This window comes from Triturus cristatus, chromosome 8 (genome assembly GCF_964204655.1).
Source record: "Triturus cristatus chromosome 8, aTriCri1.1, whole genome shotgun sequence".
NCBI classification, from domain to species: Eukaryota; Metazoa; Chordata; class Amphibia; order Caudata; family Salamandridae; genus Triturus; species Triturus cristatus.
In genome coordinates, this window is record NC_140591.1 from 1667585691 (window position 1) to 1667657779 (window position 72089).

General features: G+C 42.9%; 1 protein-coding gene across 1 annotated transcript; it reads right to left on the reverse strand.

Moving 5' to 3' along the window:
- Positions 1–12621: 12621 nt before the first annotated feature.
- On the reverse strand, positions 12622–38071 carry LOC146808534 (extracellular calcium-sensing receptor-like). The gene is made up of 4 exons (XM_085623985.1): positions 37946–38071; positions 22757–23602; positions 15752–15979; positions 12622–12675 (listed from the first exon to the last, which is right to left on the reverse strand). Exons 1-4 carry the CDS (start codon positions 38069–38071, stop codon positions 12622–12624), a joined length of 1254 nt encoding a protein of 417 aa, XP_085480111.1.
- Between the last annotated feature and the right edge of the window lie 34018 nt (positions 38072–72089).

A 72089-nucleotide genomic window follows, 5' to 3' on the forward strand; every position in this document is an offset into this window, starting at 1 on the left:
GAAAGCTTGCCTAAGGAATGACTGACCCTTGTCCAGACCAATGAAAGTGGCAACAAATTTGGTCAGTTCTTTAAGAAAAGGTTGACCAAACAATAAACGCTGAGCCAACGGACCAGATTCAGAAGATGGTAATTCCGCTAATTTTGGGTCCATCTTTAAAAGAATAGAATGTCTACGTTCACAAGACATGGCACAGTTGGCGTTGCCCAAAATACAGACGACTCTCTGAGCCCACTCAATCAGTTCATCAGTGGCGATGGTAGAAGATGATTCCTTAGCCCAAAATCCCAATTCCAAAATTTTTGTAAGGGGGCCCAATAAGTCTAATAACTTGTCCTGGCAAGAACACCACGCTCTATCAATTCCTTTGTTGGGATCCTTAGCATACTTTTTCAGATAGGTCATCATGGATGGATCTACCTCTGGCGTGTCTGCCAATTTATCGGCGAGAGCAGGCCGCGGACATTCAGAACGCAGACGCGTTCGTACATCTTGATCAAAAGGTTGGCGAATATGAGCCTGAATATATTCCACCACCTCCGCAGATGGGAGCCAAGCAGAAGAATTAGGATGCCCAATGTCCTTAGGATCAAAAGTCAGAAGTTGAGGATGCGTGGGTGCATCAACAAAATGCTCTTTACGAGCCTTCTTAGCAGGAGGAGGAAAATTTTCATGATCAGAAGACGTGCCAGAAGACATATCCCCATCATCCGCCTGGTGAGAATGAGAACCCGCCGTAGCTTTGGAAGAATTAACATAATAATGGTTATTGGAGAGAGCCTTGGCCAACTTTGCAAAATCCGATTTATGAGGATTCGCAGCCTTCGAAGAAGAACCCGGCACCCAGCCCTGTTGTAGAGCATAAGAACATAAATGGCGCTTCAAAGGCTGAATAGCGCGGACCAGCGCTTTATTAACAGACTGTTGGACACCTACATCAAGTGCCTCGACTAACTCTTGTTCCACGAACCCAGAGGCCCCTTCCTCATAGTAATATTCCTCCTCATCAAAATAGTCAGCCATAATAAAACTGAAAGTGTAATAATGCCCACAGGAGGAAGGAAAAACTGCAACCAAACGTAAGGCCGAAGGGCAAAAGAAGGGAGAGTGGAAATACCCCAGGCAAACCAAAAAACACAGATATAGAGGAACTGTTAATTAATTTAAATTAAATGTGGAGGGTGTGCTTGCCAAGAAACCACTCTAGGCAAAGTCTATGCAACAATTATACAGCCCAAATCCTTAAATGGTAATTCGGGCGTCAATAGGGACATGAACTAGGCTGTGGGCAAAACGAGCATTAACAGCGCTGCTCCCGCGCTCCAAATTGAAGAAAACCGGCAAAATACGCTGTGTAAACAAGCAAAATGGCCGCCGCGCCTGCGCGGTAACAGCCGCCTAGTCAACAGTGAAAGAGGACAACGCGGTACACAGATGCCAATCCTCAAGCCCCGCTCTCCCGCTCTACAAGCTGAAAAGTAAGCACCGGTGCAAAGCGCCCGAACCAGGGAGGTGCCACACGCTCCCAAACGGAAAGGAAAAATGGCGAATTCACCGCAGGAATACACAATTGCAAAGCGATACCAGCGCCACACGGCGAAGCAAAGAAACAGCAATTAACACAGTAGGCATGAAAGCGACAGCAGTACAATGCATGAAATCATCAACAAAGCAAGTAAATATGGGAAAGCACTTAACTGGCTGCGGAGCAGCAAAGAAAGAGGAAGTAGTATTCTCTAATGGACCTTTTATAGAGGGACTCTCTATGGTTGTCAGGTGATACCCAGTGTATTCATGGGTATTGTAGTTTATTTTTCTCTTACTGCAATCTGATTAGCTGCTGAGTTTTTCCTAGTAAAGAAAAGAGAAGCATAATCGGAACCTCCGGTCCTGACATAGAATGCCACACAGAGGCTTACACCCTCCGCACTAGCAGCAGCATGCAACACACAAGCGGCGCGAAGGACAAAGTTCAGAGTGGTGCGCTCTCCAAAGTAACAGAAATCCTCCTTCCTCATCTAAAAAGTGCAACTAAAATCCAGCGTGTTGTGGCAGCAGTAGTTGCGACTGATGAAAGGGAAAAAAAATAATGAATCCTTTACAAATGAAGTATTTGTGGTAATATTATAAAATACTAAACCACTGTATTTATGTTAAAAATTACGTTATTCTGTTTAAGAATCTCTTTCAATCACCATCACAGCCACAATTTAGGAAAAACCTCAAGGCCTGGCTATTCGACTGAACCACAGACCTAGCAACCCTCCATCCCCAGTGCCTTGAGACCCTCACAGGTGAGTAGTCACACTTTATAAGATTCTGATTGATTGATTCACAAAAGTATCTACAGCCTCAGTACCACATAAACTGGTCAGTCAGTGTCTCTCACACCGAGTCTCAACCTACATCAGCTGTCAATGCAATGTTGATAAATACCAGGTCATATGAAGGGCAGGGGAGCAGGGTGAAAGCTAAAAGGTAAATATGAAGGGAGAAGTGGAAATGTATTAACATATGATGATAGCTAAATAGTAAATTAATTGCGACGTCCAATCCTCAATTAGTTGTCCCTGCACTTGTAAACCTTAGTTCCACCTTAAGTTCATAGAAGCACTTCACACCGCACGTCACCACATTGTAGTGACCCAGAACACCTCGGTAGTTAAGAATCACTGCTTTATTGTTTGGAGTACAAAGTAATAGTGGAGACCATAGACTGACATCTGCTCAGCCATCCACCAAAGCCCTCTCCCCACTAGAGTTCACTGACACCACAGGACATAGAACACTGCACAGGAGTAGCAACAAGCCCACAACACCCATGTACAAAAAACCGAAAGAAAACAAATGTGGAGTGTCACAGTGGGACTGTAGTACCACTAGAATGAAGAATTGTACAATGTGTACAATTCTGCCAGGAGAAATGTTGGTAGTCAATTGCCTTCCCCAAGAGAAGGCGTTGTAAACTGCCATGCTCCAAGAACAACTACACATCACTATTATCATGAATTAAGGAAGCGTCCTATGGACAATGTCTGGGTTGTTCTTTTCTGTCTCAGTTTTCTTTCAAATCCTCTTACTGTCATTGTTTCTGTTAATGCATCAAGAGGTCTCTGAGAAGATATCATTTGACATGCACACGGTTGAGGGTTTTCAGAAAGGTCATGCTTATTGACAAAATCCGCAATCTGTAAATTGCTATTCGTGACTTAATGCAAATGTAACTCACCATTCTCCCCACACATACACGCATGTATTTACAACATACTGTTAGATTATTAAATAACATTGTTTCTTTTCTGTTATGAGTTTTTAGGGTTTTTGTCTTGTGAAACTTAACACTCAGCTGGAGAAACCTCTCTGGTGAATCCTATGTGTGTTTTGTACATAAGTGCTGAGGCCCATTGTATATCTAGACTACATTTTATTCTAGTGTCTGCTTCCTGGTGCTTACCAGCATTTTACTGCATTCTCTGTTGACTCCCTGTCTGTGCGGCATCAACACATACTTTCCACTTTAATCTCAATAATATTAATACAGATATACTTGGGCGGACAATGAGCCCTAAAGCGAATGTCAAGCGATGTCTTACCTGTGTGGTTGCTGATCTCACCCTGCGAGCAGGGGACACAGTCGAAGCAGCAGACAGGCTCCCCTTCTCTGGAAGCCTTCCTGTACCCAGGAGAACAGGGGTCACTGCAGACGGAGCGTGGGACCTAAGGAAGGATTAGCAAGAACCCAGATAATAAACTTTGGCAAAGCCCATCGCACTGGTTTTCTATAATTGGAAGCTCTTATTCACTGATGGCTAAGTTTGTGATTTTGTGTATGTGGGTGTCTGTGTGGCTGTGTGAGTGGGTGAACTGAGAATGAGTCAATGATTAGAGGCATGGAGGATGACAGTGATGGATGTATATGGTTGGTGTTTGAGTGCATGAACTGATGAACGAGTGACTACATGAATGGATGAGGGTTGCGCTATATTTAAAAGGTCTGCATAGCATGTGGACATGACTTGTCATCAACATAGAAAGAAGCCTTTGGGCTCTGTTCTTCAGCCTATAAATGATGGTAACAAACTACATCTACAACTTGCATTCAACTTGCTGCACTATGAGTTCATATGGACATCTGTAGTATGCCAAGGATCACTGACATAATATCGACTACCAAAATATAGACATACAAAAATATCGATGCCAAACTATAGAATGCCAAAATATCGAATCCCTATCTCCAAACAGGTAAGTACAAAAATATAGAATCCAAAATATCGTTGTTAAAAATATAGTTAGTCAAAATATCGAATTTTTTAAATATCTTAAAAGTAATGTAAAATGAATGAAATAATACATATAATTAACTGGCACATACTTAAAAATACTTAAAAAACATTAACATTAATAAATAATTAATGTAAGTAAAAAAACAATATATATACATATATATTAACGTAATATTAATTAAAAATATTCAATATTTTCTGCGTAGGATAGCGGGCGGGTAAAATATACTATTACCACTCCAGTAAGTGCAATAGTAGGGAAAGCGTTGGATAGCGGAAGGGTCAAAATTACTATTCCCGCTCCAGAGAATGCAACAGTAGGGAAAGCGTTGGATAGCGGGAGGGTAAAAATTACTATTCCCACTCCAGAGAGTGCAATAATAGGGAAAGCATTGGATAGCGTAGGGGTAAAAATTACTATTCCCACTCCAGAGAGTGCAACAGTAGGGAAAGCGTTGGATAGCGGGAGGGTAAAATTTACTATTCCCACTCCAGTGAGTGCAACAGTAGGGAAAGCGTTGGATAGCGTAGGGGTAAAAATTACTATTCCCACTCCAGAGAGTGCAACAGTAGGGAAAGCGTTGGATAGCGGGAGGGTAAAATTTACTATTCCCACTCCAGTGAGTGCAACAGTAGGGAAAGCATTGGATAGCGTAGGGGTAAAAACTTACTATTCCCACTCCAGAGAGTGCAACAGTAGGGAAAGCGTTGGATAGCGGGAGGGTAAAATTTACTATTCCCACTCCAGTGAGTGCAACAGTAGGGAAAGCGTTGGATAGCGTAGGGGTAAAAATTACTATTCCCACTCCAAAGAGTGCAACAGTAGGGAAAGCATTGGATAGCGTAGGGGTAAAAACGTACTATTCCCACTCCAGAGAGTGCAACAGTAGGGAAAGCGTTGGATAGCGGGAGGGTAAAATTTACTATTCCCACTCCAGTGAGTGCAACAGTAGGGAAAGCGTTGGATAGCGTAGGGGTAAAAATTACTATTCCCACTCCAAAGAGTGCAACTGTAGGGAAAGCATTGGATAGAGTAGGGCTAAAAATTACTAATCCCACTCCAGAGAGTGCAACAGTAGGGAAAGCGTTGGATAGCGTAGGGGTAAAAATCACTATTCCCACTCCAGAGAGTGCAACGGTAGGGAAAGCGTTGGATAGCGGGAGGGCAAAATTTAATATTCCCACTCCAGTGATTACAACAGTAGAGAAAACGTCAGATGGCGTAGGGGTAAACATTACTATTCCCACTCCAAAGAGTGCAACAGTAGGGAAACCGTTGGATAGCGTAGGGTTAAAAATTACTATTCCCACTCCCAAGAGTGCAACAGTAGGGAAAGCGTTGGATAGCGTAGGGGTAAAAATTATTATTCCCACTCCAGTGAGTGCAATAGTAGGGAATATACGTTGGATAGCGTAGGGGTCAATATTACTATTCCCACTCCAGTGAGTGCAATAGTAGGGAAAATAATAAATTAATATTTTATTAAAAATAAATGAATTATTAATACCAAAAAAGTATTAAAATTAATTACCAATCACACAATATGTATTAATTAATTAATTATAAATACCAATACATTTTTGATTAATTAATTACCTATCAATAATTAATTAACAACCAATTATTTCTCTATAACAAACATTAATAAATGCAAATAATACCAATTAATAATTAATTAATAATATATTAATTATCAATATACACAAAATATTTACATAATTAATTTTTAAGAATTATATTACTTCCCACCATATTCCCCTATAAACCCACTACCCGCTACAAATATTAAATAACTACAATTAACATAATTATCAATTAAACAATTAATACAAATTAATTACCAATTAATACAAATTATTTACCAATTAATAATTAATCAACAACCAATTAATTTTCAATACTAATTAATAATTAACTAATAACAATTAAATTACTTCCCACCCTATTCCCCTATAAACCCACAACCCGCTACAGAAGTAAAACGCAAAATTAAATTAAAAATAATTAATAATTCCTATAAATTATTATTTAATGTACTATAATTAAATTACTTCCCACCCTACTCCCCTATAAACCCACAACCCGCTACGGAATTATATTACACAAAAATGAAATAACATAAAATTCATTACTTTAAAAATATTCTAACATACATTCTAATATTAATACATACTTCTAACACATATACTAACACTTAAAACACTATAAAAAAAATCGATATTTTTAACTACTATATTATGACTGTCGATATTACTTACTTCTATATTATTTAAATTGATATTTCTTACCTGATTTTCGATATTCTTCACCACTATATTTTGGCAATTCGATATTCTGTCCATTCTATATTTAAAACTCGATATTCTGTCCAGTCGATATTTTTTTTTCGATATTATGTCTATTTACCGTATGCCAAGACTTGCAATATGATATTAGGGCCAGCTTTATGTCACAAGTGGATAACCTTCATGCAATGGGTTGTGGAGACCAGCATTACTTTAAATAATGACAAGAATTGGCTCAATTAGCTGAGGCTATCATTAGCTGGAGGTCAATACCATCATCTTTCAGACTTCTACATAATGCATAGAATCCACCCCACAATTCCATGGCCAGCATTATGCTGGAGGTGGGTGCCATTATGGAGTGGGCGCCAAAGTTTGTCAATGTGACCACCAAACAAGGTATTGCTTTCCCATGTAAAGTCCACGTGGACCCTATAGCTGCAGGAAGTGCAACTACAGCAACAATCATTTTATGAGGTGTCTGTCAAGAGGGAATGACAGGCGTGATATTGCGGTTCAGCCCCAGGTGTTGGAGCTGTGCTGCCTGCAGCATCATATTGAGATGTTGGGAGGTGTACCCCTTTTTATTCCCTGGTTTCAGACTCTGTGTAGTGAGCAGGGGCCTGTGGGAGCAGTATTGAGGCATGGGACCTAAGGGTGACACTGTTTGCTCTCTTTGGATGCCCTCACCACCAAGGAAGAATGGTGAACTGGATGGAGGGATGATGCCATCACAAACCCCCAAAGCACCCTACATCATATCCTTTCAAGGAGGAAAGGCTGGGCATGGCATTTCAGAGACCTGCCACTGAGACTAGACCCAAAACTTTCTGGAGACCCAAAAGATTCCTCAACAATTTTCATATCAAGTGAGCCGAATGTTATAACACTCCTTCTAAGTTTAAAAGTTACACAGGAAGAAAAGGAAGTGAAAGTCTAACCTCCGTATGCATTCTTGCACACCAAATGTACCACACAAATAAACGTACATCATTACAATGACATGTACCAGAGTCTTTGACTCACAAGGTACAGTGATTAACATATGAATGACAGGACTCAGGAGGCAGGGGAGGCTGGTATATCTGCGTGCATTGATGGCACAAGCTCGGAGAGACAGATAACGCTATCTCTAGCCAGACCTAAAGAGGGAACCCTCGCAGATCATGCACCTTGAATCAGGTACAGGGCATCACTGCTTCTGAATCGAGTGGAACATGAGCACCCTTGATCTGCTTAACAGGGCTCAAATTTCTCTCTAACATATCTCTGTTCCTACAACACTTTTCCATGTGTACCATGGTGCCCAGGTCTAGCTACGCCCTCCAACTCCAGTGTTGCACCACAGATGCCTCTGACATGCACTGTAGTCAGGCACCAACATTATCTGAAGGTTATATGTATGTGTCCTATAATGGAAACGTATGGAGGTGGTTGCTGTCCATCCCCAGATGTTGTTCAATGTGCCTTCTAGAAGTATATTTTCAATTTCTGCTTCTAAGCTGGCCTTATAATGTCAAGGGTCAGGGGGTTTGATGTCTAATCTCTTGTACAAAACTGCGATTCATCTCACAAATAAACTCAATTCCATGTTTAAAGATTATAGTTATGGTTTCTTTACAGGAAGAAACATCCTTGGAGCAACCCTTACCCCCTTCACGGATTACTGTCCAGCACTAGTGGACAGTTACCATTCCTCTGGCTGAATCTCTTATGTTCATCCCTTTGGGAAGTCTGAGCTTTAAATGACTGACATTTCAAGGTAAGGGGGCGAAGGGATTAGCCTCGCCTGTGCAGCCTTCACTCAATACAAAATACACCCAGTCACCTGACTCAGAGAACATGCCAACTTTCAAAGCGTGCTACTTAAGTTAGTTGCACAATCAGTGCTGTAGGCCCAGTAGTAGCATTTTATTTACAATCCCTGGGCACATGTAGTACCACTTTACTAGTGACCTACAAGTAATTTATATATGCCAATAGGGTGTTGGTCATTTCTACCATGTTTACAGGAGAGAACACAAGTACTTTAGCACTAGTTAGCAATGGTAAAGTGCACAGAGTCCTTAGGCCAGCAAACATAAATTCAACAAAAAGTGGGGGGTAAAGGGAAAATGTTTTTAAGTGACCCTGTAGAGATGGCCAAGTGCAACAATCACTAGCCTATTGATAAGGGAATTACCTCCAGTATTATCATAGGATATCCTCTACATTCTCATCTACTATCTACACGCTACTCATCTCTATATTTTCTTCCTGGGGCTGAGTCAAATCAGCAGTGTTCAGTAGCTAATTGCAAGTACTTGAACCACATGACTAGTAACACCTTTCTGTGAACAGGCTCTACTTTCCTGGATCAAGGCTGGCTCTCCATCGCCACACATGTCAGACCACGACTAACAACATGATGGCTGATCAAGACAACTCTAGCCCAAAGAACAGGATGATTATAACAGAGCCAAACTTCCTCCCAATAAACCACCCACAAAACCTTACAGAGAATTCAATAAGATCTTAAAGCACAGGCTTCTAATGGACCTCCAAGAATCCCTTATCTCTGACTCATACTTTTGTACAGACATAGGAACCCTTAAGATTGATCTTATCTTCTACACACATCACACTGCCCAGTGAAGAAACATGATGAGCACTCTGCTGGAGGTCTAAAACCTTTCATCTCCCCTCCCTCTTTTTTTAATCCAGAGCAACTAATCTCAATCTACAAAAATGGTAGGGTACTTAGTCAGGTATCTCACAAAAATCTGAAGACCTCTGACTGGCTTTTCCACAAACTAAAGACCCACATTACTTCTGGAAGTCAACTGGCCACAAGCCACAGGAGGTCTGATGACCACACCTGGCGAGATCTCCCACCCATTTCAGAACCTAATGATCAAAACTTTTTTCACATCCCAACAAAGATGCAGAAGTCTAGAGGCCAAGCTCTCAATCACAAATATTGGTCTGGCGACATCAGAAATTTATACAAAGAGGGCCTTGCCTCCCTTTGTCAAAAGAACATAATCCCTCTTAGTAGTCTACAAGGAGTGCAACAGCTAACTGATCATTATAACACAACAATGATGGACACTATGAATGTAGTAGCCCCACTTCGACTCAAAAGACACAAACATAAAATAGCTAATCACTGGTACAATCAACACTTAAATGAAAGAAGGTGGGCTCTAAAACTTGTGGAAGGATGATGCAGACATAGACTCGCAGCAACACACTGGCAAGGAGTTGAAACATCTAGGTGTGGGCGGTAAAGTCTGCTCCTCTGGAGGAGTTTGCAGAGTTTTGTCCACTCTGTGCTCTGCTGGAGTTTTGAAAAACTCAGCCACTGCCACGTGGCAGAGTTTTTTCTTGCGTGCAGCTCTAGACCACCTCCCGCCAAGATATCTCAACATAGGCAGTCACAGCAAGTTGCTCCCACACCAGCTGAGAAAGCTGCCGCTCTCTTTGAGAAACCTGCCACTTGAGTAGAAAATCGACTTGAGCAGCAGAAAGAAGCAGTGACTCTGGCATGCCGCATGGTACAGTTTGCACTGATTTTACAGCCGGCCGGTGCTAATCATCGGTGACAGCAGTGCGACATATGAAACTCCACCACTCAGTAAACTCTGCAGAATAGCGCAGAGTTTTTAGGTAACTGGAATTCCTCAGAGTTGAACTCCGCAGGTTCTGCCCCACCCCTATAAACAACTACAAAAAGAACATGTTGAATGCCAAAACCCCCTTTTTCAGATCCCAACTAGACAATACCAAAAGCAGAATGTGAAAACGCTTTGAAATTGTCAAGCAGCAAAGTAGAAACCCCTACATAAACATAGGGGGACAGACAAAATATTGTAATACTTTATCATCCCTTTTTGAAGAGATTACAAAATTAGAAGAGTCAATCACAAACTACATGGACACAAACCAGAAGCTTAATCTTAACAAAAATTTGTCCCAGAGAAATGAATCTACCAATGAGAAGTTCTATGCTACTAATCAACCCCAGATATCCAAATATGGCTTTCTGGAATCAGTTTAAATCCTTCAATGAATATCAATGAAACCAAACATGCACTTCATCGACTCCATTCCCTTGATGATCATCAAAGACCTCAGACAACTGGTTTCTCCCCTCTGGATGCATATTGTCAAGGCCTCACTTACTCAAGGAGAAATCCTGGACTGCTTGAAGGTCGAGCAAGAAACTGTGATCCTTAAAACGAAACAAGTCACCTCTCTAGTGCCTGATAACTATGTTGTTCTGACATCTGATTCTGATTTTACGAAACAGTTGAAGGAGAACCAAGGATACGCTAGATCTTTATTTGAAAACTGGGCGCTTCTTGATGTTATTACATTTAAGCAGATCCTAAATAGTCTTAGATCGGGTTCACCAAATGACTCACTTCCTGTTTCAGTGATGCAAAAACTGGATGCTCCTGTTTTGAACGTGATCATGGAGCTACTGAATGCTTCCATTCGCGAGTCAATTATACCTGCTGAGTGGAAGCATGCCATGGTTCTTCCTCTTTTAAAAAAAGCCAATGCTGATCCAGAGCAGCTCTCCAACTTCCGCTCTATCTCTATCTCAGTGTGTTCCAAAATGTTGGAAAAACACATTAATATTCAGTTAACGAAATTTGTTGCCACTCAAAATTTCTCACACCCCTCACAGTCAGGTTTTCGGGAAGGTTTTTCGACCGAAACAGCACTTTTGGGGGTCACAGAGAAATTGCAGGAACATCTGGATGCTGGGGAGACTGCGGCGCTAATTCTACTTGATTTAAGCGCCGCTTTTGACACAGTGTCTCACCCAGTGTTATTGACGGCGTTACGTTCGTTAGGGATAGCTGGCCCATCACTCAGATGGCTTAGTAAGTTTTTGAGTAATCAAACTTTTCAAGTCTTTTCATCTGAGGCAGGGTCAAAAACTCATTTATCCCCCTATGGTGTTCCTCAGGGCTCTATCCTGGGTCCGCTATTATTTAATATTTATGTTAAGCCACTAGCTGTGATTGCAGAAGAAGCAGGGTTGTCTATTTTTTCCTATGCCGACGATACTCAAATAATTTTCTCTCTGTCGGCAAACATGTCTTCGGACTCATCCTTTCTTCAGACAGGGCTCAGGAAAATTGCAGAGTGGATGGTGACTAATTCATTGAAGCTTAATGGGGAGAAGACCGAGGTTCTCATTCTGGGTAAGAATGTAGATCTCTGGGGCCCCCAGCATTGGCCTCTTGAAATGGGGACTCTCCATACACCTGCCTCCCAAGTTCGCAACCTAGGTGTGACTACTGATAACCAGCTTTCAATGAAGCAGCAAGTTGTAAAAGTTGCTTTGGTTTGCTTCACAATCCTGAAATGGCTCAGGAATATCCTTTGGATGCTGCCTAGTCCCACGCAGAAAACAGTAATCCAAGCACTCATAACATCTAGATTGGACTATGGCAACATCCTATACATGGGAGCCAATAAGGAGGTGAAGCGCAAGCTTCAATTTGTACAGAATGCAGCAGCTAGGTTGCTATGTCAGATTCCACGTATGACTCCTGTCTCCAGCTTTCTTCATGAACTTCACTGGCTCAGGGTCGAGAGCCGCATAAAGTTCAAGACCCTGAACTATATGTTTAAGGTAAAATCAGGCCATTGATCACCCGTATCTTCCTTTGCGGTCCCTCCGTTCCGCTACTCAGGCAAAGTTTGTAGTACCTAGGATCTCACGTTCTCGGCTAGGTGGTCGGTCTTTGGATTACCTAGGTCCTCTCCTGTGGAATTCTCTTCCTTTATTCCTTAGGAAAAAAACTGTTCTTAGTAACTTTCGAAAACACCTAAAGGCTTGGCTGTTCAATCAGTAGGTTCACGACAACTAAAGAATTCAAACTTGTCCTGTATGGCGGCGCAGGGAAACCTTTTGGTAGCTATGCGCCTTATAAGATTAATAATAATAATTATAAAGATGCAGATCCGGCTGACTTACAAAGAATTCATCCAGTTTCAAACATCCCCTTTCTCGCAAAACTGCTGGCAAAAATGCCTACACTATCAACTCTCACCACACATTGAACAGTTCAACCTGCTTGACAAGTTCCAATCCAGTTTCAGACTGGGACACAAAACAGAAAGATCTATCCTACACATCATGGACAATTGGCTAGACAGATCTATGCCCCCCCAGTGCCTGTGAGTAGCACACTTATAATTCCCTGAAAAATTGATTGATTGAAAGACCATAACAACCATATTGCCTACTCATAATTCCTGACCTTTCGCCAGCATTCAACATGGTCAATCATAACACCCTCATAGCACTACCTGAACACAGAATGGGCCTATCTGGTATTGTGCCAAAATGTTTCACTTCTTTTCTCCCTAATTGCGTAGAATGAATCAAAATGGGCAGCTCACTATCTAATGAATCCCCACTAAGATTTGGAGTACTTAGGTTCCCCACTCTTCAGCCTTAACATGGAACCTCTGACAGGAATACTCAAGAATGAAAACATCACCTACCACATGTATGTATATGACACCCAGCTCTACTTGAAAATATTCTCAGTGGAAGATATCATCTGGCTTAACAATACCCTAGATAACAACGCAATAACTGGCTAGCACATAGCCAACTTAAGTTAAAGCCTATGAAAAACGAATTCCTTTTTAACTTATCACCCAACACAACATACCCATATCAGAATGGATCCACCACATTTTAACCCTCAAGTGTAAACCAACCATCATTGAAACAACTAAGTCCCTCTGAATAACCATGAACAAACACCTTAACATGTAGGCTTACATTAGGACATTCACTCGCAGCATGACTCATCAATTCTAACCACTCAAAAAGGTGAAGTCATTCATCCCGCTCACCGATTTCAAGACTGCATTTCAGTCTCTAGTGGCATCAAGACTGTACTTTGTAAGTGTGACCCTGACTGGTTTACCAAATCACTAACAGCTCCACTCAAGACAACCCTTAACCCCTTCAGTGCCCATGACGAGATAGTCTCGTCATGGAGCGCGGTTGCGCTGTGCCCATGACGAGACTATCTCGTCATGAACCCCGCCCGCTAATGAAATGCCCGGCACAGGGCGTGGAAAGGGCGGGGCACTGAAGAGGTTAAAGCCGCAGAAATATTGATAACGGGCACTACATTTCGACCATGTCACTCCTTCTCTCAAGACTTTCGAAGTCAGGATCCTTCTAAAAATAGCGTGCCTCACACACAAAGCCCTACACTATGATACTCCATGATATCTCAAACCAAAGCTAACAATATCAGGAGGAAGCAACTCCCTGAAGAGTACCGAATCCCTACTGCTGAAACCCCAGAGATTCACAAAGTTAATGCCCTACTCTTGTACTTTCTCTGGTTCTGTCCCATGTACATGAAACTCTCTCCCACATGATATTCATACGAAATCCTCCAACATAGCTTTCAAGAAAGAAGCTAAAAGACTGCTGCTTAACAGATTCCTTCTGTAAGGCCCCAGTTCAAGGATGAGCTTCGGTCCTCTTGACTCCCTTCTACTTAGGAATTTCAGTTGTTCTGTAACAGGGTGGGTTGTTCTTGGAAACAGCGCTCTGATACCCTTGGGTCTTGTTCGAGCTATATAAAACTCTTGAAATGAAAAATAAAAAATGGCCACACACTCAACAAAGCTGCTGCTCCTGCCAAATCTGTAAAAGACATGCAAAAAAATGACAGCACTCTGAACATGTCTAACTAACTTTATGTGTCAGCCTGGGTTTTCCTATTTCCTCCTAATAAAAATCTGCTTTCCTTACCATGTGCTATTGTTTTATATTAGGATGTATTGAACCCTTCTTCAGCCAAGCCATCTTTTTCTTGTCTTGACTGTGACTACAAAATAGATATATCTTGGGCTTCCTGATATCCTTTGAAAAAAATGACAGCAAATCTAAAACCTCACTACCTTGTCTGTGATCTGAAATATCTTGTCTCTGCTTTTTAAACACTCTTTCTGAGGTCCTTTTTAGCCTAGCAGCAAGCGTCCATTAGTTCATAAAAGACTGGTTTAAAACCTACTGCACTTCTTGTTCTCTTTGCTCCAAGAAAAAAAGCTGTTTTATGTTCCCTTTCACAAAAATTCTTACATATGTGTTTACTCCTTCTCATTGCTTGCACCAGAGTGATGGAACTCTCAAAACCATACATTTTTGTCAGTGTCTCTCAGGTCCGGCCTTTTACCTGGTTTCTGGTGCCATGATAACTTCAGGCAGACTTACTTTTTAGGAGTATCTATCTCACATGGAGAACATTCACGTCTGCAAGGTCCTTCCTTTGTGAGTTACAGCATGCATAATCAGAGCCTCTGTAGCTCTACCTATCTTTTGTGCACTAATAGTGTCCAAGAAGACTTTGAAAATTCCAGAAACCCTGCAGAAAAAGTTACACTAAGGTCCTGTTTAGAGGTGGGTGGTAACCCAGGCAGCAGTCCATGGTATTCCATGTCTCCTGTCTATCATTGAGGTTGTTTCATTTACAGCGACCATTCCTTTACCTTACAGCAGGCAGGCAGATAGCAGAACACGTTAACAGATTTGACCAAATGCTTCAGACTAAATTATAGTCTTGATGTGAACAGTGTCCGAGTCTAGGCTAGATCAATGTTTCTCCTAACTGGGCAGAATAGTCATCTGAGGACAACAGTCTACAATGCAGGCTCACGGGGCGATGCAACAGGAAACTAACTTGGGTTCAACCTTCAAGTGTGTCACCTTTAGGTGAGAGCTCCACAGGTAACACAGGCAACCACTTGAAGGGGCAATTTTGATGTTATTCCCCTGTCCTGTGACCTTTGACACTTGAGGTTGAGTGAATCAGTGGTGCAACAAATGTGTGGTGGGGTGTGCATTCATTCATACACAGACATCTACAAAACAGATCTCAGTGAAGCATTCTGGGATTTGATAAGAAGTACAATCCAGTTGAACTAGATCTCATTGGACCATACAACTGTGTCTGTCTGAAGTGTATCAGTGACCCATAGCTTTGTGAACAAGGGGCATCCTCCTTGACTCTGAGTAAAGCCGGGCCCCAGTAGAGTCTACTTCTGTGCTGGGGAGGAACATTATGATGTGAATCACCTTATCTAGTGGTCTTATGATGTGAGACACCAGTGGAAAACACAGGTACATAGGACAATGCTCTCACCTGTGAGGATCCATCACCCCAGAGGATGGTGCCAGTGTTGACAGTGATGTGTTTACCTTCTTCTGCGGTGGGATTTAGAGTGCCCACTTTTATCAGCTGGAATTCTTGATCCTGGTATATTTGCACATTCAGGATTTCGTAGGCAGCTGGGGCATCACCATTGGAATCAAAGAATATTTCTTCCCCAGTCTGAGTCTTAAAGCGAATATTTCTCACATAGTAAAGAATCTATAAATAGAAACAATAATAAAAAAGCAGTATTATATATAGGATATCTTAACACTGTGAGCAATGTGATAGAGAATATCTTGTTCAAATACTTGTTTATTTGTTGCACGTGTTATTATTTAAAGGTTCTGTCATAATTCCTTTCAAAGCCTATTGTATTAACTATGTTTGACTCCAGCCTGATCTAAGCACAGGCTATGCCCTAAACTAATTCCCCCTGTCATCAAAGCCCACCAGGCATTTTGTTTGGCGTGGGCCAGCGTAAGAAAGTAAAGTATCAGTTGGGGAGGCGAGAGCAAGTACCCACCTCAAGTAATAGTCACAGTCCTTGTCAGGGTAAACCACAAGATTAACTAAACAACCTGAGTTCATCCCTCTGGCAGCTATGGCACAAAGCAGACAGGCGTAACTTAGAGGTACTGTGTAAAGTATTTAGTGAAGCTAGTCTTGTCGGCAGCACTGCCCTCAAACATTTTACCTTCACCCCTCCTGCTTTTCCAATTTAATTTTTTTGGGCGTTCAGACTCTGTGCACTTTACCACTGCTAAACAGTGCCAAAGCGCTTTCGATCTCCCCCTAAAATATGTTAACATTTACCTACACCTGATTGGCACAATTAATGTACTTGTAAGTCCCCAGCATATGGTACTGCGTGTACCTAGTACCTGTAATTTAATTGCTACCAGTGGATCTCCAGTATTGATTGTGCCACCCACCAAAGTAGCACCTTAGAAACATGCCTTAGGCCTCACACTGCAGCCTGTAGCACATTCTTAAATGTTCATTTTACCCAGAAAGAATAAACCTTTTGCCAGACATAAACGTTACTTTTTAATACCTAAACGTTACCTCTAAGCTAGGTCCTAAAATCTCACAGGGCAGTGGGCATGGTATTTAAAATGCAGGACATTTCCTGGAAACGAAAAACTCCTAAAGTCATTGTTCACTCCTATAAGGCCTATCGGCTCCATTGGCTAACACAGGGTTACCTTGTAACATTTAATAAGTCCAAACTTTGAACTGGGAGCACATAGAAATATGCTGTTTATTATTCACATGAATTGTAATTTAAAATCTTCTTTAATGGTAATGTTGGATTTTAAGTCACATTTTTGAAAATACCACTTTTATAAAGTTGGAATATTCTTGGCCTAACCATTTGGTGCCTTCTGCCAGTGTCCTGGGTTATATTATGTGAATGGGCCTCCTGTTGGGGTTTGTATATTCCTCCTGGAGAGTACCACAAAGGAGTTTAGGAGAGGACAGGATGACTCTGGCAGAGCTGTTCCCTGCCCCACCTACACTTCAAAGAGTTTTGCCTTCAGCACACACACAGAAAGGAACCTGACACTAGCCTTTTGTTACCCAGACAGTTTGGAGCTTTAACAGTTGAAGGGAAGAACTTTTCAGAACATATTTGAGTGTGTGTTTCCTCACACACAAAGGCTGGCACCAGTTATAAATATTTGACCCTCAGAACCACTCTTCAGAACACACCTGCACCTACGGAAGTTACAGAAATTGATAGCCCTGCTGGCTGAGGACTGCCCTGCAGCTTGTAGGACTACCTTGCTCTCTGCGAAGGAAGACTGGACCTGCTTGACTTCATCCCAGGCTACCCAGAATAACTCCTAGGGTCAGCTGGCTGACCTCCTTTGTGAGCTACAGTGATACAACAAGCTTTAGAGGCATTTACAACTGCCCAGCTTACCTGCTTCACTGGACCTGCCTGTACATGTAACTGGACTTGCCGGAGCCCTGCTGCTGGCCTCTGGCTGGAGTGAGTCCTGGTCCTCAGGAGGTGCCCCCCCAGGTCTTGGACCCTTGACTGGCATCAGTTTGCCCCTCGATCAAATCCAACACAGTGTGACACAGCTTGATGCAAAACTTCACATTGCAGTCCCTACCAACTCCTGTTCGGTGCCCTATCAGAGCCAATGCGGAGCAACTCAGTGTAGGACCATGCATTGCAGCCCTCGCAGCTCCTGATAAGATCTTCTGAAGAAAGGAACCCTCGCAATACAATGAAATCTGATACAGAACTTCGTATCACAGCTCCTGATTGGAAATGATGCTGAGGGACGCAAAGCCTAGCATCATGGACATAAGGTACAACTATCAGCAGGGCTAACCTAGTCCTTGTATCCAGCCTGCGCTCTAGCTTGGTCAGCTTTCACTTGACACTTTTTATTTCTTATTAACGTTTGAACAATCAATATTTTTGGTTCTGGTTCTACGGATAGATTTTCGTTCTGGTATAATTATTTTATTAAAATCTGCTCTATTTTACTAAATTGGTTTGGGATTTTTCTTGTGTTGTGTTTTTACTTTACTACTGTTTAAGTGTTTCATAAATACTTTACACATTCCTCTTAGTTAAGCTGCTTATGTGGCAATCAAACACAGGTTTTAGCAAAGAATAATTTAATGACTTTTTATGGTTCACCCTTGTAAGGATTGTGATTGTTGCCTGAGTGGGACTTCAACCCCCTCAACAAATAAACTTGTTTCATAAAGTAATTATCCAGCACCAACACAATAATAAAGACAAACCACAACAAAAAGAAGAATTCTAAATACTCTAAATATTTCTATAAATAAATAACACCAAAAAGACAAAAACTAGAGATAGGATGTTTTAAAGTTTAAAGGTCAAAATAGTGCCAAAAATCATTAAGCACCAACCACGGTCAACTGGTCACAATGGAGTGTGGGTCGACTACGGAAACCAGGTTTCACTCTGTTGGAAGTTTTACATTCCAACTTAGCCTTTGAAATGCAAGTCAAGACTCCCAGGCAAGCAAGTAGGTTGTGGCCTAGGGGAGCTCCTCGATGCCAGATACCCATTGAACAAGATCCTAGTAAAGCTGTTGTCTGTTGGCGTGAAACCTCTAGGCATGAGAAATTTGAATTTCGGGCACAGAGAATATCCCTCGTCGGCTCGATTCTTTTGGCACTTTCACTCGGTGAAGACTTCTACTTTGTGAATTAGTCACTTTTTGGAAATCAAATTCTTCTATCTGTGCAAGGCTTCAGGCTCTAGCTGAACAGGGTTCCACAAAGTCAGGTACCTTCTCCTCGAGGCCCAGCTGAACCAGATCTGCAGCTGCAGAAAGGCTTTGGGTTAGAGCAACCTGAATCTTCTTCCCAGCAGAAATGCACACTTGTGGCATCAGCTTTGGAAATTGAACCCAAATCTCTGGAGGACTTTGGAGTCAAAAAAGCTTCTAATTCTCTGCAGTACAAAGGATCAGCTACCACAGGGAGTGCAGAGATAAAATCTTGCTGGCCTGGTCTTGATGGTTTGAAAGGATCAGCCACCACATAGGAGTTCAGAGGTGGAAAATGCACAACCTACACACCCACTCTACTCCTTCTTACCTTGAGTAGAGCTACCTCAAGACACTATTCCTAAAAGATCAGGTTAGCTGGGTAGAAACCACACTCACTTCCAGCATCCCTTCTTATTTTGTTACTTTGTTTGACGCTGCCCCTCATACAGAGGTTTAGCATCCAGTTGGCATACATGCTTGCTGGATCAAGAAGGGCTTCAGTGTTCTATTGTGAAATATTTGTGCATTGATTGTGTACATCATTTCTTGTGATGATACTGCAGTCAAGCCCCTTTTGTTATCACGGTTCGTCCAACTTGGGGACCATATTTATCATGGATGTGCAATGTCGTCGCGCTGCGCGAGGGCATGCAAGAGTGACACAAGACCTAGAATGACGCTTACCAAGCCATGCAAGGACACCTTGCGTGGCCGTACATGGCTTGGTAAGGGTGGAGCAACACAAGGCTGTGCAAGTCATTGCCTTGCATTACTATGTCCCAGGGGGACGTTACATGGGTGGAGATTGGGTGTTCCCATGCATTCAAAACAATCATGCCTACAACGCAGGCACCCTTCCACTTCCACCATGGTGCAAAGGTGCCTGGGTTTGGTGTTGGGCATCAGTGTGTGCGCCAGTGCAGACAGAGAGCAGAAATAGGCCAAATAATGTTAAATAACATCACATTGGGGTATTTAACGCATCTAATAATTATCAAATGTGTTAAATAAAGCCAAACCCATAATTCCATCCAAAACCAGGGGTTTACATACAGGACGGAGTTAACCACCCAAGTTGTACTCAGGCTAGTTGACTGCCTTTAGAATCATTTACAGATTCTTCATTAGAATATATTAGTCAGCATTTAATTGTAGAGTAAGATCAATTTATGGCAAAGGAGTCAAAGAACTGTTTCGGTCACCAGTCTGACCTTTACCAGGGATACTGATTTGGAGATGGCCAGCCTTGGTAGAGTCATTATGTTAAACACAAAAACATTAAGGCGCGATCTCCTGATGATAAGATTGAAGGCTATAAATCTAATATTTCAAAGCCAATGTGTGGATGACTTGTTCTGAACAGTCTGTGTACTGGATGAATGCTACAAATTCTAGATTAAAGTCACATATGTGATTTACTCAAATAAATCTGTATTCTACATTTATTTTCTGCATATTATGGGCAACATGAAGGAACGATTAAGGCAGTTAGAGAAGCAAAGTGACCATTTATGTGAGGAAAGCGAATGCAGGTGAACGCAGATACTGCCCAGTCTCGCTCAGGTGTTCAGACACAATTGTGTTGCCTCATTGGTTGTGCCCACTTAAAACAGAAGAGCAGTAATTTATATGCCAGTGATGCCCTTCCAATAGTTCATCACAAAGGCCTGTTTCAGGACTGAAATGATACTGACCATAAGGAGAACATGGAATCATCATGTGCAAGAGAAGTAATTAGAGTCTTTGTTCTCCATTCTACTAAGGGATGCACAGTCCCATTCGGTTCTTTATTGTGAATATTGTGTTTTCCAGTGCTAGGGTATGTCAATTTAACATAAAATGTGGGTTTTTAATAAAACAACATGCGCATAACTGTGGTTTTATGAATAGCACATTTCTAGCATGATCTTCTTCTCTCCAAATGTGACCTAAAATAGTGAGAATTAAGCTGATGCAAGTACATTCATGATATTCGAACATCTTTGCTTGAACATTTAGGGGCATATTTATGTAGCTTTCATGCAGCGCATGCAGCAAGACACCTTGCTGCACTGCGTGAAAGGGCAGAAATGCATTGAATTTAACAGATTACAATGCATCCCTGTCCTTTCCTTGCACTGGCAGCCTTTTTAGCTGCCTAGCCGCAATGCAGACGCCCTTGCACCATGCTGCAAGCGTGCCGGCATTGTTATCAGGATTGCTTTTCTGGAGGGAAGGCTACCTTCCTGCACAAATACAATCTCCTCAGCCAACTTTATCACCAACTCCAATTGAAGGTTGCTGTGTGGTTGGCGGCCTTTACGGGAGACTTGCTGTGCCGTAATAGGCTTTTGACTGAGATGGCAGGTTTGCTATCCAGCTAGAATAATAAGGATTTATTTTTCTACTAACAGCTATGCAAGGTGGGCTCACCTGGGCAGTTGATGTTAATTTGCTAGAACAAGCATAGTGCCTAGGAGCAGCATAACAATGTTGTTCGGTGATAAAAAAGCAATAACCATGTTTGGAGTTTTTCTATTAATTTTATCACTTAGAAATTGCTTCGCTACATTACTGTTTGTTTTCTGTGTGGTTACAATTCAAATCATAGGCACTCTGGGGGTCAGAAGACCCTCTACTGCTACCGTGCGGTGGCGGGCCCTCTGCCATCTGATTGCCAATTTCCCCTGCCACATTACGATGGTGCACTCGTTAGGATTTCCTGGCAGAGCGGACAGGACCGGGTAAATAGTGGCGGTGCCTAGCAGGAGCCGTCTGCCAGATTACAATGATGGCGTCAGCCAGCCTTTCCATGGGTGTAAAATCGCCATGGAAAGGCTGGTGGGATTGGGTTTGGGGGCCCGTATTGTGGCCCCCTTGTCTTGGGGGTAGGTGTTGCTGCTCTGGGGGTACCCATGGTATACCCCGCATTTCCCTGCACTGCGTGGCAGGCACCGCATGGTACCTGCCACGTAGTGCAGGGAAATGCACTGCATTACATTTTGACATTGAGTACGGTGTTGCAGCCAGCAACACCGTCCACAATTTTAGATAGTGGGATGCACCCGCCATACTGGTGGGCGCATCGTAATTGCTGTGGTGGGACTGCCGCATGACGGTCGGGTTGTCCCAACCACCGCAACGATGGCGGGAGGACTCATGTCTGCCCGCCATCGTAATGAACCCCTATGTTATGATTTAAAAGTAAACATTTTAAATGTTTTTTCTGTTGCTTTTGAGGGTGTTATTCCTTTATGAAAGAGGGTGTGGGTGTCCACTAGTTGTCCCTGACATATCTTTTGGGACTGATACTTTGCTCAGTGAGTTGTGTATTGTGTGGATTTCTGATATGACTTGGCACTCTGACTGAATCCTTACTACCAGGGGTGCAGAAAAATAAATCCTGCAGCTCTAGTGGGACCTATAGAATATATCATCTTTCTTCAAGAAAGAATCTTACTTTACCCTGAAAATTAAAGCATGAAAGCACAGCATGGTGTATTTATTTTGACCGGATATAATTTGTGAAGCTCTCACTACCTTTCTTCCATCCCCCACTTTCTAACCCCATTCTACAAGATTTCAATAATGCATCAATATGTATTTTTCTTTCTAACATCTTGTTACAGGATATATACATAGTATTAGGTCCAACCATACAGTATGTGTTGTATTACTATTCCAAAATATATGCAGCGGGTGATGTGCTCAATCTTTCACCTTAAATGAATCCCCTTTGTGTTACCTGCCAGGGTCGTATATCATTGCTATCAGCACACGATCCATTTCTGAAAGGTCCTCTGCCTTCCTCACAGGAGATGAGAGTGTCCATAGCATGAGCAAAGACGTAGACTGCCACGTAACTGTGGTAACTGTAGCTCAGGTCATTCAGCTCAAATAAAAACCTGGCCACCTTCTCCAAGGTCTCCTCTCCCGAACAAGTCTTCAATCCTCTTGCGGTGTCTTTGGAGGCAGCACTTTCAGTCTCATTTCCTTCTTCAAATTTGCAAAGGAAGGCATTCTCCCAGAAGTGTTTCATGAATATATCATCTGTATGTTTATAAGGATGAAGGTGAGACAAAAACTCTTCAAAATCCGGCATCCGCTCAGTGTAAGGTGCAAGTCCCAGAGACCCATTCAATATTTCCCATGCCTGGTTGTCCAGCAAGAGTCCAGGTCCCAGTGTAAATGCTGCTGTGAATATCCAGATTTTGTCAATAACATTTTGTTCATAAAGCATTTCCAATAACAGCTTGACATGGACATCGGGGCTGTGAACAATGATCACCTTCACTGAATGTCCACGGATCAGTTGAACAAGATGCAAGATCCTCTCTTTGGTAAATCGAAGATTGACTTGCTCCATGAAGGCCACACATCCGCCATTGTCCTCGATGAATTTATTTATACTGAGGCCTCCTTGCAATCCCACCTCATCAGTGGAAACTATCATTCCCACCCAAGTCCATTGGAAGTGGCCAATCAGTCTGGCAATGGCAATGTTCTGGAATGAGTAATTCGGCACAGTGCGCAGAAAGGATGGGAACTGAAGCTTGTCACTGAGAGAAGAGAGCACAGATCCATGGCTTATCTAAGAAATCCAAAAACATCTGGTAAAACAATTAATTGTAATTCATATTGTGAACGTACTGAGTGTGCCATATTTATCTCAGTTTGGATCTGCTATTTCTTTAATACCTTTTGAAAAACTCATTATGTAAATTTGCACTTTAGGCTGTGATAATATTTATTTAGTGATAATATATTTGTATGTTATTTATTTCATTTGAATAATAACAATATATATGAAATATATTAGTACATAGAAGTAGGATTAAGATATAACAACATAAGCAAGATTCAAATACAGAAAATAAATTGGATGCTGAAGAAAACACTGTACAAATGAACCCTCCACATCATGTTGCACAGCACCTGAGACTCATGCAATTCTCCTTCACATTCACATTCAGCATAATGAAGCATATTGTTGAGAAATATGACTATGTTCCCTAAGCACCAGTCTTTGCTTGATGATTTGAACAAATTTGTAGTTTAGCCCACAGAAGGAAACAAGAAATAGTAACAATCACCACACATTCTCTCTACTTTTTCATAGAGGCAAAAAATAATTTTGGTAATCAGGCCACTACTTACTACAGTATTGACTCGTATTGACCCGAAAAAATTCCTTTTGTTTCCCCACCCTGGAATTTGTATTATCCGGAGTCCCTGTAATTGTGGAGGTGGGAAAAAAGCTCCACATAAATAATTGAAAATAAGCAAAAATAATATTAAAATGAAACATAAAAAACATATGCAAAGAAAGTACCCACAGTCCTTGAAGGCCATAAAACACCCCAAAAATCAAATTTAGAAAATCACTCCATGAAAATCAAAAATGAAAAATGAAAGAAAATTATTGTCCATACACCGCAAGAGCAAATATGGCCCTGAATGTATAGTACTTATCAATTCATAGTAAGTTTACATTTGTATTAAAAAAATCTATGAAAAATGTTCATGTTTAAACTAAAACATTTTTTATAATAAAATATTTTTTTAAACTATGTAAAAATATAACATATGGCAATATAAATTGCATGAATAAAATCATGTTAGCTAAAAACACTAAAATGTACATAACAATGTGAAAATAGAAGTATTAATATGTAAGAAATGAAAATGATGCAAAAAAGGTTATACATTTTGTACTTGCAATGTACTTGCAATAAAAATATGAATTCAAAACAATGTAATTCTCTTTGTTTCAACATTTGCCTAAATAAGTAAAAAATTGAATTTTAGCATTAACAATTACATGCATATATATTATTTTTAAAAACATACAAACATTACACTTTATTATAAAACAAATTGCACATATTAACAAAATGCTATTTTTATTCCTATTAGAATGTATGGTACATTGGGGAAACCATTATACAACTTATAGTATTTACACTTCAATCTAAGCTAAATTGGGGAAAACATTGGATATAGAAGGGGTTACATTCACTATTCCCACTATAATCTAATCTACATTTAGCCACGATCAAAATGTTAGATCATTGTTGGCTGAAACATGTTGACCATGTCTGTTATTGATCATATTTGCTTATAGCGTGTTAGGAGTCTTTCTGAGAACACGTTTCTTGATTTTATTTTTTGACACCTCAAGATACTTAATACAAATTTTTTTCTTTAGGTAGTCAATTTTAATACACTGTTTATCTACACTGCACCTTGTTATACACATAGTTTCACCACACTTTAGGGAGCTTCACCAATTGTTAAGATCAGTATACCTCGGTTGTTACTTTCATAAACATCCGTGAGCGCTTCCTTTTTCGTCATTAGTAAAGGAGTTGTAGCTCCTTAACTACAACAGGTGTGGTTAAGAGGAGGCCCTAGATGATGAAGCATGCCACCTCGGTGGGTGATGGGACTTCGTCCTCTTTATGAGGACTTTTTCCTTTAAACATTTTGTCTTGTTGTCGTCAGCCCTCAGTTCTGTTCCAGTAGACCCACAGACTCCTTGTTGATATTTCACACACACCCTCATTTCTCCGTAGGAGCCTGTCTTACGGCCGGTTTACAGCCGTAACACAAGCTCCAATATAGAACAATGGGAATCCGCGTAATCAGGCGGTTTGCATTGCCTACCGGAGGTCGGTCCGTCCCGAGTCTGAAACAGTGTTGGTCGGAGGCAATTCCGACCGTCATCGTAATGAGCCCCTTAATATTCCCACTCCACTCTAAGGTACATTGGAGATGTTGGATTTTAAAGGTGTTATTTTTACTATTCCCTCTCTAATCTAAGCAACAATACTGAAGGTGTTGGACATTAAAGGGATATATTGACTATCCTATTTATTAACATGTAAAACTTATATATGTATATAAGAAATGAAATCAATGTAATTTATTACGATGTTGGTCAGAAAGAAACCTTTTGACCACATAGGAGGCTTTCCAACCAACTAGGTTGGTTTGCGTTCTGAACAGCTGATTACAATTTCAGCGGTTGGAACATAAACCTCCCGGTCATTCCAACTCAGTTCCGACCGGCTCTTGGAGTATTCCTGTCGGTTGGAACCGAACCATACACCCCTATGGACGGCGTTTCTGCCTTCAGGATTGCCATGTTGGATTCCCACAACCTTTCCATGCCGGCCATTCAAACATGGAAAAGCTGTCAGTTAGTGACTTTGGGGGCCCTCGCCCCCGTGGTCTATGGTTTGTGGTTGAGGGGGTACCTCCGACCAACATCGTAATGAGCCCCTTAATATTCCCACTCCACTATAAGCTAGATTGGAGATGTAGAACTTTAAAGGCGTTATTTTTACTATTCCCTCTCTAATCTAAGCTACATTGGTGAAGGTGTTGGAGTTTAAAGGGTTATATTCACTATCCTATTTATTAAAATGTAAAACTTTAATATTTATATAAGAAATTAAATTAATGTCATTTATTTTAAAATAATGTTTTAACATATAAAAAACTAATAAAGGATTGTCATTAATATGCTAATTCAAATATTACATTTCAAATACATTTGAATGTTTGTCAAAATTGATTTCTATTTAATTAGGCAATATTATAAAAATGTATTAATATAAAAAAATAAAAAGTATTAATCATTTAATACATCCAAACTGACTAATATCTTTATTTGCAAAAAATAAAAATGTATCCCTCTTAAAATAATTTGGGACAATAAATAATTCATAAATATACATCCTAAAAATCAAAATTAACTTAATGTCTTATAAAATAATCTAAATTACAATCAAATTAAAACAAACTATTTTAATAAAAAAGGAAAAATAAATATATTTACTAAGTACACAATATTTATGATGTCACACTATAAATGCAACAATATTATGTTTACTCGATGGTCCCATCTCAAATAATAGTCCTTATTTCCTGTAGGATGTTGAAGTTTGATCTATTTTGTAAAGATTCAGTGCCCTCTTTCTTCAAATCGACCCATAGTACCAGTGAGAAATGATTGTTTCCTAGTGTCAACTAAGGAAAACACAAAAAAGCTAAAGAAGAGTTTAGGATTAAAGAAAAATCCTGAGCTGTTGTTCTTCCATCAAGCAATGGGTGTTTGGAAGGGTGTGCCACTTTCCCTCCTCCCCTTAAATATACCTCTAGGAGATGGGCACAGGGGCACTAACTAGGCTGGGGAGGGAGGCCCTACTGATGATATATATATATATTATATAATGGTGACTGCCATTTTGTTTTGTTTTTTTGCCACAATCCATGGGACTCCGGAGGGATTCCAACAAAATTTGCAGAATTTGGTTTTTTTTAGGCCGGGGGGATGCCTCTGGGTTTCCCCAATCAAGACTAAGGGGCAGGGTATCCCTAACCTGCCTCCTTATATCATTTTTCTTATACTTCAGGACAGAGGACTAAGTCCCTGAGGATTGTAATGGCTGCCTGCAACTTTTTTCTCATGCTGCTTGCTGCCAAACAGAGTGATCGTTCCTGTGGGAGTGCCATGGCCCAAGGGAAAAAAAACTCCCAAGGCCAATCAGAAGGGACTATTTTTTAAAGTTCGGTTTGAAGGACTCTTGCAAGAGTCCCTCGAACTCAACCATCCAGATATATAAATACATTTTAACCTTAATTTCTCAGAGACTACTAAATGGAGTTACACCAAGCCACAATAAGCACAAGCTGTGGACCAAGATCTAGCTTCCTGCCAAAGTTGGTGGAATTCCAGATACCAGAATTCCAGATACCAGATATGGTGGGGCAGTCCCACAGGGTCCTCGTTACACTTTAAAATCATTTTTTTTAAATGTTGACGTAGACTGGATCTGTGACCTGCGGCCAACCCCCCACACTCACACAACCCCACACTGACCTCGATCTTTAGCTGGGCACAGCGGGAGTATGGTGTGTGAGTGGGAGAGCTTTTTGTTTCCATTGGCCTTCAGATCTGCGGGTACCCACAGATCTGCGTCCCTAGATATCTATAAATGTCTGTTTTAATAATTCAAAAAATAACTGAACAGATTTACACCAAATTACAAAAAAAGACTCTGGACTAAGATCTAGCTTTCTGCCAAATTTGGTGTAATTCGGTGCAGCAGTTCTCACTGTAACCGTGTATAAAAACTGCAAAATGCCAATTGACATTCCATGAGGACAAAGTGTTTCGGCACAACCCATTTTCTCAGACCCCATTCGGCGGATCACTTCAAAACTTTCCATGGAGGACTAGGCAAAGTAGGGAACTTGTTAAGGAAATGATGTGAAGTTTTGTCAAAAGGTGCCAACGTTATTAGCAAAATAACACCTTTGGTTCTGATTACAAGTTTGATGGTTCTCTTTTCAGCCCTCTACCGATGCGCTCACGGGAAGACCTCCAAGCCTGTACTGCACCCAACTTCTAGATTATGAGTATAGTCCATGGGGGGTGGGCAGTGCTGCAGCAGTCTCACAGCGGTGGTCTGTTTCGGCTCATAGGAGAGCATAACATGCAGACCACTGCTGTGAGAGCAGGGACTGCACATTTCTACACTATGTGGCATTGATTATGTCATGCATGCCTCACAATGCAGGAAAAGGGGTGCAATTCCAGGGAGGCACATGCTGTACCCCCCTGGAATTGCACCTATGTTCCTGCCCCCCATGGCAGAAGTGGTAGGGGGCCCTGTTTGGGGCCCCCTTATTTGCCTCTCCACCACCCTTTTTATGGCGGGCTCACCGCCATAAAATGGGAAGTGGACAGGCAACTCTTTATGTGCTCGGCGGTGCTGTAGCCGCACTGCCAGCATATTACTTTTCCTGGCCACTGCACCAGCACCATGTGATCATGGATCCCAGAGGATGCGGCGGTCCTGTGGCGGTCCAACTGACACACTCAAAATACTGCAGGTGGACCCTCTGTTTTGGTGGTGGTCAGACCGCCACCGCGATTACAGCACACTATTAATTAGGCCATTTGTCTATTGGAAATGTTGGTCCTAACTACAACTATCTACCTGCTATTGCCAGTAGGTAATATGTTAGCAATTTGTTATGTTAGCAATTTTATAACACGCATGGTTACTCGATTCGGAGTGCCTCCATGCTACGGATTGCATGCAGCAAGAAAAACGTGTCAAGATCTAGTGAATCTCTGATGTTTGAAGCTTCTTCTGAAAGGTTAGTTTTGAATCTTCCAGTCTTAACTCCAGTGGGAGAATATTCCATAATTTAGAAGCCAAGAAATTGAAGGCCGACCATCCATAAGTGCATTCTTCAATCTAGGAGCTCTTGTCTATGCCGCTTCAGATGACCTAAGACTTCTGCTAGGGCAATATGCTGTGATCAGAGAAAGTAAGTGGCAAGGGCTATTTCCTTTCAGAATTTTGTTGCAAAACATAAGGTTTTATAAAACCCTCTCTTCCTCATTGGGAGCCAGTGCAGCTCAGCCAGCACTTGGCCAATGCAGGACTGTCTGTGAATATTCAGTGGCAAACAGGCAGCAGCATTCTACTATCCTTTGAAGTTTCTTGAGTCTATCTTCAGTAGCCCCTAGATACAATATATTACAGTAGTCCAGCCTTGAACTGATCAACACCTGAACTACTTTTTTTTCTGGCATCTTCTGGGAGGAGACCCAAGATCTTCTATATCTATATATTATATACTGGCGGTCGCCAGCAGACAGTTATAGTTAGGACCGTGTTTCCATAGGAAATCTGAAAATTCTATTTTGAATAACTTTGGCGCCGGTTGACGGATCCTCGCGAAATTTTCAAAACTAATGGGGCGCTCCGCTCAGCTCCTACCCTGGAAGTCTCGGGGTGATTCGTCAAGCGGGGGCTGAGAAAAAAGGGGGTCCCAAAACGCGTTTTCCCCATGCATTTTCCCATAGGACCTTTAGTCGAAGGTACAGCCCGAACGGCTGAACAGAATGACTTGAAATTTGGCAAAGAGGTAGTCCTCAGGTCAGGCATGTGCCTTTTGCATATATGGTGTCAATCTGTTCAGTAGTTCCTGAGAAAATTGCAGTTAAAAGTACATAAATATCTATAAGCGCGCACCGTGCGCACACCGTGCGCGCACGGTGCGCGCACCTTAACGTGCGCGAGCGTAATTGTGATTGGTGGTTACATGTCAGTCAACATTCGAATCGGTCGAAATCAGGAAGTGTTGTCCGCCATTTTGTGTGTGACAGTAAAAAAGAAAGGTGGAGAACGTGAAAAGGGGGCAGGGTACAGAGTTCCTGACCCCCTAGCTTTTGTCAGGGGGTCCCTGAAGGACCCCGAAGGGTGAAAAAAACATTTTATTTATTTTTTTAAATCGCGAGGTGCGCGCACCGTGCGCACACCTTCACGAGGTGCACGCACGGCTTGCGCACGGCGGAAAAAAATCATACAAAAAATAGAATTAAAAATCAAATTTAAGTGTTTAGATGTTAGGTGGCTCTAAAAAGAGCTGTTGTGTTAATTGAGGAACAGAGGAACAAAAAAATGAAAAAAATTATGGGATGCCGCATGTGTGCTGTTGTATCTTGCTCTCTATTAGGGGAATGCTGGTGTCACCATAAGAGAGAAGAGCATTGCATGCATTGCACCGTATATGCACCCTCTTGAACAGAGGGTGTATATCCAGAGGAACAGAAGCAGGTGAAGCTGCCGCCGCAGATGAAGTGCTCGGCTGAGCTGCCGATGATGTGCTCTGCTGAGCTGCTGCGGATGTGCTCGGCTGAGCTGCTGGAGGGTTGTCTCTAGCAGCTCGAGCAAAAGCCACAGGATGTACTCCTTTAACGTGCCTGATCATAGTGAAAATACTAAAAGAGTATTTCTTTTTAGGATCACCTCTTGATAAGACAACACCACAAATAGTGCAGGTGACTTTTGGAGCATTCACCTTCTTCTGCCCCACTGGAAATGTAAAAAATTACCATATAAAAAAGTCTTTCTGTTTCCTCTGTCTCACAAGGGTCTCCTGCTCACTCCCAGAAGATGACTGCTGCTCTGCCATTCTCAAGTACTGGAGTACTGGAAAAGCTGCTCAGCTCCTTCTCCCAGGGAATCAGAAGAAATAATGAGGGGAGTGGGTGTGGTGTTGGAAGTTTCTGGAACTGAAACTACTATAAACCAATGAAAAGTGTTGTTTCTTAATCACATGACCTGAAACTACTATAAACCAATGAAAAGTGTTGTTTCTAAATCACATGACTTGCCGTGCGCGCACCATGCGAGCACAGTGCGCGCATGGAGCACGCACGCCTGCGCGTACGGAGCACGCGCGCATGCGCGTACGGAGCACGCATGACGTACGCATGCGCACGTGGAGCACATACGCATGCGCACACTGAGCACGTACGCATGCATGCACCGTGCACGCACGGTGCACGCACGGTCAAAAACCCTTAAAAAAAAAAATTATAAAGTGTTAATAAGTTTATAGAAGATATTAACTATGCTGTTCAACTTTATCCAAATAAAAAAAAAAAAAGAGCTGGGTCATTCCATATTACAGGATAAAGTCAATCTATAACTATATACATAGGTAGCTTATTGTAAAATAAATATTTAAAAAATATAATAATACATTCATAAATTAGTATTTAAAAAACCTTACAAATTCACTTAAAAAACCATAGGTTTCACACACGTTATAGTTAGGAATTAGCATTTAAAAAACCTTGCAAATTCACTGAAAAAAACCATAGGTTTCACACACGTTATAGTTAGGAATTAGCATTTAAAAAACCTTGCAAATTCCCTGAAAAAAACATAGGTTTCACACATGTTATATTTAGCTGGACATTTCACTCGTACAAAACCATTGAAATTCCCCCGTTATAGTTAGTTCAGCTAACTATAACTCGCGCGCCCACAATCCACTGCTGATGACGTCACATATTACATCACTCATGACATGGTCAGTGACATCACTCATGACATCACTGATGACATCTCAAATGACATCACTGATGACATCACTGATGACGTCATCCATGTGATAAATTACCACATCTTCTCACACACTAATATAACCTTTGATACACCGACTCAAAATTTCAGAGTTCCATTCTCAAAACCATACATACTCCAATACCAATAACTACATACCCACTTATTAACTCTTAGGTCTACATACACCTCCACTCATTCACCTGTACAGTCACTCATACTTACAGTCACTCCATACAAGACTATCAAATGCATTTATACACCTATATAGACCCTCACACACCACCAAACATCCATAGAGGTACTCTCACACCTAGTCAGTCATGCAAATAATCACACTCCCATTTACTCACCTATGCGGTTATACACACTCAAGTTCACTTACTCATAAAGAAAGTACCACATTCTTACGCTCTTATAGAATCATTGATACAAGCACTCGCTCATCCATACAGTCACTCTCACAATCACACACTCTCATATCTACCCACTTATATACTCTTACACGCATATATACTGCCTTTCACATATGTAGTTAGTCACAAATGTACCACTAAGATATACATTCAATCCCTAACACACCCATGCATACACTCACTTAACCATACAGTCCATCACAGATGCACTCTTAAAACCATGCACCCATAGAATCACCCACTCACACATCTATGCATAGAGTCACACACACCCTACCCACACACACACTCAGGAGCCCATACAGATACTGAGACAACCAATCAATAACCCATATAGACACTCATATAGCTATTCACAAAACCATGCAGTCACTTATACACCAACACACAGACACATACAGACATTCACGCAGTTTAGTCACTAGTCTGCAGTAAGAGACATTTAATGACTCACTTATAGAGTCAGTTGCGCACCTAGAAAATCACCCATTCACACACTTGTTCACCCACTCATTCTTCAACAGGCCTTTCCCTCTATATATTAAACATATTAAAATTGTTCAGAAACACATACTCAATGGATTATGTCATCAGTGATGTCATCAGTGATGTCATTTGAGATGTCATCAGTGATGTCATGAGTGATGTCACTGACCATGTCATGAGTGATGTAATATGTGACGTCATCAGCAGTGGATTGCGGGCGCGTGAGTTATAGTTAGCTGAACTAACTATAATGGGGGAATTTCATTGGTTTTTTACCAGTGAAATGTCCAGCTAACTATAACATGTGTGAAAACTGTGTTTTTTTCAGGGAATTTGCAAGGTTTTTTAAATGCTAATTCCTAACTATAACGTGTGTGAAACCTATGTTTTTTTCAGTGAATATAGATATATATATAGAGAGATAAAAAAACAAAAACATATATCAAATTATATTTAAAAAATAAAATTAATACAAAACAAACAGAATTAAAATATAATAAAATATATATATATACTTATAATCCAACCTACAAAATAGGAGGGAAACTCTCATGTTAATGTAAGCAACAGTAAGGAAAACTTTGGATTTTTGAGGGATCAGATTTACTATTCCCAATCCAACAGGAAAACAGAGAGTAGAGAAAGTGTTAAAATGTGGAGGGGTCAAATTTATTACTCCAATTCAAACGTACACAAAAACAAAGAAAGTATGTTCACACTCAATATGAGTAACAGAAGAGAATATGTTGGAATTTGTAGGGGTCAAATTTAATATTTCCACTCCACTTTGCAAAAATAGGGAAAGTCATAAATTATGGATGGGTAGATTTATTATTCCTACTCCTAGTTTTACCGCACCAATCTGAGAAACAGTAAGGAAAGTGGTGGACTTTAGAGGGGTTAGATTTACTATTCCAAATCATATTTTTGTTTCAAAATTCAAAAATACATGTAAACATATTTAAAACAACAAATATAGTCATTAACCCCATTCTAAATATAATTTTACATTAGAAATACATTAAAAAATCATATATATATAAACCAATGAACAATTTAAATACATTCAAATAAAAATGTAAACATTAATGCTATAATTATTATTAATTAAATTGTTAAATAGAACAATTCAAATTAAATGAATTCCTAAGTATAAATTTAGTTTAAGCAATGTTGTAATTAAATAAACGGATCAACCAATTAATTTAAAAAGCACATAGCTAAGATAAATAAATGATCAATTCACATGATTAATTATTAATTAATAAAATGTATGTAAATCATTTCCTAACATTGTTCTCTATAGCAACAACTTGCTACTAAACTAAAATAATTCCAAATAAATTAAAAAAAGTTACATTTCACATTAAAGATTTGAAATAATACTAACAAATTTAACTACAAACATCATAATACTAACAACGTACAATGATACAATAATTAATATTTTTAAAATTAATTAAACAATGCTGTTTAACTGTAATAAATACAATTATGTTATTCACAACATTATATACCTAAAAACAATATTCTTACCTTTTTTATCTTGCCCAACAATATTTTGAAGTTGGCAATTGCTGCAACATCATCGTCTTGGCAGCCTGCGCACCTCAGGAAACGCTGCAGGAAGCCTACAGCTGCAGGCTATGAGTTTCACTCACCTACCTTGTCTTTTGCTCTGGTGCTCCTAGGGTCTGCTCCTTGGTCCTCCAGCACCAAAATGGCACTTGCATGCCTGATGGAGTGCAGCTGTTTTTTAGAGCTGCTCCACAGCTAGTCTAGTTCAGGTTTTCATTGCTGCTTCTTTCATTTTTCCATCATGGCAGTTTCTTTCATGATTCCTTTGAGTTTTCCCAATCCTTTGTGTTTCCTGTCATGTGATATTTGATGTAATTTCATTTTCCTGTTCTTTTGTTTTACTATAATAAGCCTTCAGTCTGGTTGGAGAATGTGTCGTAACAAAGCCATGTTTATTTACTAGTTACCTCGCTCTCCTCACTTGCTAATCATGACACCTTACTCCTGAAGTATTCTACTAATGGGTTTCAGATTCCTGATGTTCTTCAATCCATGGATGTCTTTGTCCAGCTAGCAGTTTTTTAAGCCTTTGCTCCTGAGAAAGTGGCAGCTTCTCTAGGGCATGTGGCTACCATATATTCATGTCTGTTGTGACGTCATGACTTCTAGAAAACAGTCACCCATACATTGGAAAGCGGAAGACCCAGACCAGACTATGGGTTAGTGTCCAGACCTGAACAATATTTTAGCACAATATTTGAGTATATTAATGTTTTCATGATATTTTTGCAGAATACCATGGGAATGGGACTCTAACCAGTATATGGATCATGCCTACAAACAGACTGCTGACTCATTGTTCTGACCTTCCTGTGTTCTGACAGGGGATTACCACCCTCAGAGTCACCCTCATACTTGTAGATCTTTAACTTGTTGAGGGAGGGTCTCAAGCCCTGGCCACCTGAGGGTCCATAGCCAGGGAGAGCAACAACTGCTCCCTTCCTCAACTTCATGTGTAAAATACAGGCGTCTAAACTCTCTACATCCAGTACCCCCATTAATGTTGATCTTATGCCCGTGATAATGTGAGTAGTACACAACACATGTTGTCTCAAGCCTAACATGTGGCCCAAACTCCTGGAGACCCTGACCAGTTGCAACTGTTGCTGGCCTCTCTTTCCTGCCTTTGGTTGCTGGCTATGGAATATAGCTATCACACTAATTGAAATGGAAGACAGTTCACTTACCTGTGTACCATGTAGTTCTTCAAGGGAGGAGGTGATGGCCTAATCAATGCACATTACATGAAAAAGAAAGACAGGGTGAAATTACCTTACTATTACTACCCTGTCACCTGCCAGTACTCAAGGGCTGAAGCTTGGCTGGATCAGAGGATACCTCTCAGTAGATTGCTACAAAGTCGCTGCTCTGCTCAGCTGCTTAGAGACCACCCACCCAGAACCAGGTTGTCTATGAATGATTTAATATCATGTGTCACATGAACATTAGGTAAACACTGGGCAATAAATTTGGACACTTTCTGTCCATGCTCTGTCCAAGTTAAACAGCCTTGTGTACAGGCTCAGGACCAGCCATCAGTGTGCATAGGAAACATCACAGTGCTGCTGTATCATATTGATTTAGATGTGGAAGGGGGGTGATTTATAGACATCCATTAATAATCCAACCAACCAGATAGTACCTTCATATTATTAGTCTCCTCAGCCAAGCACATACATACCAACATCCGTGGTTTCTCAGTAGTGGGACTGAGTCTGAAAGGAATCTTATACTTTTGAGTAAGTTTACATTTTTTAATACATTTACTACTTTTTTAAATTCACAAACTGCACTTTGTTGTAACCAAGGACCTTTTTACGCGTGGTGCGGGCCAACCAGCATTATTACATCTGGGGCAGTCAGTCCACCACTGGACTGCTGCGATCGCTGGGGATCTCGGATCCTGCGACGTGGGGATGAGGCTGAGTATTATGCTGGTGGTGCAGCTACAGCATCCCATAGCATATTACGAGTTGCCTCACCATCACACTTTCCATGGCGGTGAGCCTGCCATGAAAAGGGTGGTAGTGAGGCAACAAAAGGGGCCCTAACAGGGACCCCTTGCACCTCTGGGCCTGTGGTGCATGGGGGTGCATGTGGCGCTCTGAGGGCAGCAGTCTGCCTGTTAGACTCTTCTATTGCCTGACAGACCACCACTGTCAGACCGCAGTTCGACCAACCGCAAGACCTGGAATAAACACCTGAACTGTCGGCCAAACTCGAATAAGACCCTTACACTTTTTTAGCAAGTCAAGCATTACACATTGCCAACAACTGTTACTGCAACACCCTCCCATATATAATGATGGAGGTAGGGACTTACCACAAAATTGTATGTTACAAAAACATTGTAAGTTACTACAAAACCTGAAGAGAAAACAACTATTTATCTACGTTGAAATGGTGTGTTTCTCTCATCAAAAGATATTTTTATGCCACCATTCAGTATGTGGAAATCATAATTGAGAGCATTTTATTCAGAATTCTATTGCTCAATTTTAATAAACATAGATCCATGTTACACACTTTTTTTCAGGTCCCTTGTATTTCCTGGGATAATGAGAAACTGAAAGAACGCATTCATGGGACTATATTCTATATGACCATAATATTTCAGGGTATCTAACCCCACATTTACCAAGGCTCTGCTGTAGGTTCCAGGCCTGGATAACTGAATAGCCTTATCATTTGTCATTTTGTTAAAGCAATTCATTTCCTTTCCCACCTTTATGTCTCTTGCAAGGTTTTTCTAAAGCTTTGCACTTTGCCCCGAAATGTACTCTAATTTAAGCAGGAAATAAGGAATCCACCAAGCATTGTTCAAAGGCTATAGTCTTTAGATTCATATTAATCCTGTTCACAATAGGGAGCCATTCTAGGCATTCACTTCCAGTAGTGCAAGGTTCTTGATATTTAAAGGTCTTCATCCCTCGGGCTGCAAGGTTCTGAAAACTATTCTCTGTTCCTGTCCAATAGGCACCAATGTAGAGGGCATAACACTAGTCTTGACCAATTGAATAATTCTCCTTGTAATATTGGATCTCACTTTCTCCTGTAGGGGGGCCATACTTTCATCCAATTGTGGGCATAGTATCCAGAAGATCTGGTCATGCGCTTCCCCTCCCAGTGTTAGTTGTGCATTCCAAACAAAACCAGAAACCTTACTGGCTAGGAAGTTCTAATCATGGCCTCTCCCAAGCTGGTTTCTTATGATCCTTTTCCAGTTTTACTGTCATTGAGCTGGTACACATGGTATCCAACTGATAACCAGCCATCTATCTTGCGGCCACTATTGTACCTTTGTCAGGAGCTCCTTACGAGGCTCTGTATTCTTCTCAGCATGCCTTGCAAGAAGAAGACACATGTTTAGGCCATCGGTGCACATCACTTTAGATATGAAATAGTCTACACCTCAGGTTACTAGCAGATCATCAGGTGATTTTAGGTGAAGTGATAAAGGGCTATCTCACTGAACATGACAGAAAGTTTCCTCTAGCAGCATCATTGCTGCCTCACATTGAACTTGCATATTTTCATGTGGATCTGGACTAGGTCAGGAAAGAGTATAAGATCCTTTCCATCTCTCTCAGATGGCTCAGCAAAATCTAATTTTCCACCATCTGTCAACATCAGCAGTGCCATCATTGCATGAGAAATCATCTTCTGCCCACATACATGTCTGAGGTGGACGTAAGTTCAGAACTCCATGGCATAGTCTTCATTAGCACACTTTTCATCTTCACTCTCTGTGTTGTAGCATATCTCTGGCATTTCTATAGTTACCTGCGGGTAATGTAGGGTTCCCATAATCCTGGCCATGGGGACACTTGAAGATGACAATAATTCCCCAATGATGCCGGCCAGCAGCGGGTGTGTCGGACACCTGTACCCGGGGACAATACTTGTTCTTCCTGAGAGAAGCTCCAGAACCACTGCAGAGGCTCTGCTCTCAGACATGCAAGAATCATAAATTTGGAATCCAAGGGTGATGTTTGGCAGTATATGGGGGTTTCGATTGATTTCTTCTATAGCAAACACCATAGCCAGCACATCCCTGTAGTACCGGATACTGAACCTATTGGACAGATTGAATGAGTGTCAGTACTTACACAGTGATAGGAAAACATCCTCAGTTTAACCATGTAGATACCTTTATTAATCTCGAACCTAGAACTGCTCATGCAAGTATGAAAACAGTCAGGGATGTATATATTTTTCCCCAAAAAAGGGATTATTTACTTTTTCCAATTTGTTCCCATATTCATTCACAATCTTTTACAGTCCCTTACAAAACCCGCGGTAAGAGTGCACCATGTTTTCATCCTTGCATTCAGAGTTTTGAAATAAGCAGGCAGATAATATGAAAAACATAAATGTACAATTGAAAAGAATGACCCATTGGCTCACTGCACAGCACCGGTTATCAGCTCACATATGTTGCACTAGAATAGAATCCACAGTTTGATGAAAACAGGTTATTGTCCAAGCGAGATAACACCTTACAACACAGCCCCCATCTATACACTTCACAGAGAAATGCAGAGATAAGCAAAGAATAGGTATGGCACAAACAATAAACTACTTAGGTCCCTGTATATTTTTATTTATTTTATTTCTGGTATTTATAAAGCGCGACACTCATCCCATAGGATATCAAGGCGCTATAAGAAAAAAGGGGGACTATTGAGATTTATGCAGAGGGAGTTAGTTTTGTGGAAAAAGGTGGGTTTTTAGTTTTTGCCGGAACTGTAGAAGGTTTGTAGTATGTCTAAGATCCATGGGTAGCTCGTTCCATCTTTTAGCCGCCAGATATGAAAAGGCTCGTCCACCTGTCCTTGCCCTGAAAATGCGCTTAGGTTTTGCCAGGGCTGAGTTATTGGACCTTAGGTTTCTGTTTGGAATATAGAATTCGATTTTACCTTGCAGGATTGTGGGGCCTGTTTTATGGAGGGCTTTATGCGCGTGACAAAGTATTTTGAAGGTGGCTCGTTGACGCATTGGTAGCCAGTGGAGTTTTCTCAGGCATGCGGTTGCCGAGTCTCGTTTGCCTTTGTTGCATACCAATTTGGCTGCCTGGTTTTGTAAGACCTGTAGGCGGGAGAACAGTTGCTCATTCATCCCTTCGAATAAGGCATTGCCATAATCCAGGCGACTGACCAGAAGGGCCTGGGTGATTGTGCGCCGGCAGTCCAATGGGATCCAAGAGAAGATTTTGGCCAGGAGTTTCAAGATTGCGAAGCCTTTGCCCCAGAGTATGCGTACATGGTCTTTCATGGACAATGCGTCGTCCATCATGATGCCAAGGTTTCTGGCGTACTGTTTTGAGGTGGGGGCTGTTCCCAGTGACGATGGCCACCACGTATCGTTCCATGATAGTTTGGCTCTTCCGAACAGTAATATTTCGGATTTTCCGGCATTGAGTTTAAGGCAATGGTTGCTCATCCATTCTGCCATTTCGGAGAGACAACTATGTAGTTTTTTCTTCGTTGTTTCCAGCCCTTCGTCCATAGTCACTATCAGCTGTGTATCGTCGGCATATGAACATATGCCGATGCCCCACTTTCTTCCAATGTCGGCTAGAGATGAAACATAGACATTAAAGAGAGTGGGGCTTAGTGAGGACCCTTGTGGGACCCCACAGCCAATAGGACGGAGTTGTGAATGAAATTGACCCATATGCACTGCTTGGGTGCGGTTACTTAAAAATGATTTGATCCATTTTAACGCTGTGGCTTGTATTCCTTTACTCTGGAGGGTTTTTAGTAGGCATTTGTGCGATACCGTGTCAAACGCCGCTGACAGGTCTAGCAGTATCAGAGCCACAGATCCTCCTTGGTCTGTGATGCATCTGACACTGTCCGACACTGCCAGCAACGTTGCTTCGGTGCTGTTGTTTGCTCTAAAGCCAGTTTGGGTGGGGTCCAGGAGTGAGTTGTCCTCCAAGTATTTGGACAGTTGTGAGTTGACCATTTTCTCCAAAGCCTTGGAGAGGTAGGGGAGCTGGGAAATTGGCCTGTAGTTCTCTGGGTTAAGAATGTCGGATCCGGCTTTCTTCAAGAGGGGGGTTACAAATGCGTGTTTCCAGGATTCTGGAAAGGACGCAGAGGTGAGGGACTGATTAAAAAGTTTGGTGATGAGGGGGCAGAGTGTTGGTACGATTTCTGAAAATACAAAATATGGGCAGGGGTCTGCAGGAGAACCGGATTTAATTGTTTTGAGAACCGCTAACACCTCCTCTTCGGAGAGTGGATGGAAGTTGGTTAGGCATGGGGAGTTGCCTACGTCTAGATAGATGTTATCTTTGTCGGATGTAGGCAAGTTTTCGTCAGGGCTGTCCGATGGGATCATGATATGGGAGGAGGTAAAGGTAGAATAAATTTTGTTAACCTTTTCAGAAAAAAAGGTGCTAATCCGTTCGCATGCCTCAGTTGAGGGGGTGAGGGTTTGTGAGGTGCTGGATGGATTGCTGAGCTCTTTTACGATTTTGAACAGCTCTTTAGTGGAGTTGTGATTATCGTAAATTCGTTGTGTGAAGAATGCTTTTTTTGCATCTCGAATGGCAGAGATGTATTGTCTCCGCTTGGTGATGTAGTTGGCTCTTGTTTCGGAGTCTTTAGTTTGTCTCCATTGGTGTTCTGTTTTTTGACATTCCCTTTTAAGGCTTTTGAGGATGGGGGTGTACCATTTTTCATTGATGGATATTTTTGTCCTTATTTCCCGCAGGGGTGCTAGTTTGTCCAGCGTTTGGCGGATGCCGGTTTCTAGCAAAACGACGTTGCTACAAATAGGTGAATCGTCTGGTAGTGAGACTTCTATTTCACTGAAGTGTTTTTGGAAGTTGGAGTCATTGATCAATCTCCAGGCTCTGTTGGTGGTGATGGGGGTAAATCTAGTCTTTGCGGGTTTACCGGGGAGTTTAAAAGAGAATATTGTATATTCCCTGTATCTTGAAGGAAGCACTCTGTGTCAGGCAGGTAACTGTTATTTCACTTTTCACAAATCTGCCCAAGGAATCTCTTCTGATGCATTCAGTGGCGGCTTACGTATGTGGACATTGAGGGTCCGGCCTACCTCTTTTCCCACACTCACTTCAAAAGTTTTAAAATAGGAGTGATAGATATCAATTAGATAGAATTAAGGTTGAAACTGCCCCCTCTACCTTGCCTCTCGGTAACCCTGACAGTGCCCTTGTTACTCAGGTATAATCAAGGCATTACTAAGAATAGCGAATGAGTAAGTCCCTGCATATTTTCTGTCATTTCGATCCCTTGCCCTTCCCTTAGGCCCTCAACAGCAATAAGGAAGGAGGCAAGGGGTCAGTCCAGTAGGGTCTTCTAGATGAAAGGTTGTATTGCTGCAGTTCTTCCACTCGGACACGCAGTTTCCATTTTCCAGAGCTCTGTTATAGAAGTGGGACTTGAAGGCACACCTTTCTGCTCCCCAGCAGAGTGCTGCCATTCAGTGCTTGGAAACTAAATGCAGGTGATGTATTACTCTTAGACTGTGATTGACAGTGCAAGTTACAATCAAGTCTTATTTTATGAACCACATCGTTAGCATGACGCAGAGCTGTCTGTATCAGGTAGAGTCAAAAGCCTTGCTTCACAATGGAGGGGTGAGGAGAGTGTCTGAATAAGATGGAAACAGGTGCCTGTACAAGATAAATATTCAAAAACCAAATTGCTGTTTGTGTGGGTGTGTGTGTGTGTGTGTGTGTGTGTATTTTTATGCGTGGATGACTATTTGTGCCCTGGCTGCCCTTGATTTAATATTTCTCTTGTTGACATATTATAAGCATGTATGAAATTATGTTGCCCACTTTGGTTCTCTCATAGTTGTTGCTCCAGGTGTAATAGTGGCAATTCTTGTCATATTGTGGGAATCCACATAAAGATGGTGTTCTCCTCTGGTATAGCACTGCCTCTTGTAATAATCTGGTCATTTCTGGCATATTGTTGGTGCTCTTGGCATGAGCTAGCACTTGCATATTGAAATAATTCTTGGGCTAATGTGGGGATTCCTGGCATGATGATTCCTGTTCTTGGTACTGCGCTTCCACTGGCATGATGTTGGTAAGTCCTACCAAACTGGGGCCGTTCACGTGCTTCTGGTCCCACACCTGGTGCCCACACTTGGAATATTAAGATGTCAAATGTCTCAAACACAGTTAGCACATCATCCAGCCTTGGATGTCCAGTGACTACCCTAAGCGCAACCCAACCAAGGGATAGTTCCTGTTATTACCAAGAACAACAATCAAGATTCTTCACAAACCTGTCTCGGTGACATGAACGTTGACAGCTTTGAACCCCAACTTTCACTGAACGGCAGGTCTCTTGTATTTGTCTTGGACACTAACCTCACCATCAAGTAACACATTGCCTAAACAGCTACGATGGCCACATACCAGCTCTCTTTTCAAAAGACAGTCAAACTATTTCTTCCAGAAAGTGACTTCACAAACTCTGTTCTACCAGTTGTTCTCTTGTAAATAGATTGTGGTTATGCCCTACTCCACGGCTTCTCAGACTCCACACTGGTACCCCTAGGGCCTCCTACACACCTCAGCACTACTCATCAAAGCCCACTCTGCACCATCTTCAAAGCCAGCTGCATAATTTAGAACGTTATTACTATCAGCACCTCTTATTAGCTTGCAAACAAGCTACAGTCTTGCCACATCGGCAGCCAACACAACATCACACTCCAGACTAACAAGTGTAAACAGGAAAAACATAGCCAACAGACTTTTTCCATCCATTCAGGATCTGGAACAAATCCCTGTATTTCAGGCCTGCCTTAAAGCTGCACCAGCTTAGGAAAGAGTTGCAGACTCACCTATTTAAGGATACACTACATTACAATGCATTAACTGTCCACAAACCAGCTACCTCTCCTGTTGCTTGTTGACTTTATGCTTGGCTTGGCCATATACAGCACTCCCCTTGTGGCTAGTTTTGCACTACAGAAATAGCACATGCATACATTAAGCAATTTATTGTGATTTACTTTGGCTATCAGGTGAAGCCACAACTAAGTTCAAGCTTTCCCACATCATGTTTAAATATATTCACATGCTAATCCTGCGTTCTTATCAGCTGTTTTTATGATCTCCTGGGCACAAAAAGCCTTTAGGAGTAGAAGGTCTTCAGGCTTGATTCATGATGTTCAAATCCCACTCCGTCACCACCCATCGTTTTCTGCCCAGTACCATCCTTCTGCAACTCCTTTCCTAAAGACCTCCCTTGTCTTGGAGATCTCCCTAAATTCAAACTCACATGTTGAAACTTTATATTGGGCTATATTCTTCTCTCATGAGTACTATATTTCTTCTGACTTCCTCTCTTCACCTCCTCTTCATAATTCTTCACAAACAACCCCTTTCATTCTCCCTCTGCTTATCACATCCCCTAACTAGCTGCCTTTGCTCCTCCCTTCCTATTTCCCTCTAACTCAACATACAATTTTTCCTTGTGTTTTCACTCCTCCTTTGATGCTGACTTTCTAGGTTGCTATCTCATTGTTTTGTATTTCATGGAAATGTACAGAAAGTCATGGAGATCTAAATCTATATAATTGTTTATAGAGCATTGTGTTGCTTAATTTTAGATAATGTGACACAACGCAAAAATGTGAAATAAATATAGATGCTTCCCATGCAAACTGTGGCATTTCCTGGCAAATTGTGAACCTCTATTGCATGCCCATTCTTGCAGGTATTGGTCTGGCATAATAGGGGTAATTGATGGCATAATATAGCACCTGAATTAGATCTTGTTGGATGGGTTACTCCGTCACAACGGTGACAGATATTTTGTACGCTGAAATACAAATCCCATTATATCCACGGGATTTATATTTCGGCGGAGTAAACCGTTCGCCAAGATCTAAATCAGTCCCATAGTCTTCTACAACATGTTGAAATGATGTGTTTTGCCTCCAGGCGCGCTCCACTGCGTCAGAGCAGGCGACGAGGCAAGGGACTCTGGGAAATGGAGTTCAGGTTCAGGAGAGCCGAGCGAGCCGTTCCCCGCATGGCAGGTAGGATCTGGTTGAATCTGCTACAACTGTATTAGGATGAGCCCCACTGTTGACTCTGTTGGGTTGGGTAAAAGACCTCTTTATTTGGAAGCAGCAGAGCTCACACATTAAACCTCCAGCTTAGCCACACATTCTGAAGATCACACCTCCTGTTCTAACAGTAAATTATAACTCCCCTCACACCCCAACTGATACCGATTCACCTGTTTTCTCCCACTCTTTTACACTAATCTTTATCAAACATCAACATGTTTAATGAACTTGCTAATTTTCCATCCTTGCCTCATCATATCTTCTTCAGCCTGGACCTCTTGCCAGGTGAGCACACCTTCGGATTCCAGAGATGATTTTCAGTACTCCTTCCTACTAAAGTCTTCTGCCTCTTTCCCGTGAGCTCTCTGTCCGTCTGTGTCCACGACTATGCACCTCCAATTACTGTAAACTTAACACACAGCACACTCTAAACAGCACTCCTTATGTGCTAACAGTAAATTACAACCTCTTTCTCCACTCCTAAGTGATACCCACCCCTTACTCTCCCCCGCCCCTTTTCAGTAACGTTTACTAAACATCAACATATTTAACCCTAGAAAAACTTGTCTTATTTCTGCCTACATGCCTTCCTCTTCTGCTTTGGCTACCCTCTCAAGGTCCAGCGGCCCCACCTTCTGATTCCGATGCTGCTTGTCGGTGCTTCTTTCTACTTAAACTCACAGGACCTTATTTATGAGTCCTTGCGACAGTTTTGTGCTGCTGTTGCGTGGCATCGGGGGTGTAAAACATGCCCCCTGTTGTGCCCTATTTACAAAGTGACATATCTAGGCAGATGCGTCACTTTGTAAACCTCTGCGCTACATTATACCTGTGTCAGGTATAATGTATGCAGGTGGGGGCGTTCCCATGCAAGTAAGCCTCATAGAAGTGACAATGTGAAATTTATGAGATTTATCTGCACCACTTCTAGGATGCAAATGCCTAATTGCAGGTGTAAGAGTGATGCAGTGCTATATCCATATTCCTCCCCCCTGCATTGCTGGAGTTACATCACGATTCCGACACAACTTCAGCAATGCATCATTTTTGCGCCGACAGATAAGTAAAACTGACGTATCTGTCATTCCTTGCAATATGATGCATCATACAGTAAATACGACGCATCCATCATGTTGCAAGGAGGGCACAATAAAAAGTGACGCATCGCTGTTTTCATGCAGCAATGCGTCACTATTCATAAATGAGGCCCACAATCTCTTCTGTCTGCCTTTGTCTCAGCTCTCTTCCCACCAACAGGAAAACCATTACCAGATCAAACCCCTCTGCCCGCCCCCATTTGGCCTCCCTCCAGATCCCCACCAGTCTCCCAGTACCTCCATCACGTTTATCAGGTATGTTCTTTTACCTGAAGCAGACAGGTGAACCCTTCACACATGACTTTCACAATTAGAGTGACTGATGCAGGCCATTCTCATGTCGGAGCAGTCCTGATGCAAGGTAGAGAGGGCAGGAAGTTGTCCTGGGTTGTGCTTCAAGGGCAGTGAGGCAAGAGGAGCTCGGCTAATGGAGGAAGAGTAGGGATGTTGCGCTCCCACTAACAGACTAGCTCGCTGTAGCCTATATACATTGGCGACCCTGTTTGGGAGATCAAATCATGAAAGGAAGATCGGAATTGGGATTAACAAACAACAACATCGCTCAGAAATACATGATTTGTGAAGGAACCTTCAGAGCTGAGTTAGTGCTCACTGATGTGCTTGAGATATAGATGGGAGGAGAAAACACCTTCAGACTCCAAGACAGTGACAATGACTGGGAGAGTCTTTGAATATTACATGTAAAGATCTATAGATGGTGGTAATAAAGACTATAAGAACATTGGAATGTGCAGCACTCCATTGAATACAATGGAGTGCTCCGTGCTTCTATGGGCCGGTAAAAGCCCGCAGACCAACATTCCAATGTTGTTTTACAAAGGCCTTTGAGAGCCCGAGGAGATTTAAACCCTCTCGGGCTCCGAGAGGCCTTTGTTTTAGTTGTTAGAACATTCTGCCTTCTAGTGATAGAATGTTCTAATAACCTTATAGCCCTCCGTAGCTGGGCTCTACCGGCCATTAAAGTCCCGCTCCCTTGCTTTAACGCTGGAGCGGGCTTTTAATGGGCGCTATAGCCTGCTACGGCGGTTTAAAAGGCTATAATGGACCCTGATCACCATTCCAATTATGTACAAAAATGATTTAGGATGGATGAATGAAAGGGTGTCTGTTTTAAATTTTAGGAGGGATGTTTAAATTAGATGTCGTAAAACTGTAACTATATGAAATAATTTACTTTTTTGGCCTCAGGTATAGCCCCATACCATATTTTACATCTGTACAGATTTATTAACAATGAGTTGTGTGAATGAGAGAGAGCTGATGAGTGCCATATCTGTTACTGGGGTGTGACGTACTTTACACAACTCAATCAATCAATCAATCATGGGTTTGTTGAGCGTGACTACTCACCCCTAAGGTCCCAAGGCACGTGGGGGAGGCACTATTCACAAAGGGGCTATTTAGAAAGGTAACTTACACTTATAACTTACATGTGGATATTCACTCTTAAACTTTTCGGTAACTTTACTACTTTTAACTATTCAACATTTATGAGTGTAATATTACACATAAGTGTAGCCACCACTGAAAGAAGACTTGGAGCCAAATATACAAGTGTCAGATATTACTCCCAAAAAGGAGCAGTAGTAAGTCCAGCACCACAGATTGCCAAGCATTCATACTGCAACAAACTCCCTTAGAGAATAGGAGGCGGGGACTTAAAAGAGAAACCCAGAGTAAATAATGTTAATTTAAATTAATTAATTGTTGAAACATTTAAACACACTTAAAAATAACATTTTATGACACTGTATTTAATAGAATTTTGTATTTAAAAATGAAAGTAACTTTAATTAAAAACAAATAACTAAATTGGTTTAAATCAATACTTTACATATCTTTATGTAAATGCTAATACATAATAAATAAATATAAACATTTTACTTTAGGTGTTTTTTTAATGAATCTTAACAAAATAATGTTATTTTAATTCAATACATGTACATTAAGCAAATATTTATATCAAAACTGGAAGGGGATTCAACATGGTCGTCTGAATGGACACATCTCCCTGTCGCTTCTAATTCTGAGGTGGACAGACAGAGCCTTTGCCCCTCGAATGTTGCTTGTTTCTCGGTGCCCAGAGCGGCAGCTGCCCAAGGTAGGTCGCGCAGCACCAGAAAGACAGGTTTCGCTCCCACTTGTTTGGGATGAGGCGAGACAAGTGACTGTTGGGGTGAAGTGGCTGCTACAAACTCCAGGGGCTGCGAGCGACTCCGAGGCCCAAGCCCATTCCTGCGGCCTTGACTTCTCGCCGTTTCACCCCTTGTCTCGGCTGGATGAGGAGGGCCTGCATGAAAGGGCAACAAGAGCTGTGTGGATGGCAAAGGAGATAATGCTGAAGGGCCCATGGGCAGGTGCATGCTTGGATGAGCTATTGGAGGGGACAGCACCCTAGTAATAATGAATTTGAGGCCTAGGGAGGGGATCACACCTGCTCAATGTATACCGCTGGTACTCTGAAGTAAGAGATGGCAAAGCGTAGGAGGACTTCTCAGGTTGTGAATAACCTCTGGATATTTGATATTATCATCTCTGAATCCAGCCCTGACTCTTGGGTTGGTGCAAAGAAGGTGGCACACATGGTGCTGGGCGCGCCCTCACCGGGGCTGCAGGGACTAAATGCTGCAGCATTACAGGGACAGTGCACAGCACCACAAATGCCAAGCACACTACACAATATGGACCTGTGGAGGGCTAGCCAGAGTCCATCCGTGGATGACAAGTCCTGCGGAAGAGGAAGGGTACAGTCTGCAGTCTGGTCGCCGTGTCATTGGTCATCAGACAGGATATGGAAGTCCATGTCGCTGTCCAAGGTGAGTGCATCAGAGTGTATCGGGGTCAGTGGAAAATCATGAGGTCATGTGCGGCACCAAGCAGAAACAGGCCAGGTGGCGGAAATGAAAGCTAGTGCCTCCTGATCACAAACCCATCCACGTCCTTGTCCCCGGATGTGTGCTCTGCCCACCTGTGGGTGTTGCAGTACCGGCTGCAGCACTGTGTGCCACTGACACATCAGTGGCTGGAAGAGGATTGTTGGCCGCACTGTGTGGCAGTGACACATCAGGTGCCGGAGTGGATACGCCTGCCGCACTGAAAGACACTTACACACCAGGGCACGGAGATGTGGATGGTGTAGGGGCAGCAACTTTCATCAGTGTCACGCCTTGTGGCAGCAATGCCATGATGATGGTCTGCAGTGCATGGTAGATCCCAGCTACATTTTGCTGATGGGTAGCGGAAGCTGCCATCCTTTCCACCTCCATCCGCACCATGTCCTCCATGAGCCTCCGCATGTGTGCACCACTGGAGCCACTCTGAGCGGACAGGTGTTCTTCTTTCTGCGTCAGGACTCCAGCGATGTCAGTCAGAGCTCGTTGGAGACCATGGAGCGAGCCTAGACAGCTATGGATGGCGTCCAGTTTGGTGGCCATGAGGTCGAAGCCCGCCCGCACCTTCTCAGCCGTCTCCCTCTGGACCTCCAGCACATGGCGTTGGAAGGCCATGTGTTGTTCTTGGGGTTCTTGGGAGACTGCCAGGGCCGTGGGTACCTCCTGCTGGGTGGTTTGGGTGGTGGGTGGGGTCTCCTCAATGCAGCTGGTCAGCCTTAATCCTGGAGGTGAGTCGCGGATGATGTCAATGATGTCTAGGAGGGCTTGGGTGTCAATGCTGGGGTTGTCGTCTTCGTCATCAGTGAAGAGTGGCTGGGACTGCTCTGCAGGGGGTGTTGATGGTGGCCCTGTAATGTGAAGGGGAGATGGTGTATTGCAATGTGTCCACATGTATGTAGCCACATGGTACATGTTGACATTCAGACAGCATGGCATTGTACATTTTGTCATTCTGTGGATCTGGGCGATGACCCAGAGTCATTGAGGGTGTGAACTGTGCTCTCCTTGATTGTGCATGTGTGCCATCGTGGCCATCTCCACCCGTTCCTAAGGTACCTGGTGGTCACTCACCCTGTTGTAGTTGTGTTCTGTCCTGTAGGGCAGTGTCCGGTCCACCGACTCTGGCCAAAGTATCCCCACTGATGACTGTTGACACCAGCTCCTCCATGTCATCCAGCACGAGCTGTGGCGCTGGGCCCCCACCCCCAGTCTGCATTGCTAACTTCTGGTTGGCTGCGAGTTTCTCCATGGTCTTCCACTTGATGTCATTCCATTGCCTCTTGACCTCGTCCATTGTCCTCTTGTGCTCTCTGGCGGCATTCACCTTGTCCACGATGTCACGCCATATTCCAGTTTTGGTGCCCAATGACACTTTGGAGGTGACTAATAGTTTTTGATGGTGTTCCATCACCTCCGTGACTATGATCCTGTTCGCCTGCGGACTGAACTTTGTCTTCCTCTTCTTCTTCTCCTTGCCCTTCCCTGTCCCCGAGGTCCCGGGCTGGTCGTCTGGGGTGCTTGTGGGGTTGCACTCATCCTCTGCGCCTGCTCCGGCTGCCTCCATGGTGCTTGGGTGTTGGTCAGTTTGTCTTTGGGTGTTTTTTTCTACTTTTATGGTGATTTTTCCTGCCTGCCAGGTGTGTGTTGCAGGCCTGGGGCTGCTTATCGCTGATTTCCTCATCGCGCTTTGGCCCATCGCAGGTTTTTTTGTGTTGTGGTTTGTGTTTTTATCTCCATCGAGTGGGTTGTATCGCGGATAATGTACGTGGTTTCAGCAGACTATTGCATGGTACCGCCTTGTGAATTCCACGTTAACACAGGGTTATTTTCCCACGATGGGCTGCGATGTTGAGAGTTGCGTTAAGCTACTCTTGTGGTAGTTATCACACATTCTTGTGAATATACCACATAGGGTACACAATACATGGGAGCAAATGCCACTGCTTCGCTTTAGAGTAGGTTCTATCAGATGGTGTCTGTTTCCCCCAGGGTCAATTCGCTCCAGCCGATATATTATTTTGCCCCTGTGATGAGTCATCACAGCAGACTCTACTTAATGTTGTCTTCTTTCGCAAATTCTTTATTCCCCTCCCAGACGGTTTTTACTTCCAATATTATGCAAATACAAGTTTAGTAACTGCAGAGTGAGGCTCATTTTCCTTCAGCAATTGGAAGATTATTTCACCTGCATGGCAGTAGGGTCTTTTTTAGAGAATGAACTTTATTTGTGCAAGTCTATGTTGCTTAAGTATATGATTCACTGGCCTACTTCCTATGCTATGCTCCTGAGATTACTCCTGTTGTTTAGGTATATGATTCACTGGCCTTCTTTCTATGCTCTTGAGATGACTCCTGTTGTTTAGGTATATGATTCACTGGCCTTCTTCCTATGCTCTTGGGATGACTCCTGTTGTTTAGGTATATGATTCACTGGCCTTCTTCCCATGCTCTTGAGATGACTCCTGTTGTTTAGGTATATGATTCAATGGCCTTCTTCTTATGCTCTTGAGATGACTCCTGTTGTTTAGGTATATGATTCACTGGCCTTCTTCCTATGCTCTTGAGGTGCCTCCTGTTGTTTAGGTATATGATTCAATGGCCTTCTTCTTATGCTCTTGAGATGACTCCTGATGTTTAGGTATATGATTCACCGGCCTTCTTCCTATTCTCTTGAGATTACTCCTGTTGTTTAGGTATATGATTCACTGGCCTTCTTCCTATGCTCTTGAGATTACTACTGTTGTTTAGGTATATGATTCACCGGCCTTCTTCTTATGCTCTTGAAAGTATTACTGTTGTTTTATTAAACGATTTAGTTCCTTCTTCCTATGCATGTGTGAGTATTACTGTCATCTTCCTTGTCCCTGACAAAGAATGCAATTTATTTGTATTTATTTATTCTGTCTTAATCCGTCATCCTCACCTCTTTATGATATCTGCTGTTTTGTATGACATTCTTTCCTTGAAAAGCCGTGACTGTATCTGAAATGATAAAACTGTGCGCACATTTGAATGAGTATTTTAATGCAGGCTAAATTCATGAAGCAAGGATCAGGAGAGAAAATATGAACACAATGTGGAAGCACTACTGGATGGGCTTGAGGCCAATGTAAATACATGGCAACGATTCATTATGTTGCTGACGGGACAGATAGCCTTAAGCAAGATGATAATCCTTCTCAGAGTGATGTACTTACTAACCCACAAGCACAATCTGATTATATGGAGGAGTGCTCATAAACTAGATGACTTCTTGAGGCTAGTCTGCATTAGGGATGCGGCAAAGCTAGGACGACGGCACAGAATTCCACCCAATACTACTAGGTGGCACAGCTACGATATGTGGTCCCCTGGCTGGGTGAAGGGGCACGAGACCCAGTGTGTGATGTATTAGACACATTGATTAAACCAGGGACTTATTGATCCCACTAGTACTGAAGACAACCCTCAAGCGCACGCCGACACCCCTCCAAACAGTGGTGACAACATGGAATACGGCAACAGAATTGGAGGGATATAAATGTATATATATGTCCCAATTATCACTATAGAGAACAATGTAGTGGCCATATTTATCCCAGTTTATTAGGGAGGAGAAGCAAGGAATATCATTGAAAATTTATATGAAAGAGGGAGGCTGGGAGGATTGCCCACATTCGGTGAAAGATGGGGGGCACAAAACAAGACCTCCCTGATGTATGCACGTTTGGCAGCCACTGCAAAGAAGATCTGGCCAGAGATTCCACAAGAACCTGCAATGCATAGGGCGAACCACATGTTGATGGTACTATTGGAGTGGGGGGGAGCTTATATCCACCATCTACAGGGTTTTACTCCCACAGAAGGATGAGAGAATGGAACATGTCAAGAGCCTGTGGTGTAGGGACTTAGGGTAGAGTTGGAGGGGCACGGTGGTGCACAATTATTGAATTCTGTAAGTCTGTCACGCGACTGAAGCTTATACATTACAAAAAGATATATAGAACATACATCACCCCACTGATATCACACAGAATGAACCGACACTACATTAATACCTGCTCTATATGTAGGGAAACTACAGGCATGTACATATATGTAAAGAGGCTCACACTGTTCTTGTAGAAGAAATCCTTTATTGTGCAGAATCTAGGTGCAGTACGCTAGAAGCTCATACCCTACACCGCGGGCCCCGCTTCCCTCCTGCACATGAGACCTGCCATCGAAAAGGCTGTAATTTGCATCACACAGAAGGATAATACTCCCAAGTTTACCTTACACTGGGGCATATCAGCAACAGCCAGCGATAATTATCGCTAAGCACGCTTAGTTCGAGGATAATTATCGCCGGCTACCGCTGGATTTTATTGCAGAGATAACGTGCTATTAGCAACGCTTATCTCCAATGTGCTAACAAATTCAGCGATAGCTGCTAAAAATGTGCGATTTTCTCTGGAAATCCAGCGATAATCGCACAGCGATAGGTGATACGTTGATGATAGAGCAGGGTGGTCTCATCCTCAGAATCCACCACCCATAGGCTGTAATGGCTTAGTCAGTTTAAAAGCAGGCGTAATGAAACCTGCGATAAGTGTGGTTAGCGCTACTTTTCTCGTCGCTACACAGGTTAGCGATTTGCTTGATAATTGGAGAAATGTCTGTTGGCGACATTTTCCACGTTATTTTAGTAGGGTACGCCCACTTTGCATATCATTGGCGCCGCAAAGATGGGCGTTAAGGAAACCAGTGCTGAGGCATAGGAACACGTGTTAGCGTGTCCTTGCTGATAGTACGATAGAATTATCACTGCTTTTCACCCGAAAACGGACGCTAAAGCGGCGATAATTATATCGCTTCCCCTTGATGAGATGCCCCACTATTTCTATGATACCCATTAATACTAAATCACTACAACATGTGGTGGGAATGCGCAGCATTCAAGCACATCTGGCAAGAGGTAACCACACAGCTTGGGACGCTGACAAGTGTGCCTTTGTGGTGTGATATTCAGACATTTCTGTTGGGATTACAGACTATGAATAAAATAACCAAACAGGATGTTCAAATAATAAAACTGGATACAACAGATGCAAAGAAATGTATTGCTTTAAAATAAAACCAAACTGTGACTCCCACCATGAGAGAATGGGAGAATGAATTGTTGAAATTGATCACTGGAGAATGTGGGGTCAGTAAAAAAATTCAAAGGAGAATGGACTATGAAGCAGGCAAGAGCTAGAAAACATGGAGGGGAATGAGGACATCGGAGTAAGCAATGACTAGACCACTGAATCAAATATGGAAGGCATGTGACTGCAGCATGACCTCATGTACATAGAGGAGGTGCATGTAGTATGGATAATGTATCCAGCTGTTATCTGGGAGATGTGGCGTTAATTGGGTAAATGGGGCAACATTTTATTTCTGTGATGCTTATATCACTTGAAAACAAATAAAAACAAATGTAAAATCATATTTGTATCAGAATTAAGTTAATAGCTGTGCAACTTTTTTATGTAGTTCTATGTTTAAAATAAATACATACAATGTACATTCATATTTAATCTACAATATGTTACTATATTTTTCAAGCTTAATAAACATTTTAATTTTTCTAATAGTTGACCACAGGTAGAACTTGAATATATTATATTACATTTTAAATATTTTTCTGAAGTTTAAGAAAAATCTCACCTACATTAAAAACATATATTTTGAATCTAAATTACTAATTATTAAAGGTATACATTACATTAGGTTTTAAATAAAAAAATAGTAAAACACTCAACTAAAATCATAAAAATAATGTATTTTTATATCATTTATTTTAGCAGTAAATTAAAGGGAGAATGTTGCCCTACCAGCGGTTGCCTATATGTGGTGCTGGACTTACCCCAGTGCTAAACTAGAGTACATTTACTATTATTTGAGTCCCTTTTGGTTGTGACTACCAATGGGCGCTCTCTTTTGCGTGTAAGTTTATGTCCCTCCATAAACCCCTCCTTGGCCCTCATTAAGCTCTCCTTCTTCTAACTCCTTATGAAACTCCACTCCATTTAGTAGCAAGTTTACCCTTTTTCCCACCTACTCCCCTAGCCACCCCATATTTACTACTAAGGCTCCGATTACGATGCGGTTAGGAAGGCCTCCTAACGGCATTTGCTCCTTCCAAATCGGACCAGGAACGTGTCTTCCCGACCGAGGGGCAGATTACGATGCAGTTAGGAACATAGGCTTCCATAGAAGTCAATGGGAGTCCAACCAAATTGTATCTATAAGCATCCGGATGCATCGGACTTGGTCGGTCGGACTCTCCCGATCCGAGTCGGTTGGAAACCATTTCACAACCGATTCGATCTGGAAGATTTCCAACCCACATCAGAATCAGGCCCTTTGTAGTAAACTTACACATGTGAGGTTCTCCTCGCTGAAAACACAGAAGAGGTGGAGATTTACTCTTGTAGGTTTGTGGATTGCATATTCTAGTAAGTAAAGTAGTGTGAATACACAGTAAGTACAGATCAAATGCCACTGGTACAATTGATTTCCATGAATGCATATTATTGGTTCTGTGTGAGTTAATAACTGGCACAACACATTATGCAATGAGAAAGATAGTGTGGGCTTATTGTACCACACTCGACATCACCACAGACAGGACTCCATATTGGTTAATTCAATGGTAGATATTTTTGTTCTGTTCTGAGCTGACGCCCAGCTGGATTTGGACAAAGATTCTGGATTGATGCAACAGGGTGTGGGGCATGAAGCACTACCCAAGTGTTATGGTTTCTAGGTAGGAGACTGAGTCAGAATGAGATTTATACAAGAGATTCTAAGGACCTTTCTTGTTCTTCAAAGATGGTGGTGAGTGGGGAAATGCATCCCTCCGAGGAACTCTGATCTACAGACCATCCGGACCCCGGCCTCAGTTCAGCGACTCCATCTCCGACTTCGTCAGCATGCACGCCCTCGCCTCCAAGGACTACATTCTCCTTGGAGACCTGAACTTCCACCTTGAGAACAACAACAACACCAACTCCACCACCCTGATCGCCAACCTCACCAACCTCAGACTCTGACAACTCATCACAACGCCCACCCACTCCGCCATCCACATGCTTGATCCCATCTTCTCTGCAAACTCCCACGTCTCCTTCAGCCACACCACCAAACTCCACTGGACCGACCATCGCTGCATCCACTTCACCTTCCGGAAACCCACTACGCACCACCGCACCCAACAGATCCGCTGCTGGAGCAAAATCACTGAAGACAAGCTAAACACCACCCTCGCCCAAAGCCCACCAGCCGACCCCATCGACCCCGACGCCGCTGCCAGCAACCTGTTGTTGGATCAATGACTGCACCAACACCCTCGCCCGATCAAGAAACCCTCCAACAGACACACCAACAAGAATGCCAGCTGGTTCTCCACGGACCTCCAGACCTCCAAACAAACCTGCCGAAGACTAGAGAAAAAATGGCACAGTGAACGGACACCGGAGAACCACGCAGTCCACAAGATTGCCATGCGCCAACACCATCACCTCATCAGATCCACCAAAAAGACCTTCTTCAAGGACTGCCTCGACAACAACGCACACAACAGCAAAGAGCTCTTCAACATCGTGAAGGAACTCTCCAACCCCAGCTCCAACACCAACAACATCCCACCATCGCAAGACCTGAGCAACTCCCTGGCCACCTTCTTCCATCGCAAGATCACAGACATCCACAACAGCTTCGACAACCAGACCACCACGACAGCCAGCGACACCTCAGACCCCACAACCACCACCCACAACAACCCCCTGCTCATCTGGACTAACATCAATGATGACGACACCATCAAAATCATGAACACCATCCACTCCGGCTCCCCGTCAGACCCGTGCCCACACCACATCTTCAACACTGCCAGCGCCTACATCGCACCCCATCTCCGCAAGGCCATCAACATCTCCTTCGAGACCGCGACCTTGCCGGAGAGCTGGAAACACACAGAGATCAACGCCTTGCTCAAGAAACCCAAGGCAAACCCGAGGGACCTCAAGAACTTCCGGCCCATCTCCCTGCTCCCATTCCCGGCGAAGGTCATCGAGAAAACCGTCAACAAGCAGCTGACCCACTACCTTGAGGAGAACAACATCCTGGACCCGTCCCAGTCTGGGTTCCGCAGAAACCACAGCACTGAAACTGCCCTCATCCCCGCCACCGATGACATCAGAGTCCTGCTGGACCACGGCGAAACCGCGGCCCTCATCCTCCTGGACCTATCGTCCGCTTTCAACACGCTCTGCCACCGCACCCTATGCACACGCCTCCACAACGCAGGGATCCAAGACAAGGCTCTGGAATGGACCACCTCCCTTCTCTCCGGCAGAACGCAGAGCATCCGCCTTCCCCCTTTCCGTTCCAAAGCCTCCAAGATCATCTGCAGCGTACCCCAAGGATCATCCCTCAGCTCAACATTGTTCAACATCTACATGGCCCCGCTCGCCCACGTCGCCAGACAGCACAACCTCAACATCATCTCCTACACCGACGTCACACAGCTGATCCTCTCCCTCACCAAGGACCCCTCACTGCCAAAATCAACCTCCACGAAGAAATGAAAGCCGTCGCCGAATGGATGAAGAACAGCCGTCTGAAGCTGAACTCGGACAAGACGGAGGTCCTCATCCTCGGCTCCACGCCCTCAGCCTGGGACAACTCCTGGTGGCCGACCACCCTGGGAGCAGCACCAACGCCCACCGACCACGCACGCAACCTGGGGTTCATCCTCAACTTAACGCTCTCCATGACCAACCAGGTCAACGCCGTCTCATCCTCCTGCTTCAACACCCTACGCATGCTCCGCAAGATCTACAGGTGGATCCCCACGGACACAAGAAAAACAGCCAACCAGGCCCTCGTAAGCAGCAGGCTGGACTACGGAAATGCCCTCTACGCGTGAGCCCCCGCCAAACTGCTGAAACGAATGCAATGCATACAGAACACCTCCGCCCGCCTGATCCTCGACATCCCTCGACACAGCCACATCACACCCCAGCTGAGAGACCTGCACTGGCTGCCCGTCAACAAGAGGATCCCCTTCAAACTACTCACCCATGCACACAAGGCACTCCACAACACCGGACTAGCATATCTCAACAGATGACTCACCTTCTACACCCCGAACCGCAAGCTCCGCTCTGCCGACCGCACCCTCGCCACCATCCCCCGCATCTGAAGAACGACCTCCGGTGGCAGATCGTTTTCCTACCTCACTGCCAAGACCTGGAACACCCTCCCCATCCTCCTACGGCAGACCCAAAACCTACGAACCTTCAGGAGGTTACTCAAGACCTGGCTATTAGAGCAGTAGCAGCACCCCCCACCCTCCCATGCACCTTGAGACCCTCACGGGTGAGTAGTACGCTCTACAAATTTCCTGATTGATGGTGGAGTTCTCTAATGGGAATGAGTCATAGGTGATGTTCTGAATAGCCCGGTGGAGACTTTATCAACAGGGAGCCACACAGGTGGGTAAGAAGATGGGGAGGTTGGAGAAACAAACAATGGTTTTGAGAAAAGAATCAGGAAGATACCCCATTGACTGCATAATTAGGAAACATCAGAATGTTATGTCATCCCTGATACATGTCTTTTCTATATATTACATTCTGATGATGTAATTGCTTCTGGTTATTAATGTGTGTAGTTTGTTAAATGTCATGAGTGTTTAGAAATGGCAGTAATATAATAACCGAGTCTATATATGCAATTGATGTGGGATTATGTATTTCCTGTTTTTAAAAAATGTTCATATTTTAGTTTCTTAAAGGAAGGGGGACAAATATGTAATGTGATCCTGTACTTCCTCAAGGTCAGCAGTCTAGTGCTGCTCCATGGAACATGGACTGCACCACTAAGGGGATGGAGTGACTGCGGGAGGCTGTTGTAGATGCCCCATTATAAAGCTGGTTCTCCTATACTCTTTGACTAGTTTTACAATTCTGTGGAGAGACTGGCCATCATTTCATTCGCATCAGAGTAATTTGTAAAGACACTTCTGACTTTCCTGTTGCACTTTTGTTGGAACAACAAATCTCATACTTTATTGACTGCTGACTAAGCTCTCTTTTTCTTGTCTATATACATTTTCATCACTTGCTTGACTTGTTCTAGTTAAGCATTGTTTTTAGTGTACTGAGTCGATAAATTGTTCGTTGAAGCAATTTGGAATGAGGACTTTGGAAGAACATTCACTCAGCAGGTCTTTTGTGTAGTTTGGTATCACCTGCCACAAAGCCTGTCTGAGCAAAGTGTTTGTCATCTTTGAACTACAAACTATATATAAAATCACTGTTCAGCCATCTCATTATATTTTGCCCAAATCAACTTGATTCTTTTGAGATGACTAACTATGTACCAATGGATTTCTCGAACTCTGCACCAGTGAATGGAGATCTATATCCCCCCCTTGACAGTTTACAAAATAAGCTATGCTGAAATGTTGTCTGCAAGAATCCTTATTCCTCACATCAACAGCTGACAGTCTTGAGACCCGGCATGACTGTTGCTGGCTTTGTTTGCAAACTGGGGTGGATTGGTAAAAAAATAAATGATGACTGGGGGTGAATGTTTGGAAATGTTCAGCATTCGGTCCATCATATGTTTGAGTTGCTATAGTCATCCTAATTGGGATGGATATGGCCAGTTGTAGGTCCTGTACTTGCTAAGCCACCGCATTCAAGCTAGCCCTGCTGATGAGGGTTGATACCCCGAGCCTGGTCCACGGACGCTTGTTTCCAGTCCATGTAGCACCAAGCTAGGCAGTTTGGGCTGGACTGTTCCCATGGTGAGCAGGGTCAAGAATGATTTGCATATGGCTGGTCCAAAAAGATGGATTTAACCCAGATTTGTGACTGAGGGAGAATGTTTGACAATTTTCAGCATTCCATCAATCATATTTTTCTGTTGCTACTTGTCTTCATTTGTTTTGTATGATTACCCTCCTGTCTTCTTGCAGTGTTTTATCTTCCAATGTGGCTGTCATGAGTTTTGATTCTGATACACACACACAGTTGATTTCTTCATGATAAAACTGACACATTGTTCTGACAAGGATTTACCATTGTCAGTTACTGATGATGGCTGTTTTGAAATATTTGCAACTGGGTTATTTTTTCCCAGGTTAGTGAGCTGCTTTAAAATCATAGTCAATGGGGTGCAGATCTTAATTTGCTAATCTTTTTTTCAAGGATTCACAAAAATACTAAGTAGTGTTTGGAATGACTTGCCAAAGAGGTTAAATAATGCTCACAAACTCATCCTACTGCCAATCTCTCTTTTTAGGTTCAATTAAGATTTTCAACTTCATAACTAGAAATTATACCAGCAATACTGACTGTTGACTTCATTTAGACCCTAGTGAGGTCTCATGGTCCATCTCCCTTGGTGTAGGAAGGACCATCCATCACATTTAGAGTTCTCCATCTCTTTGGTGGGCACCTCTGTGCTGTGAAGGGATCTGCTGTCATGGGAGAAGTTTCTCCCTGCAGGTACATCTTAAGGTTTATGGGGGCATCTGCTTGGAACAGCTTTGAATTTATAATCCACTTTCAGTTCTTTCATGCCCTCTTCGGTCAGGTCACTGACAGTGCACAAGTACCTTGGCAGGTAAGCCTTTAGGCAGTTGCCCAATTTGCCAATGACGTAAAACTTCTCTGATTGAACATTCTTAGCAAGATCCTGTTCCACAAAAACATATAGGGGCCGACTCACAAAAGCATGTGGGACCAGTGATGTCTCAAGACATGTTTAGTAGGCCACAGATGTAACTGTTGGGGCCACCTACCATGGAAAATAGTCACTAGGTTGGGTGCATGCACAGACACATGCATGTGCGTGCACACACCCACACATGCACAGGCACCTACACCACTTTGAGTGCTTGGACATGTAGTTACAAGTGCACTTTTAACCAACCAGTAATACTTTTTTGTGTCTGCACGATTTACACAGGGAAGGAGGGAACTGAGTACATCTATTTTTACAAATGTACTCGGTTTTAATGTAGACAGATTGTATTTAAACTGAAACAGTGCTTCTTAGAAAACAGCCAAAAATATAGAGGCTGCTACTTTTATACATTTTTTGACCATTACTGCTTGATCATCACGACTGCCATTAGGGGGGTGAGCAGTCTAGCTTTTGAGGATTGAAAGAGGGCAAAAAAGGAGCATTTGAGCATGACCACGCAGCTCTAACCAGTAATATTTTTTGTATCTGCACGGTTTGCACTGGGAAGGAGAGAACTGAGGAAATGTATTATTACAAATTGAATCGGTTTAAATGTTGAAAGATTATTTTTAAACTGAAACACTGCTTCTTAGAATATAATTAAAGATATAGGACCCAATTACGAATTTGGCGGTCGTGGAGCCAGATGCCACGCTCCAGCTCTGCCAAACAGGCCCGCCGTCTACCCCGAGTTAATTGGTGCTATGGCAGGCTGCAGCGTGGTGGTTCAGTGGCAGTGACTTTCAAAGGCTCCCATTGGGAGCCACAGCGCGTTTCAGCACAGCATGGACTGTAAAGTCCAAGTCATGCTAAAACTAGGGGTGCATGCACACAGGGGGGCACAACATGTGCCCCCCTGCATGCACCAACATGCATGGGGCATCAGGAGCCCTGTAGGGTCCCCTTTGTTTCCTGACCGTGAGCAGTTACATGGAGCAAGAACCTCCATGTGACCTCTGGCAGTCAGGAAATATGCATGGTGGTGCGGCAGGGTATATTGTCAGGCCTTGACCACTGCGCTATGGCCAAGGAACGCTGTCCGCAGGCGGTTGCATTGGTCAAATGATGGTCCGTCCGCCAATGTTGTAACAAGCCGGTCGGACCACTGGTGTGGCAGTGGCTGGACCACCACCGCTGCGACCACCATGAGTTTGGCAGTCCACAGACTGCCAAATTCATAATTAGGCCCAGAGTGACTGCAACGTTTTTACCCTTTTTGACCATTACCGCTTGACATCCATCACTGCCTTTGCAGGGGTAAGTGGTCTAGCTGTTTAAGATTGAAGGAGGGCATAAAAGAAGCATGCAGATGTGACTGTGTAGAAGGCGCATGCAGCGGGCATGCTGATGGCGCACCCAAGGTGCACTGACCATGTACAGCCCCTGCTACGCTGCCAATTAGGGTACTGCTGCAAGGGATCCACAAGAGAGAATCTCATATACCAGTAAGGCCTGCTACATCTCAGGCATAACTTAATCCAGGATGTGTCAGGGAACATGGATTGGAGGGCAACTTTGAGTCCCTTCCTAATAACGAGTCATACTTCAAGTAAGATTGTTTAGCGGCCGGAAAACACAGGCAGTTTACCAGAAACTTAGGGCTTGCTTTGTTTGCTTTGCTGCTTTATGCGCCCTAAATTGGCAGGGTATGCCCAGACATGGGCCCCTTGCTCACTTTGCCACTGGATTCAAGCTAGCCTGGCTGATGAGCCGTGCCACCCCGAAACCGGTCCCACAATGCTTGTTTCTGCTACAGGGAAGGCATGGCTTGGCAATTCGGGCTGGACTGTTCCCATGAGGCACAGGGTCAAGCCTGATTTGCATATGGCTGTGTCTGAACTGGGGTGGCGAAGTGAGATAAAGAATGATGATGGATTCAACCCAGATCTGTGACTGGGGGTGAGTGTCTGAAATGTTTCAGTGCTCTGTCCATAATCTCCTTGTGTTTGCTTTGCCCTATCTCTTCACTCTCCCATATCTCCACAGCCCTGCGTCTTCTCACTGTCACATCTCTCAATAGATGGTGCATCTCTTTCACTCTCCCCTCACTGTCACATCTCTCCAGAGCCCCAGCATCTTATCACTGTCACATCTTTCCACAGCTCTGCATCTTATCACTGTCACATCTCTCTATAGATGATGCATCTCTTCACTCTCCCATCTCTCTACAGGCCTGCATCTTATCACTGTAACATTTCTCTATAGATGTTCCATTTCTTCACACTACCATCGCTCCACAGCTCTGCATATTATCACTGTCACATCTCTCTATAGATGTTCCATCTCTTCCATCTCTCCACAACCCTGCATTTTATCACTGTCACATCTCTCTATAGATGTTCCATCTCTTCCCTCTCCCATCTCTCCACATCCCTGCATCTTATCACTGTCACATCTCTCTATAGATGTTCCATCTCTTTCCTCTCCCATCTCTCCACAACCCTGCATCTTATCACTGTCACATCTCTCTATATATGTTCCATGTCTTCCCTCTCCCATCTCTCCACAACCCTGCATCTTATCACTGTCACATCTCTCTATAGATGTTCCATCTCTTCCATCTCTCCATCAACCCTGCATTTTATCACTGTCACATCTCTCTATAGATGTTCCATCTCTTCCCTCTCCCATCTCTCCACAACCCTGCATCTTATCACTGTCACATCTCTCTATAGATGTTCCATCTCTTCCCTCTCCCATCTCTCCACAACCCTGCATCTTATCACTGTCACATCTCTCTATAGCTGTTCCATGTCTTTCCTCTCCCATCTCTCCACAACCCTGCATTTTATCACTGTCACATCTCTCTATAGATGTTCCATCTCTTCCCTCTCCCATCTCTCCACAACCCTGCATCTTATCACTGTCACATCTCTCTATAGATGTTCCATCTCTTCCCTCTCCCATCTCTCCACAACCCTGCATCTTATCACTGTCACATCTCTCTATAGATGTTCCATCTCTTCCCTCTCCCATCTCTCCACAACCCTGCATCTTATCACTGTCACATCTCTCTATAGCTGTTCCATGTCTTCCCTCTCCCATCTCTCCACAACCCTGCATTTTATCACTGTCACATCTCTCTATAGATGTTCCATCTCTTCCCTCTCCCACCTCTCCACAACCCTGCATCTTATCACTGTCACATCTCTCTATAGCTGTTCCATGTCTTCCCTCTCCCATCTCTCCACAACCCTGCATCTTATCACTGTCACATCTTTCTATAGATGTTCCATCTCTTCACACTCCCATCTCTCACCAGCCCCAGCATCTCTTCAGGATCCCATAAATTCATATTATAGCATCTCTTCATTGTCCCCTATGTCTACAGACCATGTATCTCTTCACTGCCACATCTCTCTACAGCTCACATATTGTCAGATGATTGGACACGGGCCTTGGAAGAGTATGACGACCCAAGATAGAACAGTCTGTTAGCATAGGAGATGCAGTACTGTTTGCTCCAAAAGCTGTGACTTTACCAACATTACATTTTGCACAACAGATAATGAGTTTAGGTATGCACCCCAATCCCTAAAATTAAATCCACTTTTAGTTTTTGCCAAACACACACTAGCAGCCTTAAATTAACTCTAAATATTTCCAGTCTTGCCAACAAGGAACAAGGGTAATAAATTCAAAAAGTAATTACGTAGAGCACACAATTTAGCCAAATTGGATGGCCGGGATTAAGAAAAGTTATCTTCCCCAAAATTTAGTATGGCGGTAAATTTATAGCTGTTGCAGCAAGCTACAAACTGTTTGATCCTGGGCATACCTTAATTTCCCTGTTCCTCTGTCCACTAATGGGGCAATATGTGAGCACTGAACTTTGAAACCTGTCTAATAGAAGAAATAATCAACAAAGACATGTTCCTAGTGCAGGACCCCAGGACAAATGTCATTCCCACAATCTGGGCTGTTTACCAGGAGATGACTGTGTTTTGAACAGGTGCTTCTGTTATAGCTCCTAAAGGACTGATAGAGTGAGAACTGGCGTCCCTCAGTGCCTCTGTGTGGGCAGCAGCAGAAGAGTCACCATTGGAGGAAAAACCTACAAAGTGCAGGTCGACCGACTATCCAGGTGGCACTCCCTAGTTGGAAGGGGGGGGGCACAAAGGGTGCATGAAGATTGTAGGGGTGGTTAAGCCACAGGTTCCCTTTTCTGTCTCAACCCTAAAGACCCTACAATTTAGGATTATGGGAAGAAGGACTATTGAGTACTATTTTACATGCAAACTCTTACATGCTTTGTGACTCGACCCTGAAATGTCCCACTGAATAGAGGTAAATATGCAAAGAGGAAACATTTATTTCAGTTTGTACTAACTGCATATGGACATCCCTGAATATTCCTGTTTTAAATATTTGAGGTCCACTTCATAAAGACTGTAAGAGTACCCACAGGAGTACTTGAGGAGTACTACTAAACATACTCACAAACAACCCTAGCTGTATACTCTCTCTTGCAAGGAAGGAGCTGCTGCAATCAGGAGCTCAGCCTGCCTGTCAAGGCCCATCCTGGGAAACCAAAAATGGCAAACAAAAGAAGAAAGAGAGCTTGGCCTGACCTGATACAGAGCAGGCAAATACCCAACATGAGCTTGTTTCAGGAAGGGAGCCCTGCAGCACTTCCTGTCTGGAGTCAGGCATCTCTGTACTCAGTGACCAACCACAGCTCTTGTTCATCTTGTGCATTGTGTCTGTGATAAGCAGGATGAAGGTAGTGGTAATGTCCATCCTCATCTCTCTCCCTTCTTTTATGGTCCTACACCTGCTGTAGTTTGGCAGGAAAAATGCTATTTTGCATTTTCCTGCTGCACTACAGCAGTTTTAGGTTTGGTCTTTGTTGCAGCTCTGAAAACAGTTTGTCGCTGTTCTTTGTTCTTTGATCTCTTTTGAAGTATGAGTTTTTCAACAAATAAAATACATGTTCTCCAAGATACACAAGCCTGGCAGTGAACCTCCTACAGGTCAGTAAAATACACATCTTCTGCAGGATACACAGGCAGTGAACCTCCCACACGTCAGTAAAAAACACATCTTCTGCAGGATACACAGGCCTGGCAGAGAACCGCCTACAGGTCAGTAAAATACACACCTTCCAGAAAATATGAATTAAATTATAAACATAATATTAGATTATCAATGCCAAACCAATTAATTAACATTTCCCTCAAACACAATAGCGTGTGAGCTAAGACATATGGTACGTATGTTTAATTGAGTCCTCTCAGTGAGTGCCACAGTAATTGAGAATCAGTGTCTGCTCTTCCTGAAAACCTTTTCCTACCTTTTTATAGGGTGGCTTTCCTCAAACCAAATTAAGCCCAAAACATGGGGCCTTATTACGATCTTGGTATTTTTGTATTTTTTTATTTTACAGAGTTTTATATATTGCGAACTTGATCCGAATCGGGTATCAGAGCGCTTTACATAGCACCAGTTACGATACAAGAGGACACACACATTAATTTTTTGTTAGGCACGGGGAGATTAAGTGATTTGCCCAGAATCACAGGATGTTCAGCATCATTGCTGAGACTCAATCCCAGTTCCCCAGATTCGAGGTCGACTGCCCTAGCCGTCAGGCCAACTCCTCTCCCCAAGACAGGGTTACTCCGTCACAACCGTGACCCATATCCAAATTGCTATTCCATTATATCCTGCGGAACTTGTGATAACAGTGGACAGGATATCCTGTTTTATTTTTGCTCTCAAAGAGCCAGTGAATCTGACTGGCCATAAACTCATGAAGCTCTTCCCTTGCAAAAGTCTGGTTGAGAAGGTTCCTTAACACGTTAAAGATTGTAATATTGAAATAAATTGAAAAAAACTCCTCACATGATCTAAGCTGTGAAACCTTTGCATGATCTGTAATAATATAGTGTAATCAGTTGCTAAAAAGCCTGTTTTTACAATGAGTTTTCCAAGAATTTGAGCTTTGCCACAAAGATATTTGGTTGCGGAATTAATCGCATAGATGTGTTTTTGTGGGGTGATTTTTTCCCAAATTTTTCTTTTTTCTGAAGAATTCTACTGAAGTAGATTTTGCTGACTTTTCTCCTACAAAATCTGCATTGTGTAGCCTTTTATGCACTGCAATCCAGTGAGCCCTCACATTGCACTGGTGCCCACGTCTCTTCTCTGTTGATGCTATTAAAAATCAGCGCACCGAATACCAGGCTGAGTAGTTTGGCATTCTCCTCAGGACTCTTTAATTCACTACCAGACATTGCTACCTTTTTACCTCTCTCTCGCGTGAACGTTTTATCCCTTTGTGCCATTTGTTTCATCGTGCTCTTCCCCATCTCTCCAGTTTATATGTTTTTCCTTTTCATGCTAACCATCAATATCTGATGATGAAAACTAAGGGCAAGTCCCCAAAAATGAATGCTGGTGCCCCCCAGCAGCTCAAATAAAGGTGCCCCCAGCAGCTCAAATTAAGCACTGGAGAGCCAGACTTAAGGAAGTTTAGTCTTGAGTTGAGTTGAAGTGAAGTTCCTTACCTTTCCACACCTCTGCTTTCCTGCCATGCAGGATATCACCCATTACACCGGCACTATATTGAATTATTTTCGCCTCATAGGGTAGCAGCTGTGATGCTTCTAAGACTGGTGGCTCAGTGGGCTAATGCATAACACCGCAGGTGTCTGTCTTTGCCTTGCTAGAAACAGGTGCAAATCCTGCTGTGCAAATGCAGGCTTCTATTTTTGAGGTTGGTAAAGTATATACTAGAACTGTATGACAATGAAGATCATTTGTTATCTGTCAATGGCGTCCAGACACTCCGCAGGAGTTAACGTGCCCTCTACAAATACACCTACTGCATTATTACAACAATGTTTTCCAAATCCTTACCCAGCATCCACACTGAGACTTCGACTCATAGATTGATCAGGGAACGGTTGCACTGGAGCTCATGCAGCACTTTGCAATCTGTGGGCTGAACCCGTGGGTTGTCATAATAAAAAGTAAACTGATGCATTGTGTCACTTTGTGCCATGAAAATGAATTTGCAAAACCTTAATAAATAACCTGAATTGTTTAGCAAACTAACTGTCCTTAGCCCCTATAGGATCCCAGCTGTGATACTTCTATACATGCTAACATTAACTGTTCTTGCCCATAACAGGGTGTGCTACATCTAGACCATGCGTATCCTTCACACAATATCAGCTGTGACATTCCTAAGTGCTATCACCCTTCTCAGATGTTACACTTTTATACATAACGTAATATGCTGTTGTTACAACTCACAGGATATTAGCTGTGACACTTCTATACATACCATAAAAATATGTTTCTTCCTCTCACATGATATCAACAATGACACTTATATATATATACTGTAATAAACTGTTCTTACCCCTCACAGGATGTCATGTGTGACACTCCCATACATACCATAAAAACCTGTTTCTACTTCTCACAGCATATCACTGCAACACTTCTATATAAACTGTTCTTACCCATCACAGGCTATCATCAGTGGCACTTCTATACATACTATAAAAACTGTTCTTACCCATCACAGGCTATCATCAGTGGCACTTCTATACATACTATAAAAACTGTTCTTACCCATCACAGGCTATTATCAGTGGCACTTCTATACATATTATAAAAACTGTTCTTACCCATCACAGGCTATCATCAGTGGCACTTCGATACATACTATAAAAACTGTTCTTACCACTCACAGGAGATCAGCTGTGACAGTTCTACACACGTAATACACATTTATTTTAACTCACATGACATCTACAGTGTTTTATGCATTATAAAAAATCAAATGCATACCCCTCACAGGAAATCTTCTGTGGTGCTTCTTTAAGATTATTTTCAGGGGAAATGTATCCTGGGTGCACAAGGAAGACCCCTCCAATGATAATTTCTCCTTCCAGTGAATAGGATTCCTGCATCCACCTCTGGAGTTTGCACCCAGACATCATGGATCCCACGCCAGCCAATGAGATTAGAACACATAATACACGGAGACACAGGTCCATTACAGCTAATGCAGATTCTTGCAGGGTGTTTCAAATTATCTTTATTTGAAAAGAGGTAAATTCATATCACAGAAATAGATGAATTATTCAAATTATACGTCTGTGTTCTAGGAATGAATGAGTGAGTAATGGTTGATTTTTCTTTTGGGTGAAACCGTAATGGCAGTAATTGTGGATTCAAGAAAGATTTCTGTGCAGAGTGAGGATGTATGCTCTGGCGTTAGTGCAATCTGCTCTCTGATTTCAGGATTTTATTGTTTGAGAAAAATCTTGGGAACGAGGGTGTGCTTTTGTGGAGGCATGTGAGTACTATATATTTCTAATACCCTAATCATTATTGATAGTAAATAGAAATAATTGATTCCCTGTGGCAAATGGCATGTGTAAGCTGATGGATAATCACTGTGTTTTTATAATAACAGCCTGCATGTTCAGGTGGGTGGATAGCATCATGTTTTCAAATCTCTTACTGTTATCAACATGGATGTAATTGTTTTCATGAGAATTGATAGGATACAGTTGTTCCCACCCTCATGTCTTTTATTTTTTTCTACTTCTTCACCTGATTCCCCTAATTTAATGCACTAGAATTATTCTGACTCCAGTCCTTCTGCAATAAGCTACCACTAGTCGGAAGGAGACATCAAACGTGTCTCCATAATACTCTGCTTAAGGGGGTCCCTCTTTCACAACTTTCTAACAATGAAGTTGGTGGAAGTGATAATTAGATTTTTGGAGGTACTGAGCCTCATTTGTGAGGTCTGCTCCCACATGTAAAATCCAGTAAGGTAGAGTTGGAACTCTCCTAACTGACAAATGAATGCCTGTTGAGAACTGGTGTTGTGCATTAGTATGTCTTTTGGGACAGGAATGTGTGTGTGTGTGTGTGTGTGTGCTCCAGCCCAGTGAACACTGCAGATACCATTACCCATCCCTGTAACACCTACCTTCTTTTCCCTCCTTTGCCGGAGAGGTATCCAAAAAGTATCACATTCCAGCATCCAGTATTAAAAGAAGTTATTGCTTTATTTTCAGACAGCAGAGCTCAGAAAGAGGCAAACCTTGCTCACAGTTTCAGTGCTGTACTATCTGATAATAAAGCACTGACTGAGGTAAATATCGGGGTACTTGAATTCACTTCACTTCCTGCAGGTGTATGCAGCAGACGCTCGACGCTGCGCTGCACCAGCAACGCATATCATGAGCAGAAAATGTCTCAATATAAAGTGTAGGAATGTTACCTTTTATGCATGACTAACCCCTCATTGTTGCCTTCTTCAGGACCCTACTTTGCTGTCATCAGGTTTAAAATCAAATGACAGTTTGTGTGCCCTGCCACTATAATGGTACTGTAAATTGGTTTCACCCTATTAGTTTATTTAAATTACTAATACACCCATCTTAGGTTGGCACAGAAATCATCCAGTGGCATGGAAGTTAAATGTAATTTGTGGCTGAACTGTGTATGTCTATTCAATCAGTCAATCAATTAAACAGTACTTCTAAAGTGCTACTTGTCACCTGAGAGTGTATGGAGGCGCTGTGCTTTGGAATCAAGTTGGAGAGCAAGATCTTGAGTCTCTTCTTGAAGTGAGTCAGCGAGGGTGAACTGTGGAGGTGGATCGAAAGGCTGTTCTAGGACTTGGTGATGAGGAGGGAGAAGGAGCTTCGTCCGGTGCAGTAGCAGGGAATGTATGGGCGAGGTGAGTGGAGCAGAGATTCCTGGGACATAGGCAGAAGTTCAGGTGGTGGTTCATGTAGGCGGGTCTTTGTTCGTGTAGGGCTTTGTGGGCTTGGGTCAGGAGCTTGCATTGGCATCTTTTCTGGATGGGGAGCCAGTGGAGGTCTTTCAGGCACTGGGTGATGTGGGTTCTCTTTGGCAGGTTGAGGATCACTCTAGCTGCTGTGTTCTGGATAATCTGGAGTCTCCTCATTAGTTAGATGGTGGTTCCATAGTGCATCAAGCTGGTGATGAGGGCCTGCGTCACAGTTTTCCTGCTGCTGATGGAGAGTCACTTTAAGGCTTTGTGTATCATAGTGAGAGAGAGTGTGAAAGCAGCTGAGGAGACAGCATTTACCTGCCATGTACTGGAGAGTCCAGGATGATGCCGAGGTTGCGGGTGTGGTGTTTCGGAGTGGAGGTTAGTCTGAGTTCCGATGGCACCAGGAGTTGTTTCAGATGGAGGTCTGTCTGTTGAATCTCAGTACTTCAGATTTGTCTATGTTTAACTTCAGGCAGTTGTTCTTCATCCAGGCTGAGATGTTCTTCATAGAGTTGAATTTGGTCTTCGTCATGGTGGGGTCTGCTGAGAGCGAGAAGACGAGCTAGGTTTCATCAGCATAGGAGACAATGTTGATATCATGGGTGATGTTGATGTCGGCGAGTGGTGTCATGCAGATGTTGAGGAAAGTTGGACTGAGGGATGAGCCTTGAGGGACACTGCAGATGGTGAGCTTGTGTTACGAGGTGAAGGGAGGGAGACGGATTCTCTGGGTGCACCCCATGAGAAAGAAAGCCATCCATTTGAGTGCATCACCTGTGATTCCAATCTGGCACAATTGATAGCTGAGTGTGTGGTGGAAGATTCTGTCAAATGCTGTGGAGAGGTCGACTAGGATCTGTTGATTAGGGTGTGGGTGTCATCTGTTGCGACAATCAGGGCTGTCTGTGTGCTGCGGTTCGCTCTGAATCCTTATTGGGAATGATCCTAGGGATGTTTTTCTCCAGGAGTTTGGTGAGTTCGCTGATAATGGCTTTCTCCAGGACTTTGGCGGGAAATGGGAGCAGCGAGATGGGATGGTAGTTGTGGAGCTCGCCGGGGGCTGAAGATGGTTCCTTGAGGAGCAGCCCGAACTCTACATGTTTCTAGGTGTTGGCGAAGGTGGCTGTGGCAATGAAAGTGTTGAGTATAGTGGTGAGCTGGCACTTGATATTGTCTCTTACGAGGTTGATATGTCACTGAGGACATGGGTCGGTTAGTGCTCTCAAGTCGATGAAGTTCATCAGAGTGTTTGTGTTCGGTGTGCTGAGCTGCTCCATTGTGGTGAATGGGTGGTCAATGGCAGTGGTCAATGGAATGTTGAGGAGATTTGTGGGTTGGGGATCAAAGTTTCTGTAGATGGTTGCTATCTTGTTGTGTAAGTGGTTGGCAAGAGCGTTGTGGATCCCCTATTAGGAGGGGTTCAAGTTTTCGGTGGCTGAAGGGCAGGTGAACTCTTTGACGATGGTAAAGACTTCTGTCGTTTGGTTGGTGCTGGTGTTGATCCTATGTGTCAGGGCCTCCTTTTTCATGGCTTTGAGCTTGCAGTAGAAGTTGTTGAGGGCCTACTTGAAGGTGGCTCAGTCAGTGTTGTTCCTGCTGGTTCAGCACTTTCTGTTCAGTTATTTACATATGCATTTTGATGTGCTAAGCTCCAGAGAGTATCAGATGGCTCCTTTAGTGGATCTGAGCACTCTGGCGGGTTTGGTGGGAGTGACTTGGTCAGCGGTACTCATGATCCAGGCATCCATCTATTGGTGCCGAGTGACCTTGGTCCCAATGTGGAAGGGGGCGTTGTGGCAGTTGGGGGTGGTGCGGGGACGTCCGGTGATGGTAAAGTGTACAATGGAGTGGTCCGACCAGGTGAGTTCCATGGTGTGGTTGTACCTGATTCTGTTGCTGTATGTGAAGACGGAGACCAGCGTGTGTCCTGCATTGTGTGTGGGCTCTGTGACCAGCTGCTTGAGACCGATGCTGTCCAATTGTTCCAGAAGGTTTGTTCAATTGTTGTCGGTGGGGTCAACCAGGTAAAAGTT

Coding starts and splice junctions, on each gene's coding strand:
- LOC146808534 (XM_085623985.1), bottom strand. CDS start 38,071: ATGGCACTGCTGATGTTGACAGATGGTGGAAAATTAGATTTTGCTGAG. Junction 23,603..37,945: donor TGAAAATATGCAAGTTCAAT/GTGAGGCAGCAA, acceptor TGGATTTCTTAG/ATAAGCCATGGATCTGTGCT. Junction 15,980..22,756: donor ATGATATACGACCCTGGCAG/GTAACACAAAGG, acceptor TTCTATTTATAG/ATTCTTTACTATGTGAGAAA.